Source organism: Coffea arabica, chromosome 7c (assembly GCF_036785885.1).
Source record: "Coffea arabica cultivar ET-39 chromosome 7c, Coffea Arabica ET-39 HiFi, whole genome shotgun sequence".
Lineage (NCBI taxonomy): Eukaryota > Viridiplantae > Streptophyta > Magnoliopsida > Gentianales > Rubiaceae > Coffea > Coffea arabica.
The window spans coordinates 6,733,052-6,785,263 of NC_092322.1; the positions used below are offsets into that span (position 1 = coordinate 6,733,052).

The 52,212-nt window shown below is 37.9% G+C and overlaps 10 protein-coding genes across 23 annotated transcripts in view; 7 read left to right on the top strand and 3 right to left on the bottom strand.

Annotated features, from left to right (window-relative positions):
- Nucleotides 1–5,855, top strand: part of LOC140003905 (U-box domain-containing protein 5-like) — a 6,140-nt gene extending 285 nt beyond the window's left edge. The window contains exons 1-7 of one of the 3 annotated variants that reach the window (XM_072057421.1): nt 1–357; nt 1,474–1,550; nt 1,878–2,063; nt 2,852–2,959; nt 3,314–4,431; nt 4,816–5,497; nt 5,577–5,855. The exon at nt 1–357 is cut by the window's left edge and continues 132 nt beyond it. In XM_072057421.1, coding sequence (XP_071913522.1) covers nt 1,494–1,550; nt 1,878–2,063; nt 2,852–2,959; nt 3,314–4,431; nt 4,816–5,497; nt 5,577–5,615 — 2,190 coding nt within the window. In that variant the 5' untranslated portion in view covers nt 1–357; nt 1,474–1,493 and the 3' untranslated portion in view covers nt 5,616–5,855. Of the gene's footprint in view, nt 358–1,473; nt 1,551–1,877; nt 2,064–2,851; nt 2,960–3,313; nt 4,432–4,815 lie in introns of all 3 variants that reach the window. The other 2 variants (XM_072057419.1, XM_072057420.1) reach the window with 2 other exon arrangements.
- Nucleotides 5,856–11,133: 5,278 nt separating this feature from the next.
- LOC140010766 (uncharacterized) lies at nt 11,134–13,847 on the top strand. 3 transcript variants are annotated; one of them, XM_072058181.1, is made up of 7 exons: nt 11,135–12,026; nt 12,133–12,348; nt 12,462–12,596; nt 12,683–12,754; nt 12,856–13,065; nt 13,145–13,245; nt 13,471–13,847. In XM_072058181.1, the coding sequence occupies exons 1-6, from the start codon at nt 11,661–11,663 to the stop codon at nt 13,205–13,207; spliced, it is 1,062 nt and encodes a 353-aa protein (XP_071914282.1). In that variant the 5' UTR covers nt 11,135–11,660; the 3' UTR covers nt 13,208–13,245; nt 13,471–13,847. The 3 variants fall into 3 exon arrangements, with proteins under 3 accessions (XP_071914283.1, XP_071914282.1, XP_071914284.1); XM_072058183.1 differs by having other exon boundaries at nt 11,140–12,026; nt 13,148–13,245; XM_072058182.1 differs by having other exon boundaries at nt 11,134–12,026; nt 13,145–13,847.
- A 3,558-nt stretch (nt 13,848–17,405) lies between these two features.
- On the top strand, nt 17,406–19,620 carry LOC113697923 (anaphase-promoting complex subunit 10). Of its 4 annotated transcripts, none has more exons than XM_027217540.2 (7): nt 17,419–17,702; nt 17,852–18,090; nt 18,229–18,289; nt 18,384–18,476; nt 18,635–18,705; nt 19,066–19,170; nt 19,270–19,620. In XM_027217540.2, the coding sequence occupies exons 2-7, from the start codon at nt 17,915–17,917 to the stop codon at nt 19,337–19,339; spliced, it is 576 nt and encodes a 191-aa protein (XP_027073341.1). In that variant the 5' UTR covers nt 17,419–17,702; nt 17,852–17,914; the 3' UTR covers nt 19,340–19,620. The 4 variants fall into 4 exon arrangements, with proteins under 4 accessions (XP_027073347.1, XP_027073344.1, XP_027073341.1 ...); XM_027217542.2 differs by having other exon boundaries at nt 17,419–17,623; XM_027217543.2 differs by having other exon boundaries at nt 17,417–18,090; nt 18,229–18,277.
- A 469-nt stretch (nt 19,621–20,089) lies between these two features.
- On the bottom strand, nt 20,090–24,384 carry LOC113697922 (tubby-like F-box protein 5). 2 transcript variants are annotated; one of them, XM_027217539.2, is made up of 6 exons: nt 24,262–24,384; nt 23,569–23,918; nt 22,682–23,053; nt 22,502–22,589; nt 21,194–21,323; nt 20,090–21,103 (listed from the first exon to the last, which is right to left on the bottom strand). In XM_027217539.2, the coding sequence occupies exons 3-6, from the start codon at nt 23,027–23,029 to the stop codon at nt 20,431–20,433; spliced, it is 1,239 nt and encodes a 412-aa protein (XP_027073340.1). In that variant the 5' UTR covers nt 23,030–23,053; nt 23,569–23,918; nt 24,262–24,384; the 3' UTR covers nt 20,090–20,430. The 2 variants fall into 2 exon arrangements, with proteins under 2 accessions (XP_027073340.1, XP_071913523.1); XM_072057422.1 differs by lacking the exon at nt 24,262–24,384 and having other exon boundaries at nt 22,682–23,093; nt 23,569–24,036.
- Nucleotides 24,385–28,120: 3,736 nt separating this feature from the next.
- Nucleotides 28,121–29,852, top strand: LOC113698363 (laccase-11). Its single transcript, XM_027218153.2, has 3 exons — nt 28,121–28,308; nt 28,465–29,388; nt 29,482–29,852. Exons 1-3 carry the CDS (start codon nt 28,155–28,157, stop codon nt 29,610–29,612), a joined length of 1,209 nt encoding a protein of 402 aa, XP_027073954.1. The 5' UTR covers nt 28,121–28,154; the 3' UTR covers nt 29,613–29,852.
- Nucleotides 29,853–30,278: 426 nt separating this feature from the next.
- Nucleotides 30,279–34,713, top strand: LOC113698742 (putative glucose-6-phosphate 1-epimerase). 2 transcript variants are annotated; one of them, XM_027218668.2, is made up of 11 exons: nt 30,279–30,447; nt 30,531–30,622; nt 30,731–30,847; nt 31,986–32,096; nt 32,406–32,457; nt 32,685–32,822; nt 32,982–33,080; nt 33,529–33,626; nt 33,827–33,934; nt 34,070–34,151; nt 34,388–34,713. In XM_027218668.2, the coding sequence occupies exons 2-11, from the start codon at nt 30,537–30,539 to the stop codon at nt 34,451–34,453; spliced, it is 957 nt and encodes a 318-aa protein (XP_027074469.1). In that variant the 5' UTR covers nt 30,279–30,447; nt 30,531–30,536; the 3' UTR covers nt 34,454–34,713. The 2 variants fall into 2 exon arrangements, with proteins under 2 accessions (XP_027074469.1, XP_071913526.1); XM_072057425.1 differs by lacking the exons at nt 33,827–33,934; nt 34,070–34,151; nt 34,388–34,713 and having other exon boundaries at nt 30,291–30,447; nt 33,188–33,625.
- A 188-nt stretch (nt 34,714–34,901) lies between these two features.
- Nucleotides 34,902–40,013, bottom strand: LOC140010302 (syntaxin-112-like). Its single transcript, XM_072056863.1, has 7 exons — nt 39,472–40,013; nt 39,225–39,296; nt 38,984–39,043; nt 38,592–38,686; nt 37,908–37,977; nt 37,721–37,817; nt 34,902–36,178 (listed from the first exon to the last, which is right to left on the bottom strand). Exons 1-7 carry the CDS (start codon nt 39,589–39,591, stop codon nt 35,238–35,240), a joined length of 1,455 nt encoding a protein of 484 aa, XP_071912964.1. The 5' UTR covers nt 39,592–40,013; the 3' UTR covers nt 34,902–35,237.
- Nucleotides 40,014–40,621: 608 nt separating this feature from the next.
- LOC113698739 (uncharacterized) lies at nt 40,622–43,874 on the bottom strand. 4 transcript variants are annotated; one of them, XR_003450288.2, is made up of 5 exons: nt 43,046–43,874; nt 42,815–42,917; nt 41,663–41,871; nt 41,059–41,426; nt 40,622–40,880 (listed from the first exon to the last, which is right to left on the bottom strand). XR_003450288.2 is itself a non-coding variant. In XM_072057424.1 (4 exons), exons 1-4 carry the CDS (start codon nt 43,717–43,719, stop codon nt 41,162–41,164), a joined length of 1,041 nt encoding a protein of 346 aa, XP_071913525.1. In that variant the 5' UTR covers nt 43,720–43,874; the 3' UTR covers nt 40,622–41,161. The 4 variants fall into 4 exon arrangements, 2 of the variants coding, with proteins under 2 accessions (XP_071913525.1, XP_027074465.1); XR_003450287.2 differs by having other exon boundaries at nt 40,622–40,897; XM_072057424.1 differs by having other exon boundaries at nt 40,622–41,426; nt 43,256–43,874.
- A 602-nt stretch (nt 43,875–44,476) lies between these two features.
- Nucleotides 44,477–48,484, top strand: LOC113698740 (uncharacterized). Of its 2 annotated transcripts, XM_027218665.2 has the most exons (7): nt 44,477–44,755; nt 44,863–44,964; nt 45,255–45,393; nt 45,933–46,103; nt 46,693–46,933; nt 47,469–47,560; nt 48,050–48,484. In XM_027218665.2, the coding sequence occupies exons 1-7, from the start codon at nt 44,638–44,640 to the stop codon at nt 48,318–48,320; spliced, it is 1,134 nt and encodes a 377-aa protein (XP_027074466.2). In that variant the 5' UTR covers nt 44,477–44,637; the 3' UTR covers nt 48,321–48,484. The 2 variants fall into 2 exon arrangements, with proteins under 2 accessions (XP_027074466.2, XP_027074467.2); XM_027218666.2 differs by lacking the exon at nt 45,933–46,103 and having other exon boundaries at nt 44,478–44,755.
- Nucleotides 48,485–49,538: 1,054 nt separating this feature from the next.
- LOC113698741 (phenylcoumaran benzylic ether reductase Pyrc5) lies at nt 49,539–51,398 on the top strand. Its single transcript, XM_027218667.2, has 5 exons — nt 49,539–49,955; nt 50,036–50,170; nt 50,343–50,580; nt 50,685–50,888; nt 51,021–51,398. Exons 1-5 carry the CDS (start codon nt 49,677–49,679, stop codon nt 51,185–51,187), a joined length of 1,023 nt encoding a protein of 340 aa, XP_027074468.1. The 5' UTR covers nt 49,539–49,676; the 3' UTR covers nt 51,188–51,398.
- The last annotated feature ends 814 nt before the right edge of the window (nt 51,399–52,212 follow it).

Here is a 52,212-nt window from a genome sequence, read left to right on the forward strand (position 1 = left end):
CTGTTCTTTTGCTCTAATGGGTGAACCAGATACTTCTTTGTCCTTTCTTTTGCTCTCTCAATTTCTCTTCATTTGCTCAAGAGAAAGGGGGTAGGAGCGTAGAAAGAGGAGAGAAGAGGACAGGACAGGAGACCTACATCTTTATGATCGTCACCATCCTTTTTCTCCCATGACCCATGAATTCTGGACTATTGTAGTCTTCTTGAAGCATAAAAATAATATCTCGTCACCTTTTTTTTATCTTCCCATGTGGGATGGTGAGACTTGGCTCTTACTAGTCTTTTGGAGTTGGGAGTTATCATTTATCTTCATTGGTTTTTAATCTTAGCGGCTTCTGCAAAAGGGGGAAGCTAAAAGGTGAGTTTGGTTAGGCCTCTGCTTTTTTTGTTAGGTATTTTGGTTTGTGGGGATTCGTTCTACGCTTGTGTCAGAAGGAAGAGGGATTTCTTCCGGTGTATGTTGTCATAGAAAAGATTGTCCTTCAGAGAAATCAGAATTATGAACTGAGACTTTGTTCTAGTGAAGGAAGGAAGGAAGCAATTTGCTAAATCTCAGTGGGAAGTACCAAGAAGTTTTTCCTTAAAGCTTAAGTCTTTGTCTGAGCGTGGGGGTTTGATAGTAATTTTGAGGTTTCGGTGAAGTGGGTCGCGCTTGGTTTGCACAATTAGTCTCTGGTGGTGTCGAATGTCCGTGTATTGGATCATTCTGTTGGACAAAGCCAGTTTCCTTCTTGTGTTGAACTTGCTGTTCCTGTTAACCAACAACCAGAGGATAGAAACTTTTCTTGTTCAGCCATTTTCCTTGGCATGTGTTTTCTTTGCTTCCTTCAGACCCCTATTTTTAAAATGATTCCCCTGTCTGTACCCTTCCTTCCTAAAACAACAGATAATCCACTTGTTCTGATGTTTACATTTTTACTGCCTGTATTGATGTCTTATCATTTGTTAATTCGCTAAGACGCTTTTTGTTCTTAATTGTGGGAGTTTATAATTAACGATAACAAATTTGTTGGGAAAAATTATGTTACTTAGAAGGGGAAATTGAATACTTACTTTCACATATTGCTTCAGTATGGATTTCTTATGTCAGTTAATCCGCCTGCCACTACTCAGCAGAATTTGTAAAAATCACTTTGTATCTATTTGCTGCAAAGCAAATGAATTTGAAAGCCTTTATGTGTAATATAGATCTTATAGCTTGTTAGTTCTGTTACTAGGCATAAGATCAAAAACATCTCTCTTGTTTGATTGTATGGTTAAGTGATAAACTCTTGTTGGTCTGAGGTATGAAACTCCCATCCGAAATGGATGTGCCTATTTTTGTCATCTGATCTTTGTAAATATGATGTTTTAAACTGCTTTTCTCAATAAATCCAGTTTCTCCATTGTTTGCCATCTTTGCTGCATCTGAGTGCAATTGTCAGCAATTCCTCACATATTGATGTTCACATGCTTGGCAATTTACTACTTGCAGGTTTGAGTTTCTGTTGACTTATGGGGAGTGATGTTTTCGAAGTTACAGAAGCTCTGCCATCTCTGAATGACATAAAGGTATGGATGCATGTTTGATATGTAGCATGTACCTAAAATATCATACTGTTCTGATAGGTTTCAAGGGCAATGATGCTAATACACTAGCAGATGAAAGCTAACACTTAACATGGATATCTTTTCCTTTTGGAAAGGATGCAGTGGATTTATTCTGCAACTTGATTGGTATTATTATGCTGCATTTCTTCTTTTTTCTGGTCATGAGGGACATCAATTGATTCTCCAAGCGTAATTATTGCTAGAGTTGCCAGTTCTCGATTTCCTTTCCATTCCTTCTACCTAATCTACTCTCAGTTGGAGTTAATATTTTATTGTCCTACTATCCAGGTGCATCGTCTCATGTGCGCAGAGTTAATAAAATTGATAAATAGCGTTTCGAAAATACTTCCAGAAACAGAAGAAGCCCGGCCTGGGTGCTCAACAGGAATAGGGGCACTTTGCTCATTGAACAAAGCAATTGGTAAAGCCAAGTTGTTGCTTCAGCATTGCAGTGAGTCCAGCAAGCTCTACCTGGTAAGTGACTTATAATTACTTCATGGTGGGAATCTTAATTTATCAGATTTGTTTCAACATATTGCAGCTGAATGAGATTTGCTCAATTTCTTGAAATAAAAGAAAATAAAACTGCATCAGTGCTTTGAGTACTTTTGTGAAGTTCACATGGTCAAGTTAAGATTCTTGCTGTAGATGAAGAATGTTAGGAAAAAGCTAATGGACAATGTGATTCAATTTCCTTATAACACATTGTAGCTTAACCAAGTTCTGTGATATTAGTTCCTGAGTTGCTTTAGCATACCATTTTCTTTCTTCTCATTCAATCGTCCACTTGTAGCTTGTCAAATTTTCGTTCTCTAGCCACTTCTCCTCAATTCTTTTGTCTCTTATATTGTACTTATACCTCTAAAAAACTTCACTTTGTTTGGAAAGACCTGGCCTAATGCAGTTAAATGATCCCAATAAACGACTTCTTCCATGTGCATATTCTTCAGCGGTTTTGATATCTGTATCATTAGATTGTTCTTGATACTTAATAAAGAATGCAGGCAACATAAAGACAGAAAATGAACATTGAAGAACAAATGAAATGAAAAACTTGGTGTCTATAGCAGCAAACTCTTATGACTACAGGGTCAAAAACACTTTATGTCTCTCAGTGTAATTAGTTATGTTTTTTGGATACTTTTGTTGCCTTTAGTACTTGGTTTTAGGAAACGCATATGTACATGGATACAGCTCAAACAGACAAGTCTGAGAAATGGTAAGGAATTTACTTTACATTTTCATTTCAATACTGATTTCAGGCACTAACAGGAGATACTATATTGACAAGATGCCAAAAGTCAACGAATCTGCTTGAGCAAAGTTTAAGCCAGTTGCAAAATATGGTCCCTGTAATGCTTGCTGCAGAGGTTAGACAAGAACACTTTATAGTTTAAGATATTTCATGTCTAGGTTTTCAATTGCATGGTAGCCTCTTGAATAATTACCATTTTGATTGATGAAGGATGGCTTTTTCTGGAAAAGCATGTTGATTAGTATGGACTCTGTGAGCTGTTTGATTGGTTTATGCCTACTAAAGTATACAGCTTTCTTTTCTTTTGTTGAGGGCTAAGCCTGCATTTTTTTCGTACTGACTGTAAAATCACTTTGATTGAATCTTCTGGTCTCTCAATCTTGTCACTCTTTCTGTTTTCTTTTCTCACTTTGGTCCTTAACTAGGTAAAACTGGGATTTTTGACATTCATGGGAATTGTTATCTGCAGATTTCAAAAATAATTTCTGATCTAAGAGTTGTGGCATTTAGCTTAGACCCTTCAGAGGAGGAGGCAGGAAAGGTTTTGTGGGAGTTGCTTCATCAGTATAGATCTCCAACAGATTCAACAGAAGAAACTGCATTTAAGGCTATCCAAGGTGCTACAGTGAGGCTTCATATCAATTCCCAGAAAGACCTTTTGATAGAGACAAGATCCATCAGGAAGTTGCTTGACAAAATTGGGCAAAATGAGCTGCCAAAAAGGAAAATCTTATTATTCTTGCAACATCTTCTGAAAAAGTATGGGAAGTTGATTGTGAAAGAGCAAAAGGAAACAAAATTGATGCAGCATGAAGAATCCATTCCATTGTCAAGCTCTTCTGGTCAGTCTGTTGAAGTTGAATCTCGGCTGCTAGATAGACCTGATGAGGCTCAAAGTAACACGCGGAGTACTCCTGGAATTCCAGAAGAATTCAAATGTCCTTTGTCGTTGAGATTAATGTATGACCCCGTTGTTATTGCTTCAGGGCTAACATTTGAAAGGATGTGGATTCAGAGGTGGTTTGATGAAGGTCATGATGTATGTCCAAAGACTCCAAAAAAGTTAAGCCAGTTGTCATTGACTTCAAATACTGTCAGGAAGGATCTAATTTCAAAGTGGTGCGCAAAAGCTGGAGTAACTATACCTGATCCCAGCATGCCTGCAGTGTATCAACCACTGGAAACTTCATCAACGTCCATTGCCAGCTTGAGCAGTTCTGTGAATGATCTAGCTCTTCCTATAGATTTCAGCAACTCATCTATTCGAGCTACATATGCTGGACAGGGTTCTGTTACTTCTCATGCTCGGATTGCGAATGGTGTGAGATTTCAGTGTATTGGAAGTGCACATGAAATCGATCTGGAGATTCTGTATGAAATGGATTCACTTCCTTGGGAATACAGGTGCAAAGTGGTCAAAGATATTCAGAGCTTTTGGAAACATGAAGATCGATCTTGTAGCTCAATATCATGTGAGAATTTGATTCCACCACTTCTAAAATTTCTGAAGGATGCCGATGACGCTCACGATGTGGAAGCTCTGAGATCTGGATGTCTTTTGCTGTCAGCTTTTGTTAAGAAATGCAGGTAATCAATCTGCTAATCCTTGAGAACAATGCTGTGCTAGCTGCTTTTGGTAGAATCAGTTTTGTACTTATTTGAACAACATTAAATTCAAAATAAAATTTTCTTGCATTAAATTGCATGATTCTGACATGTTAGCTGCTTGTTGCTTTTCATGCTTGAGGGTTATATGTAACTTTCATAGGAAGACTTCTATTTGTGCAATGTGATGCCGATTGTTGCGTAGTATTAGTAATTGATATATGCACATACAACAGGTGTACATCTAGTCACAAATTACATAAAAAAAAAAAATACATGATTGGAATTTGCCTCAACCATGATGATGAATGTGGTTTTAGATTTTCCTTTTCCCTCATGTTAAGTCCTTTTGAGCGCTTGTTTCAGAAGCAGTACTATACCATGCTTGGAAGAAGACACATATGCACTGTTGGCCTCCTTTCTAGACACTGAAGTTGCTGAAGAAACTATTGGTGTACTGGAGGTTTTATCTTGCCACCAACCCTGTGATTATGAAATTGCGGCATCTGGTGCACTTCATCATATACTAAGAATACTTGACAAACAGATATCAGGACTACAGGAGCCAGCCCTCAAAATATTGTGCAATTTGTCAGCAAAGAGTAGAATTAGGTCCTTTATTGTTCCTGCTGACTTCATCCCCAAGTTGGTTCCATATTTCGATGATAGTGCTCTGGCAGGGTACAGTGTGGCTATTCTGAAGAACTTGTGTGACAGTGAAGATGCCAGAGCTTTTCTAGCTGAGACTGATGGCTGCATTGCCTCCCTTACTAAACTACTTGAGAGTGACAGTCAGGAAGACCAGGAATATACAGTAGGTGTTCTTCTTTCTTTGTGCTCCCAACGAATTCAATATTGCGATCTGGTCATGGAGGAGGGTGTAATTCCTGGTCTTGTTGCTATATCCGTCAATGGGAATAACAAAGGGAAGGCAATGTCAGTGGAACTACTACGACTCTTACATGATGGAGTAAGTGAAAGTGAAGATTGCCATGACGTTATTAGAGACACTAGCCCTCATTCCAAAGAAAGGAAATCTTCAAGTAAGGTACAAGAATTTTTTGGGAAAATGTCGAAGTTCTCAAAACATGGAAAGAAAAAGTAATATGCAGGTCCTTTTTCCTCAGGCAATCAAGACTCAACTTTTAACAGATTCTTGGATATAACCAGGTAAGATGTTTCTTGCTTTAGGCTAGTTAGTTGGTAGGAGTGGTTGAGAACATTCATATATTAGAGAATGGATATAGTTGATTCCCAGTGGTTGTGTAAGATTTTTTACCAATACTGGTTTGCTATCCTATTGTAGCTAAGGTCTACTGTTTGTAACATAGCTGCAGGGCTTTTGGTATATGTTGTGTATAAATGTACAGATCTATGAGATGGATGTAGACTTCTACTTTTGTCGATTTCTTGTAATGCTGATGTCATGGTAATCATCTCTAATTACCTGTTTGTAAAGTTCCTTTCACATGCGTATTTGTGCAAAAGCATGGCATATGCGATTCATTTGTCATTTGTCAAATTGAGCATCCTTTTTCAAAAGAATAAAGCATTTGTCATATTGGTAATGGCATTATTTAGACTTAGAAAGACTATATTAGTAGGATGTCCAATTGAAGTGATTGTCCTTTTTGATTCATCAAACTAAGAAGTCAAGCAGCAGCAGAAGTTTAGAAGAATATTGGTGGAGTATGGACCTTAAGGATATGTCCCCATTTATTGATGCGTTGCAGCATGTAATCCTTTTAGCATGACTGGCTCCTGTGTGTTTCTAACTTTGGTTGATGACCTCAAGTACGTGCACAAAACTGCCCCGAAAAATTTCTTAGCTGTAAGGGTTAATCACTTTCTTTGTGCCCGGCAAAGCAAGAAATCTTTCAGGGACAACTTTCGAAGTTTTTCAAACCATTTAGACTAATAATAATGGGGGAAGAATTATCTGAACCAATACAATGAACTCCGAAGTTTCAAGTGAACACCAAATTCAGACCAGCGGACCATTTTTGTTTTTTTCCACTTTTCCTCTTCAGTTTCTTCATACCAATCTCTTTTCCTATTTTTGCATGCTGTGCATGGTGAAAAGCTAAATTCTTATAAATCAAAACATTGATTTTTTGTTTCTTCTGTGAGAGGTGTAATAGAGTAAGTGCTGTTGGAGAAGAACTTTGGACAGTTAGCAGATGCCTCGACAGTAGAATCGCACCGGTTCAAGCGAAGTTACACATCAAGCAATCAACTATAATAATCCAATGTTATCAGTGGGATTGCGTCTGATTCATTTTTCAGGCATCAATTACTTAATTAACTCGGGATACAATCATAAAAGAACATACAAACTTATAAATAAACCAGGTAAATATGTCAACGTGGCAATTGGCACAGAAAAGAAAGCAAGGCTAATCAATAAAAATCTTTCAGAGTACCGCAAAAAAGCTACTAAAACATATTATTGCTCAAGCAATCTGGCCTTCGACTAATAGTATAACTTGATGGCGCTCCTGTTGAAGGTCAATGATCTTGGCCTACAAAACCCTGCATATTGCTCAAATAGCTCTTCTAGGGGGCCTAAACCCCCTGCATGTAGGACCAACTTGCTATATTCATTCCCCCTGGCCCTGGTATATGGTTTTGATCAAATGGCTGGAGCATTGATTCATTTAACTGGTATATTGTCAGTTGACTGCAATGTCTGGTGCCAATACTATTATAATGCTTTCAGGTGGCTTCTTTTCCCCTGAACTTTAGTTTGCGTCCGCTCAGGGCTGTCAAAATTAACCGAGCAAATTTTTAATGCTTTTAGAGGGCCTTTGTCCTTGTTCCCATGCTTAAGATCATGGGACCGTAATTCCCTATCCATGTCTTTTGCTTGCTTCCTTCTCGACCCCAATATCATCGTCTCGTTGGAAGCACATTGATTACAGATCTTCCATGTCTAACAGACTACTACTTCTCATAACCCTTGATTTGCGATATCTTTGAAGAGAAAGTGATAGAATCATGTAGACCAGTTGACAACTAACTTCTGAAGAGGTTGGCAGGTTTTCCGCCTGAACTAGAAAAACAGTGTCTGACGCTTGAAAATTATTTCATGAACTGATACCAGGTTGCCACGGAAAGATTATACTTACTAATCAAACTATCCAGTTGTAAGCACCATCTAGCTCAGGTGGAGTTATGATTAATTTGAAGAAATCCTTAATGCAAATTGCACCACTTACAGAGTCATTCTGTTTTGGAGTTTAATTAACTAGTTTATCCCTGAGGAGGGGGACGGGGAAGTTATTTTTCTTAGTTTATCTTAACCCATTATTGAAAGAGAACTGAACGATCAAATCATCATTACTTTTAACCCAAATGTTTATGTGAACATTTCCGGAATCATGGGATTAAGTTCTAGGTCATACACCTTCCTATGATGAAGATTCTTGAACTCATTATGGATATTCCCTTCACACCCAATGCCTAGGTCCAGGCTAAACTTGGAAAAGCCAGACTAGATTGAAATATGTCAAATGTTTGTTGGCTGGGAAGACAAATGCATGGTGGGGTGGGAAATGGGAATCATTGCCTTGTGGGGTTTGAGTGGGCTGGATTGCAGAATGGTAGCCTATTAGTAAGTTATGATATGAGCGTTAGGTATGTGGAAGAATTGGGAGATGAAGCAATCAGAAGAACACATCCATCTCAAGACTGAAGTTGATGAGATCCTCCCAACACAGCCCATTGCTTATCCTCAAAAAAAAAAGAAAAAGAAAAAAATCATTCCTCAATTTATTAATTCAGAGTTCTAGTCAAAACTAACTGTTGCTGGGGCCCCTAAATCTACTTGCAGTATCAATCTTTTAGCAAATTAATGTGATCTTGTCCCTCCCCTCCTCCTGGATGTTCTTTTCATAATCCTGTTATCTTTGATTTTTCTTTACTCTTTTCATCTTTTTACTAGTAACTTGCATTGTTTCATGCTGTCGATTTTTGATTAGTTTTTGTCTCTTGCTGCCTCTTATTTGGCATATTCTTGTTTCTTTTACTGCTTCTCAGGAGTTAAACAAACAGTAGAATGGGGCTACTGACCAACCAAGGCAGCAACATCCACTAGTATAGTAATGTAGTAGTGTTATTTATCCATGCATGCATCCAAGAAAAGCCATCGAGAATATAGGACTTCTTTCTCCTTATCCATAACGCTGCGGTTCTGGATAAAAATGTTTCCATCTACGGATAGTTTTTCTCTTTCTTTTTCTTTTTCTTTTTTGGAAAGACACAGATAGATAAATTTTATCTATGCGATTTTAGCTGCAGAGATCAGACACAGAAAGAATTGTTTATGCAAACAATACTAGTTGTCTCTTGATGTCCCCACAAACACTTCCCTTGCATCTTTCTTCTCCACAATTAAACACAACATAGCATGTGAAGTATATGGAAAGAAGGATGGTGCATATCCTGATGATGTTGACAGATACCCTGTTCCACAAGCGCTTGCAAGCTAGCTTCAATCTCCCCACCCCCCCCCCCTCTCCCCTCTCCTCTTTCGTCTGCTTCTCCTTCCTTTACCATTTTCTGACGGAGGGCAATAAGGAGAACCTTGTTCTGCATCCTGATGCTGATAGATGCACGTATGTATATTGTATTGTATAGCAGTGCTTTCTCTTCAAAACAGAGTGCGTAAAGGGACCAAGAATTTTGTTTAGGAATTGCATGTGCTCCTTTTCTTCTTATGCTGCTTTTGACGTTTAAACCGATTCAAAAGAGAAGAAACAAATCAAACAATCATTCATGAATTCATACTTGTTCACATCTACGATACAGGATACAGAAAATTTTCAAAGAGAAGTTATTAAGCAGCAGTTTGGTTGCTTTGTATATCGAAATTTCTTTAATTTTGTTCGCGGACAATAGCATGAAGACTTAAAAATCCGTCTTTTATTTATACTAGCAATGGATCACGTGCCTTGCACGTGAACGTAGTGCTTTTAGATTTTTCTTTTCCCTTAAAATTTTTAGAATATCAACTGTTTTGAAGGAATAAATGTAATTGAGACAAAAAAGATGTGATATTTAATATTTATATTATGTTTGGATTGTCAATTATTCCACTTTATTTACACGCACTGATTTGCTTGCATCATCAACACATTTTCCAATCACCTTTTTATCTCACATACATCATATCAAAAAAGGTCTACAGCACTTTTTTACAAAATTTTCGCAAATAATTTACAATACAAACACGTTCAGCTGCAAGGTCCCGCAATCATCCAATAAAAAGTGGGCTCTTTTACATCTCCATTTGGTGTTAAGGTTTTCCTTCAATTCCTCAGCCCCTCTCCTTTTTCTTGATTTTTTTTTTTTTGGGTTTATTGTCCCACTAATTAAACCTGTTGATTCCCATCGTTCTTAAGAAATTTGGCTCTACGGAATTGAGAGCGAGATAGTAACAAACATAAATTATTATTGTCATAAAATTAGGAGGAGTCCAAAAGGGCAGAAGGCTTTTCCTCACTAATTGGTTTTTAACAAAGCCGAAGGGTGTTCAAAAAATTCATCAAACAAATTGTGGATTCAAGGTGGCATATACAAAATTGGAAACCGCGGGTTCTTTCTGGTGAGTCCACTTTCCCAATATGGACTGTGGGTCCTTAGCCAATCTAGGCAACAAACCTAATGGGGCTCCACTTAGCGTAATGAAGGTGTTAACAATTAAACATAAAATTGTGGATGATCCTGTTCCCCGAGCGATTGATCACCATCGATCATTTTTTTAAATAATTTTTTCTTGACGAGAAAGAGAAGTTTATCATACAAAGAAGGAGAAGCATATCAGAGCAAAGTTCATTATGCAAACAATAAGGAGAAGTATTAAAATATAAGAGACTAAACTAATTGTGTCAAACAAATCTAAAATGGCGATTGCCCAAAAAAAAAAAAAGTTTAAAACTGTGCCTCCGTTTCGATTAGTTATTTTTAGTGATGCTTTTGAAATATTTTACTGTAATAGTATATATCAAAAACTTTTATTGTATATTTATTTTTTGTAATATTTTTGGAGGGATTTTAAGAATATATTTTGGTGTATCTTTTAAAAAAAAAATATTTTTAGAGTATTTTTTAAAAATTAATACTACCACCCCAGCCCCTCACTCCTTTCGCCTCCCCTCCTTCTTCCCCTTTTCCTCCCTCTTCCCCTTTCTTCTTCGCTTTCCCCTCCCACCCTTCTCAATCTGGTCGTGGCCAAATCACGACCAAAAAGTTGTGACCTTTTGGTCACGATCTGCCCTTCGTGACCAGATCGTAGTCGAGGCCTTGTTTGGTCGCAGCTAGATCTAAAGGGAAGGGAGGGAACGAGGGGAAGAGAAGGAGAGGAAAGAGGAAGAGAGAGGAGGGGGATGAAGAGGGAGGAGGTGGTGGGTGATGGTGATAAGTGAAAAATATTGCAAAAGTTTTATATATATATATATTTTTTAATTTTTTTTAAAAATTTAAAAATTATTTTTTAAATTAAAGGGGTTGAATGAAATTTTTTTAAATTATTTTTATTTATGTATTATTATAACAATATATTTAAAAAGCTAGTTTTTGAAAAATAGGTAATCCAAACGATCTTGGACTGCAATTATGTTATTAACCAGTAACTATTAGTTGGTTTACTTTTCTTGGATCTATTCAAAGTTTAAACAAGCTTAGCTCGGTTCAACCCCTTCCTCGAGCGTTGGTGGCCTAGCGTTGGCGTTCTTTGGTCACTCTTTATGGCCTATCCTTCCGCCGTGGCTGGAAACTAGTGTTCGAGCACTGGCGTTCTTCAGTCTTTCTGGCCCTTCCTCAGCCCTGGCTGGAAACTGCCGTGAGCTTTGGAAGGTGCAGAACGCCGTCGATACCAGTCCGTTTACCGTTAGCAGCCACCGGACATTCTCACATGGTAGTTGCACCTCAGAACCACTGGCCATCGGTCCCACCCCTCGCAATCCTAAACCCCACCATTTTGTCCAAACCATCCAAATATATATTCCTTAATATCAACCCCTCCGTCCCCACCTCCCATCTCACCCCTTATCTTCTCCTTTATAAATCACTCCTCCCGCAATTCATTTTTTTTAACGCCGTCTAACAAATTCCTCCCCCCGGCCACATTCACCATTTCATCTCTGGCGCTCATCAATTATTTCCCACCTTTCCAGCTTTCCTCACTAACTTGCGCGCCACCTTGAATTATTATGTTACACTGCATGCAGACGCCGTCACCGGAGAACTTCACCGCTGCCGGCATGATCGCCGATATGAGCGTACTGGAAAGGCAGAGAGCAGTGTTGCAACGCCTTTACCAGCAGCAGCAGCATCAACAGGACATGCATTCTTCGCAACCCACAACATCATCAATGCCTCTGTTTCAGTACCAGAATTTAGTGAATCCCTTGAAAGTTCATCAAGAAAATTCCCCCAATTTCGGGTTCACCTGTTCCGAAATCACGACTACTAATACTAATTTGGAAATGGATCACCATCAACTATCCTGCTCTAACGTTACTGCTGCTTCATCTAAAACTCATCATGTTGCTCCCAGCAAGAAAAGGAAAGCAGAGGTTGGTAAATTAAATACTCTACAAACCTTGCAAAATTCGGATATTCCAATGCTATTGGAGTAATTTTTAGTGCGCTTGATTGATTGATTTATTTATTTTTCGGCAGTTTGATGTAGAAGAGGAGTGCAAGGACAAAAGGGTCGAAGGAGAAGCAGGGGAAGTACAGTCAGGGATTACCGTAAAAAGTGAAAAGGAAAATTCAGGGAGAAATTCCAGGGAAAATTCCAGTTCCAAGGCTTCAGAGGTGGTTCAGAAGACTGATTACATTCATGTCAGAGCGCGTCGTGGTCAGGCCACTGATAGCCACAGCTTAGCTGAAAGAGTGAGTCGCTCAGTGTTCTACCAGTTTGCCAGAGACTTCAATGTTCTGGGAATTACCATATATTCAGGCTAAAATACTTTGCTAAATTCGTTTAAACAAAATGTCTATTTCAGGCTAGGAGGGAGAAAATTAGTAAGAAGATGAAATGTCTACAAGATTTAGTCCCTGGCTGTAACAAAGTTACTGGGAAGGCTGGCATGCTGGATGAAATTATTAATTACGTTCAATCTCTTCAGAAACAAGTTGAGGTAAAATCTGGAATTCGACTTTGGAGATTCTTGATTTTGTTAATCGGCCAGACGTGTTCATGACTTCAGTTGATTGTACCTTGCAGTTCCTTTCAATGAAATTGGCTACTCTGAATCCGCGGCTAGACTTTAACGTTGACAACATCTTTGCAAAAGAGGTTAATATCAGCGTAATCTTTCCACTTTTTGAGTATTATACTTCTTCGGTGTAAAGAGAATTTTAACATGTAAAACTGACATTTATTTATTGGGATTGTAGTTTCCAGCTTACATCGCCAGTTTTCCGACCGCGGCTACACCGATAGAAGTGGTTCATTCAGCCTTACTACAGTTCAATCAAGGGCAACAAGAACCCACAAGTTCAGGGCCTGATATGGCAATCAATCCTGCTCAGATGGTGCCACAGAGAACCGGAACATCCTCGTTAACATTTCCGGAAGCATATTTTGATTCAATTTCTAGTCTGTCCGTGAGTAACTTTATTCAAATCTTGCTGCTTAATTTGTCCAAGAACTTACTCTGATGACTACTTCACTGTTAAATTGCAGCAGACGCCAACTTGGGACAGCGATTGGCAAAGCTTTTACAACAATGTCGTCAGCTATCATTAAGAGTAAACAGTCAATTTCGGTCTCACTTTACGTATAGGGTGAGTATTTAGTTAGGTTTTGTGAAATTGTCAGATTTGTTGGATACGGCAATTGGCAAGTCGCTTTATGCAATCAATTACTAATATTCATTTATAATCACGAGGAGCTGCGTAAATTTGTAAAGTCGTAAATACGATTGCTGTGCAAGTTATAGACATCGCTGTCATTGATCAATCCTCTTCCTCAGAGGTTTACTAAAATTATATGTTATGATATACCTGCAGCCTAGATAGCAATTACTAGTTTACTACTACAATGGAGCAGGCAGGGTACCTTACCTTCTTCGCCAGTGCTTCTTATCGTACATTTCAGCGAAGCAGATATCAGCAACATGGCTTAAAGCCTCAAGATTTCAAGTTCTGTGATTTTAAGATGGAGTGCCAAAAAAATTTTTTTTTTTTTGGACATCAGATTAACTAGAATGTTGGAGAAAAAAAAAAATTTTTTTTTTTTGCTTCTAATTTAGCTATATAAATTGGTCCCCTCATTCAATGCGATTTTGCTTGCAGAGGAGATTATTTGCTTGTATAGTAAATCTTGGTACCACTGGTGAGATTTGATTTATATAATTGTAATAATAGTTCTGATTCTTGATCGTGTTCCACTGGATGACAAGTATACATACATGTTTCTATCACGCATATCTTTATACTACTGTAAGATACGATGGAGAGACCAAATTGCAATTTCACCACCGCTTGGCCCTCCGCCAGAGTCCCCCCGGAGAAGAAATTCATAGAAAAGAAAGAGAGAATAATGCTGGACGGCGAAAGGGGTAAGGTAATTACAGTTGGGAACTTTTAAGCAGAGGGGGGATGGGGGTGGGGATAAGCAAAAGTGGTGGGGGACGAGGTGAATGAAAAGGAAAGATGGTTTAGTGGTCCAATTTGCAGTTGTACTTGAAAGGGTTGCTTGTGAGTGGCTTTCCTTGCTATAGTGACCTCACCACAGAGGAGGAGCCACTGCCACTTGAGAGGGCCAACATTTCGGACAAGGTGTTCCTTCCTTCTCCATTGCGAAACAGGTTTTTAGAATGGCATCATCATTGCACTCGCACATGATGAAAATTGACAAAATTTATTGAGGCCACTTTCCTCCTACTACTGGCGTTGTTGCCTGTATAACACCAAGATACCAACTTTTACATGGGTGGGGTGGGGTGGGGTGGGGTGGGGTTGGGAGACTGGAGACGTATCTATTAATGTACTAGTAATTCATTAAAGACTCGTACTTACCTGTTATTATGGAGGAGCTGATGAGCTATGAGATTTTTCATCTCAAGTTCTTGATATAAATAGTAGATAAACTGATGAAACACTACTACATATTATTAGTTACTGAGATAATCTGAAATGCCTTGTTTGGATTGCCATTTTCCACCGAAAAATGGCCTTGTTTTTCGTGAACACATTTCCCTATCACCTTTTTACCTCACATACATCAAATCGCTACAGTAATTTTCCAACGAAAAATTCATGGAAAATGCAATCCAAATGCAACCTAACATTTCTATAACCTAATCTATCCTAATTTGAGGAGAGCGAAAAGTTTTAAAGAAACTAACTGTGTATAAAGGCTAAAAGAGCCAACTTACATTGGTGGGGATGGGGAGAGTGGACACGTACCTATTAATGTATTAATTCATTAAAAACTTGTACTTACCTATTATGGAGGAGCCGATGAGCTCTGAGATTTTCCACCTCAAGTTCTTGTTATGAATAGCAGATAAACTGATGAAGCACTGCGTAAGAACGTCCTATTTTTTTCACCTAATATTACCTAGAGGGAATGAAGCTTAAAGATGCTGTGTATAAGGGACTAGTAGATATAAAAATCTATCAGATTAAAAGGGTGACCTGACACTTCCTCCGGAGCTTGAATTCCTGACTTACCGACTAAAGCTCAGTGGTAAAAATGACTTGTGCTAGTTGCTAACCAAACGAATTTTGGGACATGTTCCTTAACACAGCTTCTACGCGTCATGGCTGCGTTCGCCTTCCTTGTGTCTGCTAACCAACGTACGACGACAAATATGTCAAACAAATGAACAATCCCCTTCCTCGGGCCTATTATAGCTTTGTTCTCGTTTGGTTTAGATTTTGTATAAGCTGATTATAAAAAGGGATTATGGAGAATAATCAGATTCAATAAAAATTACTTTTTGATAAATCGTGAATTTTAACTTTTTTTTAATTGTTAAAAAAAATTTATAATCTAAATACAAAATCAAACAAGAATATCGGGGAAAAAATGATTATTCAAAACCAGAATCGATAATCAATTAAAATAATTAACCAAAACCAAGCCTTCAGTATTAATGGGTGAGAGATTTTATAAACAAATCACTATCAAAATATTGTGCAATAGTTTGTCTTTGTGTTCAAAATATTCAGTGCTAGAGCTCCGTGTTACTAGTAATGAAGATTTGCCATCATAGCAAATGCACAATTCATTTCTTGTGAAATCAACAACAATTGCACTGTTTGGATTCAGCATTTTTGAAAAACAATTTTTTCATCTACAATGCTACAGTAATACACAAATAAAAACATCTTAAAAAACATCATATCCAAACAATATATAAAAAATAATTTCAAATATACAAAAAAATTCGGAATTTTCGATTTCGAATTATGCAAATTTGGTTCGAATTCGGTAATGGAGTTTTTGAAATCGGAAATAGAAATCAGATTTTTCGATTTCAATTTCGTTTTATACTATATATATATATATATTAATATTTTTTATATATATAATATTTTTTTATTTCAATTTTGTTTTATAATATGTATATTAATATATATTAATGTGTATATTTCAATAATGTATATTATATTATATATATAATTATATTAATATTAATATGTATATTATATATATTATATCAATTGAAATAAATATATATATTTATATATAAATATAAATATTTTGTTTAAAATATATTTATATAAATATATAACTATATATATTTCAATTTTGTTTTATAATATGTATATTAATATATAATATATAACATATAATTTATAATTTATAAATATAATATATTAATATACATATTATATTTATATTATATTTATTTATAATTTATAAATATAATATATTAATATACATATTATATTTATATTATATTTATAAATATATATTAATATACATATTATAAAACAAAATTGAAATAAAAAATATTATATATATATAAATGAATAAATATTAACATATAGAAACAGAGCCAGTATATATTTAAAAAATCCAAAAAAATTTATAAATTATAAAAATATTAAAAAATATATTTTAAAAATACCTCTAATAACAATCCCAAAAACATCTACAGTAAAAGTTTTTCATATACACCTCCAAAAACAGCTAGTCCAAATATACTTGTTACGGTTTTTCAGATCTAAAGTTCATCTCTTTTTTATTTTCCAGAATTATTTTCATTTTCTACTAGTTTAAATCAAACATAAAATTGTACCCAAAAAGATGAAACCACACATTAAACAAGAACTTGCTAATTCCCATTATTTCAAAATCATGAATCCTTGAAAATGATGCAGCTGCTAGGAGTTGAACTTTGAAAGAAAATTCTAATGTACAAAAATCATAAATGAGTTACTAAATAATAAATATTGCTGAATAACAAGTGCAAAATATCATGCTTTTGCCAATAGCCATGACTATTCTTTTCTCTAGTGGAGCTACACAGGAATATTAATCCTTTTTTTTCCCCGAAATGATAGACACATAAAAATGGTACTGTACATGTTAGTATTTCGTAATCCTCCATGTTTGGACAGTGTATTATTTGAAATATTATTTGGAATAATTACTGTAGCATTTTTTGTGATGTGATGTATGTGAGATAAAAAAGTGATTGGGAATATAAAAAGGTAGGTTGGGAAATGTGTTTATGATGCAAGCGAAATATTATTTGAGATAATTTGAGTATCCAAACACTTGTGCCTACATGATAAGAACAAGCACAAAAATCCAAAACTCATTTTTTAACAATTTATTTCCCAAGAGACAAAAAAAAAAAATAATTGTAATGGTGTATTTGAATAGGTTCTTATTTACAAAAAATTATTTGATTGTACTATAAACATATTTTTTCAAATCACGTCCGCATTCTTTTTGAAAATAAATTCCTGTGTTTTCAAATGTATAGGGAAATAGAGCAAACGCGCGACTAGCGCCAAGTTGAGGGCAAATGTGCTTTTGCAACTAGTTTTCAAAAATTTGACAAAAAAAAAAAAAAAAAACTAGTTTTCAAAAAAATAGAGGTGGCCCGTGGCCCAGTATCGGATACAAATGCCAGTCATGGTGGAATAATCTATCCATAGCTTTCTGCCTTCATTCAACCTTGCCCAGTTGCCCTCATTGGTATCTATCGTCGCTCTCTATACACACATCCTTTGTGACACAACTAGCACAGGGAGCTGACTGAAAAGCTATTACCTTTGTAATCTTCCAACCGTGATACCTGTTTGACAAAATGCCCAAACGAAATCCTGATCGAATCTAACATTAACAAATCTTGAAAATAAATTGAAATACTTTCCGTTTCTTTTGGGTTTGTGATGTTTGCAAGTTTTTTTTTTCTTTTTTCAGCTAGCAGATAGATAAGAATAATCTTTGCAAAGGGTTTCGTGAATAACTTGAAAATAAATTGAAATGGCTGAATCATCTGAGGGAGAGGAAGAAGGGAAGCTCGTTGGAGGGAACCAGCAGCTAGTTGTGGATGATGACCTTTGTGAGATGGCTAAGAAGGCTGCTTGGAGTGTCAGCTCTTGCAAGCCCGGCAATGGCGTTCTTTCGCTTCGCGACGACAACCTTGATACCTACTGGCAGTAATTTCTCTTTATTTTACTAATTCACCCTTTAACTTTTTATATTCTTTCCATTTATTTTGCATACAGCTTTCTGCGTGCTCTAAGTATGAGTTTAATTTGTACTTTCTTCGTTTACTTGTGTCGCATTGGAGCAAGATCTGACGGAGCACAGCCACATCTTGTTAATATTCAATTTCAAAAGAAAGTAAAGCTTCAAGTATGCTCTTTTAATTAGTTGGTATTTTTTTTATTGTGCCTCCTGTTTTATGCCATAACTAGGATTCTTATTTGTTTTTTTTATTGTCTCCTAGTTAGTGGTTTTATATGTGGATTTCAAGCTTGATGAGAGTTATACGCCTAGTAAGATCTCGATCCGAGCTGGTGATGGTTTCCACAACTTGAAAGTGAGTCGGGTTTTGATCCTCATGACTTTTGTTCAAATGCGCTCTAACCTATAGAAACTATGAAATATTGCATATCAGAACATCATATAATTGATTGATACTGAATTGTTGATGCATGGAACTATTGAATGTGTTTATGTTCTTTTGATTTTATCTAGGAGATAAAAGCAATCGAGCTTGTCAAGCCAGCAGGTTGGGTGTATATCTCACTGTCTGGGAATGATCCTCGGTGAGCCCTGCAAGCTTTTGTTTGTCTGTTGAGTTAGATATAGAGCCCTAAATAATCAGTTATGCTTCTTTTTCTCATATAATTAGTTCTAATTAAAAAATTTATTTCCATGGGTAGTGCATAGTTTTGGTTCTTTCCTTAGTTCATGTTGACGATTACATTTAATTAGTTCTACTTAAAAAATCTTGATGTCAGTTTGTTAATGTTTTAAATTTTCACGATATCGTCTCTCTTCTATCCTCTGAGTACGCTTTGCACATTTGTTCTTAATTGCTGATTGAGATGACTTGGCTTCAACTAAGTTCCTTTTGGTGTATGTTAATTCAATTCATCAATAACAATTATTCATGAATGTGGTAGGGAAACTTTTGTGAATACTTTCATGTTGCAAATAGCGATCTTGTCAAACCATCTTAACGGGAGGGATACTCATGTCAGGCAGATTAAAGTCTATGGGCCTAGGCCGTGCGTACCTCTTCCTTTCCTTTGCTTCAATTTTTGCCTCACTAGAGCTACTTGTTTTTGGGGAGCTATTCTCTAGTGAAAGATTGTTGTCTGTTACAGGAATCCAATTCCTCATCAAGCCTTTCAGTTCACTTCTAGGGAGTTCATCACATATTCTACTGTGAGATGAAGCTCAGGATCTTGTGCTCTCAAGTTGGACAGCAAACCTGTTCACGGATGTCACGGCCGCAACTTAATGACTATTTTACTGACAATTTAAGTCATTTGAATTGTATCCTGTTAGCCGAGGATGACTATTCTTGGTTCCTTGATGGCTAACTCTCAAGGGTATCCTGTTCCTACAGCTCTTAAAACGTTGATGATGACTTTGGACATAGATTGATAAGCACAATTTGGTTTGAGGTGTTAGCAGCAAAACCTAAATGAAAAGAATATTATCATTTCTAGTTAGCAGTCCCAAGTTAAATGGTTTGATTCTGCCGGGTTCTATCTGATGAAAATCTGAACGCTGAACATGGTTTAAGTTTTGGAGGAGTTCTCAAGCATTTCAGGTAACAGCTACGGAATTAGCACTTTGCCTTGTTGTCAGTTTGATTGATAGCTTTAAAATCGATGAGCCTGGCATCGTTTTATTGACACCCCTTTAAGCCTGCATGTTTTGACCGGAGGCCAGGGCCAATGAAATAGCAAAATTTCACAGTGGAAGAGTTGGTGTCTTGGCGAGACACGATTGGTGAATGCAAATTTTATATTTGAGATTAATTAGTTCTTACCCTGGCCACATAAGAGGTAATCGTTTGATAATCCTCGTTAATCCAAAGATATATAAATTATAAAAGAATTGACCCCGCAAGTCCGAAGATATAAAAGAATGAACATCACCACAGCACATGCACGAGAGAGCGAGAGAGAGAGGGGGTCAGTTAACTGGTATTTTCCACATTGATCTTCCATGGCTGTCGTTTATGACGTGCTACAAGCAGCGGCATTTACCAACAATTTGTGCACCAGTTTTCTCAGCATGAGATCATAGTGTCATTGATATTCATATTGGCTGTGTTATGTTAAAAATATCCTAGTTACCAGAGTCTGATTACCATAAGATGCGAGGAAAACTTGTAACAGATATTAAATACATGGCACTAACAAAAACACTGGTCTGAGGAGCCCGCGGACTTGTAACTTACAGCCATTCAGGAAGACCTCTCATCAGAGCAATTGAATAAGAAATGGTCATCATATCTGCTATAACCACTGAAATCATTCACATGCCGGCTTGGTGTCAAAGCTGCTCAAGCAGATTGCAAAAGCTTGGAAGGCAGAGAGTGGGTAGCGATAATCCATCGTGAAGATGTCCTTTCCAATTTTACCAAACTGCAAAATCACTTTTTCTTGCTCTGCAGCTGGTACATTGTGTGATGGGTCAACAGCTGCCACAAGCTGGAAATTCTTAACAGAGGCTACTGTAACACGACCTTTGAAATTTAGGCACCAACACTGTAACTGCTCATGCCATCGAGGGGCCTTATTTTTAAGCATAAGTGCTTCTCTAGAGTGCTGTGATGCAGCTGGTGAACTTGAAGGACCAGGGGAAGATAAACTTTTGAGTGCCTCCTTTCCTTTAGAGCCCGATGAGGGAAAAGATTTATCATCAAATGACTGAGGAAAAGATTTTGGTGTTGGAGCATTGCCACCCTCCTGCACCGAAGACACTGGAATTGAGTGCATGACACAGTGCATTCGCCTAGGCCCTCTAGTACGAAGGACATTCAGTTCATAGGAAATAGCTGCCACGCCGTAGTTACAAGCAGGTACTCTTGGAGATACTTGTTTTGCATGGAATCTTCTGCTTGAGCGACTGTTTTGGTGAACCGGAGCAACAATTGGAGGTTGGCTATCATAAATGGTAAACTTCGTGCCCAGAAAATTAGACCTGAGTAAATTTTTCATAAAAGTTGAGAACAGAGAAGGGAAGACAAATTCATGCCAAAAACAATTGCTCAATCTATTTGCTGCTACTTACCTCAATTTTCCAACATATGTATTGCTGGCTCGGGAAAAGTCATCTGCAACCAAGGAAATGATGAAGTCTGTACTAGTTGCTCTTCTGATCTTCTTAGCTGCCAGCAATAGTTTATCGTTCTCATCCTCAGCTGTTATGTAGTGAATTTGTTAGTGTCATGACTTTAGGTGTAGTCCATTGTCATCTGATCCAGCATTGCGTTGGGTTATTCAAATAAGCATGTTCTTCAACATTATACTTTAAATGACCATTATAATTCCTCTTATATCACATTTGCAACTTTGTTGGGGAAAAAGGCAAGAACAACTATATAGTTTGTAGCCATAAAGCTTCAATTGATTATCTGCCTTCCAACTGCTATGATTAATAACAGAAGACTCTATTCAACAAGCTATATCAAGAATGCAAAATGGCATAAGCTAGAGAAAGTAAACTGAGGGCTGCATCCCCCCATGATCAAAATGCTTAGATATCGTTTACTGAATAACAAAGTCATGTGTCAAATGACGATGACGAAGCATGATAAGGTAATAAATGATCAGATTAAGCAATCAGTACTGCTCAAAGTACGTAGACCTAGAAAGAGCATTTATTATAAAATTATTGACTCCAGAAACAGCGTGCATCCAGACGAATAGGTTAATCATCCTTGCACTGTGTGAAAAGTTACTACTAAAAAGAAAATCATGTAAATAAGGATTCTTAAATTGGCTGTACTAGGAAATCTTAGATCCAACACAAACTAGTCCTTGTAAGCAGGTATAACCATGTTCTGTGTCACAACGTATCAACCCTATCAAGGCAACAAACTGATAGCAAATATAAGACACACTTCTCCAACAAAGCTACTGCAAAGCACCAACCTAGAAAAATACCCATTAGCTAGTTGGTTCTCTAGCCTGTCTATAAGTTCATATGTGAATGGAACATGTGTCAAGGAAATGCGCATCACCATATTAGTTAAACTAGTTTTTTTAATGGGAATCTTAAAATTGATTTGTAGGCTTCTACCATAAAAGCAGTGCTCACTCTCGTCTTCTTTGATAGAATTAACTTTATACTGAGTACATAACTATTAACAAGAGCAAAATACTTTTTTCTCAAAAAGAGCAAAATACTTGCAGGCATACAACCAAGCAGATTCCTATGTCTGAGTCGCACAATGGAACATACAGCGAAATTGAAATGAACATGTGAAAACGCTGAGAAGCTAGTAGATAGGGAACATAAATAGGAAATCTACTTCGAAATTGAAATGTGACTCCGAAAATATAAATGCGAAGCTTGTAGATAGAGAACATCACTTACATGGGGTGAGACCAAAATGCAACCGATAAACTGATGCTGCTCTATCCCTTTTAATGAAGCACTGAATTGGCGATTCACGAGGCCCCGGCTAGTTGAGAAAAAAGAAGATAATGCAGAACTAAGACCAGATTCTACTCAACGTCAAACCATGCAAGATACAGGATGAACTTAAATGGATACCTGCTTCAATGAAATGGGAAAGGTGAGCCTCCCACATTCCTCTGGAGTTTTGACAATCTCCTTAGTTATATCCCTCCATGACTTGCAGACTGCTGCACAAAAAACAACAACAGCCCTATCAGGCCATGATGTCTCACTCTCTTCAACCCTCCGTATTATGTCCAAAAGAAGCTCTGGGGGCAAGTTTGCCCACTGCCCTTGTTGGATCAGCTCAGACACAACCACATCTGGTGCTATATGAGACCTGGTACGGTGGCGCCAATGCTTCCCTTCCAGTCCTCTCCTAGATATATTCCCAATCCCTTCTTTCATCTCTCTCAGCTCACGCACAATGCTCTTGAATGACATTTCGGAAGATCATACCAAGCGCACCTACAGTTCAATGCCATCCACATAAAGACTCATCAAACCTCTGCTTTCAGAAACCCGAGTTAGTGACCTAAACTTTTAATACTGACTTTCTCCCTACAACCAGATCTATGAGCTAATTCTTGGCTATAGGAGATGCACCCTTTTAGATGGACGAAAACCGAATGAGATCAAACAAGGACCTCCGTTGTCTAAAAAGCGAGAAGATAGCAAAAGGAGGTAAAGTTGAGGTTTTGATTACAAAGAATTGCATGTAAAGGTATACAAAGGAACAATAATTTCAAAATTTCTAAAATGTCATTGCCCAGCTAAAGAAGATTGAACCTGTCCAATATCTATGATCCACATTTTATAATTTTCAGACGAAAAACCTTCCCAAAAAAAAAAAAGTCCCGAACCAAATTAAATGGGAATTATCACAAAATAAGCAAAAAAGGAACGTTGTATGTAAACAAGGACTTAAAAATTGGAACTTTGAGACATGTAAGACAAAATAGAGGAAATTGATGGAAGCCCACCTGAGCAAATTGTGTGATTGAAAAACCAAAAAGTTATAGAGATCGGCGCAAGAAGCAATCAGATCGGAGAATTCCGGCGAATGCAGTCCATCTTCCTTTCCGGGCAGGGTGTAGGAGAAAACCCAGATCAGTTTCGCATTACTCTCCTTCACACAGCGCCGGAAACACCAAGCAACCACCGTCGTCTCCGTCTCCGACGCCGTTCGGAGGGAAACGCGCCACCGGCAACAGGACTCCTCCTCTCTCTTTCCTCCTCTCCTCCCACTAGTACTATGTCTGGAGGCCTTTACCCTTCAGATTGGAGACTCGAGCCAATAGCAAAAAACGCACCAGAAACACGCACGTCCACACTAAAAATAACACACAATTGAGATTCCATGTAGACCACTAGCATTGTATTGTAGACTATATAATAGCAGTGGCAACATTATTAAGGATTTTATTTAGTGTAATGAAAAATGGTAGAGGAATCCTTCCAACAAAAAAAAAAAAAAAAAGGTGGAGGAATTCTAATAGTTGGTAAATGAAGGGCTAAGATTTATTGACAGTGATGAAAAGGGCGAAACTTTTTACACGTGGCAGATGGGGATCCCCAGGAGTCCTTATTAAGTGGGTCCCTACGGAGGAAGGCACGGTCTAATGCAGTCAATTTATCTGATGGAACGTAGATATCAACTTGATAATCACAATTACCTAAATTAATCACCCATCAGCCCATCGCCCGCCTGCGCACACTTTTTTGTAAAGGTGTTTTTGCCGGAACTTCAATTCGTAGATAGATGGAGACTGGAAAGCAAGGAATCCGAGGAGAGGGAAATTGGAGGGAAGACCAGAGCTGAATGGGAATACTGCATGTTTTTCAACCTTTATGGCACTAGGATGGCGGCTTAATTAATTGCCAACTTAGAAATAATTAAGAACCGGATTGCCATAACCTGTTGAAGTCATCAAAATCTAGCGGGTCAAAACTCAAAAGGGGGAATATCTCATATTGGTGCCTACGAACTAATTGACCAGAATTATCTTAGAATGTGTACTGTGCGTATTATCAAAAAAAGAAGGAAAGAATTTAAAGAAAGTGCGTAGTAGAACTGGGCCGTCATACAGCCAAGACATGCACACAGAAATTGACCGAAAATTCCAACAAGTTTTCCAAAATGGAGGAATTATGGGTGATTGTGATTGGTTCAATTTGCCAGACAGAAGTTCAAACAAATCAAAGGTACTACTGCGTAGATGCTGGTGGAGAATCTAAACTAAAGATTAAACGGCCTCCTCCTCTTCTTGTTTTTAGCCAAGTTGCCTTGTTATTGATGTGGACTCCATGTCCTGACCTGCGCAGAAGTTTTCTATTACTAGTACTACTATAATGGGATGGAGTACTCCTTATTAGCTGTAACATTTTTACGAGTAGGCCCTGTTAGTTTTATGCATGTGGTTTATGAAGAATATGTGGGACGGTGGTGACCATAAACATTCATTCATATGGGCATCCTCCCAGATCATCGTACGTGATTGTGTAAAAATTGCTGTCATCCTCGACGGGGGATAAGGTCGGGCAGCCAGCCAGCCAGCCACCCACCCACGATCCCGTAATCCCATTCCCATGTTTCGCCATTGGATGCTTGGGCATGTATATCAGTCTTACTCTTGCCAGCCTAGTTCATTCTTTGTCTTTTTTTTTTTTCTCGTTTGGTATTCATCGTCGTTGAATTCCAATCTTTTTTATGAATCAACAAAGAATCTTTTCGATTTCATTGATTGCTTACAGAAATTCTTGCATATTATCCGCTAATGCAATCTCCGTTTCACTGTCGAAACTTGTATTGAAGAAGTAACCCATGCTCTATATATCAACTGAGTCATTTTCTACCAGAATTTCTTTTGTTTTCTTGCAGCTTCTTCTGCGTATCCAGGGATCTATCTACTTTCATTTGTTTATGGTTCCGTCTTGGTGGGTTCATATCTCACGCGTATCTTGATTGGTAACCAAAAGATAAATACTACCAGATGCCAATCATTCACGGGACAAGGTTGACCAACATAATCCAACTACTTTAGCGTTTTCAGAGTAAAGCTTAGAGATAATTTACGATGGAGGAGAACTTTAGATCCATCCTGCATAATTTATTCGGCATTCATGTCGTTTAATTGATGGTCAAGGTATTATTGTGATTTCGAGAGACTTTATTGAATTCAACATGCAACATTATTCCTATTTCATTTTATTGATGGTAATTAACAATCCAGTTTCATTTTATTCTTTTTGTTAATTTGTATTGTTTTGGACTGTCAAGATATTGCATGCATATTGATAAAGAAGATACAGACTCAACTTAATTACGTTGGCTTTTAAACCACTTTCGGTTGTATAATTTCATAAATTTTCTAAAGAAAGTTATGTTATGCTGCATGGAAAGGAGCCAAATCCTAAGAAAAAGAATAATTGAGGTCATAGAAGGAGATTTTGGAAGAATTTCATGCTTCGACCTTTCTCTTACCTTAAAAGTAACATTAACTTTTGAAAAAGTCTTTCCCAAATGATAAAAAAAATGGTGAAGTCTTCGCTTAGCAAACTTTTCTTTTCCTTTCTCCCGTCAAGTCCTTTCTGAAAAAAGCAATTTTTGGTGGGTACGCAGTGTTAAGCAACCGCAATTAACTATGAAAACATCCCTGTTTGAAGCCTAATCGGCCCTTCTTTTTTTTTTGTTCTTTCTTCTTCTCTTCTTAATCAGCCCTTTTTGGCGTCAAAGTTTCTGAACCATAAACAACCTCACACAGATTCTGTAACTTATAACAGTAAGTATTTTTCTAAAGTAAGAGAAACCCTTATCCCTGGACGCCCTTGTGGATTAATTTGTGAAAGCTGCCCAAGTTATTCTTTAGACGTGCTAGCTTTTGACCTTGAGACGGATGATGAGTAAAAATATCCAGGGGCTTGCAGACAAAGAAAGATATTAGTCCATTCCATCATGGATCCGCAATCTAATGGTTTATCAAGACAGTGTGTGTGTCATTATTTCCTCATACTTCAAAGGTGCAAAGTGGCTTTAGCTCCTATTCTTCATGTCTTTGAAGTTTTCTATCCTACGTACAAATGGGCTAAGTTGAAGTAATATTGATCATCTAATAATAGTTGATGGCAAGGATGGAAAAGCAAATCAATTAGTATATCAAAATGTTAGTAAAAACCCAAATTCCATTGCAAGAAACAGCTCCGAGTAGTTTCCATATTGTAAGTCAACAAAAAAACAGCAATTATTACAGAATCTCAGGTGACTAGTTGAAAGAAACAACTCTAGTGGAAGAATCTACCGCCTGTGATTAATGCTAATGCGACCTTAAATTGGATAATGAAAATAACATCACTTAAAAAAAAAAGCTTGTTCCTTTACCTTAACGGTAAAGCTCAAGGAGCACTTCTACTGGGGGTTCGGTTGGTCTCACGTAACTCTCATCGGGTCCTAATTTGTCAAAAATTTCCTGAGCAAAAATGTTTCTGCAATCTTCTTGGCTTATACTTGGTGGCTTTCTAAGCCTCTACGCCAGCCAATTCCCTCAAAACCCCTGTCAGAATTTGTGTTCACAAGCTTTAGCGTGCAGCATTTTCACATCCCCCTCCACCTAATCGGTTACTATCTGGCCTTCTCCCTTAACGAATTGGAAATGCGTGGCCGTATAAATACGATTATGCCTGCATTGCCTTCTCAATCTCATCTATTCATAGTTGAAGAGAAAAGGCAGTACTTCGTGCTTTTCTCCCTAGCAAAATGCCACGCAGGAATAGCTTATTTTCCGCGTTAAGCATTTTTCTCTTGGGGTTTCTTTGGTTCATTTCTCCGCCTGCTGAGGCTGCACTTAAGACGTACCAGTTTGATGTGAGTTAATTGCACACTTTTCTCATTTTCCTATGCTTGTCGTAATCTCTCTATCAGGTCGTTCCGGCTACGGATCACGGAGCATGATCTTAACCATGTTGCTTTTTCTCCCTTGACCATGTTGCAGATTCAAGTGAAGAATGTGAGTAGGTTATGCCATGCAAAACCTATTGTTACAGTAAATGGGAGGTTTCCGGGGCCTACTGTGTATGTTAGAGAAGGAGACAGAGTTCAAATCAATGTTACCAATCATGCACAATATAACGTGTCTATTCACTGGGTAAAAAGAGAAGAAATTAATCAAGGAAATCAGACAAGAGGAAACAAGGATAATTACTGATTTTGTTGTGGATCTCTACAACTACAAGGCTACAATTGAAGTATAATAGACAATTTTGCTGTTAAATAATTTGGTCATATAATATGCTAGCTAATTTAAACTTTCCCCACGTCAAAGTATACAAGGTACGATCCATGTGATTCTTAAAGGAATGAATTATAAACTCATAACGAAGTAGATGCATAAATTAAGCCACCTTGGGTTGTAGTAGGGTTTAAGGCAAAGTTAGCTAACTTAATGAGACCAAACCTTATACACACGATAGTTTTTGGATTATCTTGCTGGAAAATAAACATGTTCTTTTTTCCTTGAGGTGCAATACAACTGTAAACTTTTCTTTGTATGTCTTTTAATCTTCAAAATAAAGGATGGGACGATTTGTGTTTGGTGCAGGGGAATGGTGGCATGCAGACGTTGAAAAGCTGGTAAACAAAGCAAACCAGTTAGGCTCACCTCCAAACAAGTCAGATGCTCACACAATCAATGGAAAGCCTGGACCACTGTTTCCATGCTCTGAGAAACGTAAGGAATTGACAGATAAGAGGGCTTTTCAGATATATGGATATCACTTTTATCATTGTACAACGTTGTGGGCCTCAGAAAATCCTAAGCAATACATTGGTATCACTATCACCTATGGAAGTTAACTAACACCAGCATTCGATTTACCTCTTTCAGATACTTTTGTCATGGAAGTTGAACAAGGCAAAACGTACCTGTTGAGGATCATCAATTCGGCCTTAAATGATGAGCTTTTCTTTGGTATTGCTGGTCACAGCATGACTGTAGTGGAAGTTGATGCGGTATATACCAAGTCATTTACCACTCAGGCCTTGCTGATCGCCCCAGGCCAGACAACCAATGTTTTGGTCCACGCAAATCAAATTCCAGGAAGATATTTCATGGCTGCCAGACCTTTCATGGATGTTCAACTTCCCGTAGACAACAACACCGCAACAGGCATCCTTGAATACAAAGGCATCCCTAATACAGTTCTTCCAACGCTTCCTCATTTACCCAAGTCTAACGATTCAGCATTTGCCTTCAGATATAACAAGAGGCTCAGAAGCCTGAATTCACCACAATTTCCCACAAATGTTCCTCTACAAGTTGACAGGAACCTGTTTTACACAATTGGTCTAGCAAGGAATTCTTGTCCCGCCTGTTTAAATGGAACCCGATTAATGGCTTCTTTGAACAACATCTCTTTCACTATGCCCGAAACTGCGCTTCTTCAGGCGCATTATTTCAATGTTAAGGGGGTTTTTAAAACTGATTTCCCCGATCAGCCTCCTAAGCCATTTAATTATACCGGTGCACCCCTCACAGCCAATCTTAAGACCACTATAGGCACAAGGCTCAGTAAAATTGCATTTAACTCAACTGTGGAATTGGTATTACAGGATACTAATCTTCTCTCCGTTGAATCACACCCTTTTCACCTTCATGGTTACAATTTCTTTGTTGTTGGAACTGGGATTGGAAATTTTGATCCTGGCAAAGATGCACCAAAATATAACTTGATCGATCCGCCAGAGAGAAACACAGTTGGTGTTCCTACTGGCGGTTGGACTGCCATTCGATTTAGAGCTGATAATCCAGGTGCATTCTTGGGGTAGTAAACAATCTTTAAACGTTAATTTGATGATTTTACGCTCACATATATTGATTTTTTGGTCTAAATTGTACGTATAGGAGTGTGGTTCTTGCACTGTCATTTGGAGATTCATACTGGATGGGGACTGAAAACAGCATTTGTTGTGGAAGATGGTCCAGGGGCAGATCAGGGTATTCTACCTCCACCGAAGGATCTCCCAAAATGCTAGTTGCTGGATTATTTGATTCAGCCAATCTCAGTGTTTGTACAGGAAAACATTTCTTGTGAAATTGCAATTAATTTGTTTATGCCTCTCAAAAAAAAAAAGATAAGATGGTCGGAGGCTATTTGAGTGTCATACTTCAGACGCAATCCTAAAGGTGCCAACAAAGTGTAAAAAGTCAGAATTTTCCTTGGGATATTTGTTGGAACTGCAAAGTGTAATAAAGTCCAGATGCATTAATGTCAATGGACTTCCATTTTTTATTTTTTTTTTAGTTTTTTCATGGCTGGGTATGCTTCCAAGATTTATCAGCTAAAGGAGTTGGCTGATCATGTGCTAATACTACTACTACTAGATGATTATTGAAGGGACAAAAGGGTGGTCTTACATCATCATTATGAAATAATTGAAATTCTCTTACAATTTAAAAAAAAGAAAAGAAAAGAAAAGAAAAGAAGATATATTGATAAATCAGAAAGAAACATTAGAGTGGGTGGGAAACCACCAATCAATGACGATAATCCTGAAGGACATGAATTATAATAATGGACCCAAAGAACAAACTCGAGGCCCTGAAGATTGGTTTTTTCGACTGTTAAGGGGTAAAGCCCAAAGACTTTCTGAGCCCAAACCAGAAACAGTCCTTCTAACTAAGTCATAAATTAGACATCCGAAAAGGATTAAACTCCGAAAAGGAAAAAAGAAAAGAAGAGCAAAGTCAGAAGAATTTCGATGAATATACATATAAAAAAAAATACTATACTACACAATGCAGGGAATATCCGAATTTCGCACGGGGAGCATTTTTTAACGTTCACCAGCCATCTTTGATCATTCCTCTGTAAGTAACGCACGCAGATATACGTCCTTAAAAGAAGCTGATTAAAGTATACGACTTAGTATATAAAGTAAAATATTTTCCAGAAAAAGATGGTGACTGCATCGTCCCTGCTGAACACGTGGTCGGTCGTCAATCCATCCTTAACTTCTCCAAACAAACCTCGGCGAGTCAAAAGGTGATTAGTGTTGGTTTTATTAGCTTTCTGGGCTCTGATTTTTTTTTTTTTTTTTTTTTAAATTAGCAGTGTTTGACATTGTTTGAGCTTCCTAATCTGTTACACCAGACGCGCAGGGATGGCATTTGCAAGCGTTGGTAGCTCAGAAAATCCTTGTTTGGGTATCAAAGTTACACATGGCCAAGGAAATCTGCCCAAGGTCATTTTGACTTCTTCCCATGGCAGGTACTTCACTAAATCTTGTTCAGTTCTTACTAATTAGCCCATAGATGTTGATTCTTGCTATTATATTATGTCATTGGAGCATATCCCTTGTTCGTTTCAGTCTATCGGGGTTATGTGTGATTTGAGTTTTATGGTTAAATTGCTGGAAAACTCGTATCTAGATCGTTTTCTCGTGCTTCAAGGTTGTGGATTGGGATTTATGAACAATTCATGGATTTAGAAAAGGAAAAAATAATTCTCCCTAACAGTTTCTGATGTGTTTTGCTAGGTATACTCTTCTGATGTTAAATCAAGTTTTACTTGATTAATGTACAGTAGCTAAAGCTAGCTTTGACAGACTCGTTAACTTCATTGCAAAATCATGTAAAAAAAAAATAAATTTATGCACTTTCTTTCCAATACACTGGCTTTGAGGATGCACAATACTAGCTTTTCTGTGTCTATCATAGGATGCTGTGAGAGCTGCTTTGAAGCATGACATCAGTTCACATGATAGATTTGATAAGTATGTGAGTTAACTTTGAACCAGAGTTTCTGAGTTGGCATAGCCAAAGGAGCAGCATCCATAAGTCGTATACACTTGCAAGAACTTGGCCAATACTCCTTTGTGAAGAATGTTTTGATTAAGGGGAAATGTGAATCTTGCTATTACTTTTCTGTTATTAAATCTGAGGTGTTGATAAAGTAGACTGAGAACCAGGCTGCTAAGGAGCTAGGTGCTGATAGAGTAGGCTCACAGCCAGGCTTCAACGAAGTTATATCTGTGATCCCCTCATGCCAGTAGTTAGTGGGATGTCAAAAATTCTGTAGTTTCCATTGGGTACTTTTTGATCTTTGATACAACATTCCTTATGTCAAGCATGAAATATTACTTGAACCTAATCGCACCACCATCTTTTTGCTGAAGCTTAAATGCTAGGACACCTTTTTGGCTGCCATTTAGTGGATGATCTAACTTCACTGGTCCTGAAAGACTCTACCAATGACTGTACTTTGGCAAAAAAGTCTCATATCAGTAACTAAATGCTGTTAATATTATGATTTGGAACTGGCTCATACAATTGTGCATTGGTGCATATTCGTATTATTCTCCGCTTGAGAATGCATAAGTGGTAATTAACTCATACTGTTTTTGCAGCGAGGCAGAGTTATACTTATTTGGAGGTTGTGTCACTTCTTGGAAAGTAGCCAATAAAGATTTCCTTTTTGTTCGGCCAGATGCTGTGTTCAATGGACAGAAGCCAATCAGGTTACTCTTTAACATTACATTGCTGTATTGTTATCCAGTTCATGAGATAGTTTCACCTTCATCTCCTCAAATAGTAATAGGCTTTTCTGTAGCTACCCCTCCTTTCTTCAGACCTGTAGCTATCCTTAGTAGTTTAATTATGTGTTCAGAGATATAGGTTATTTGGTGGCTATCAGAGACAAGAATGTCTGATCTAATACTACCAATATGAATCAGGAATTCATATATTCTTTATGAGCAGCAAAACTTTAAGATGCCATTCTTGAAAGAAAATTCTGCCATTAACTGACTCTTATGCCTTGGGCACAGCGGAGGAATTCCTCATTGTTTTCCACAGTTTGGACCCGGCCCAATGCAGCAGGTACATGTTGTTTACTCTTTGAATATGGTTCACCGGCTAAATCCCGATTAACTGAACTTATGTTGGACTTATCAAATTCTTAAAGCTGAGATGCTGGTTAATCATAGTTCTTAATAACCACTCTATTTGATAACTGTGAGCTCCAATAGTTGCTTAATAAGTTTAGTATTGGTTTTCCAGTTGTTAATCTAATTTTCTTACCTTAAGGATCCTTATACTCTTCACAGCATGGATTCGCAAGGAATATGAACTGGTCTATTGTTAATTCCGAAAATGTGGAAGGAAATCCTATTATCACTTTGGAGCTCAAGGATGGTCCATATAGTCGTTCTATGTGGGACCATACTTTCCAAGTTCTGTACAAGGTTGGTTGTTTAGCCATCTTACATTCTACTAAACACCCAACAAGGAAATTTTAACTTGAGAAAACAGTAGAGGACAGAATGTGTCAAATTCAGAGCTACTTGTGGCTTGTTGCGATCTTTGCGTAATATCTTTATTCAAGCTTTCTCATTTATCTTCAGGTGACTCTGGATAAAAGGACCCTGTCGACAGAATTAAAAGTTACAAATACTGACCAGAAGCCATTTTCATTTACAACTGCCCTGCATACATATTTCAGTGTAAGTCTTGCCTTACATTTTTCACAAAACATTGATCACAAAGTTTGCTTTGCTTTTGGCTTGGATTCAAACTTTTGAGCTTACTGGAGATGTCAAACTTAAATCAGATATTTGTGCTTGAGAAATTGCAGATGAGCAATCAGTCAAGAGGTACTGTTGAATTCCCTCTTCTCAGAGAGCATGTGGTTAACCATGTTTGCTTTAAAAAAAAAACTGACGGTCAATGGGTGTGGAAGGTTCTAGGGGATAATTTTTGTTCAGGAGATACTAATGCATATTTGAACCCAGTGTGTATTACTGGCAAGTGGGTGTTCATTATTTCTGACATCATTTGTCACAGTGCGTTACTTGCATTACTTAAAATAACACATTTTTCTGCTTCCATCCAGGGTGACATTCTTTTGTATATCCTGAAAATGATCTGGTAATATGAGTTTGTATTCTGTAGGCTTCTGTAACTGGAGCATCAGTTAGAGGTTTAAAAGGTTGTAAAACACATAACAAAGATCCTGATCCGAAGAACCCAATTGAGGGTCAGGAGGAAAGGTGGCTATATCTCATACCTTAACTTTAAAAGCTTTATCAGTTATTTTCTGAAATGTGTTCTTCAAAATAATTTCAGTCTTAGATAAGCCATATGCAGTTAGACTATTCAGCCTTTAGTTCTTGTTACTTGGGATAACTTTGTACGTGAATTTGACTATCCAAATATACCAATTCCAGTAATCTTTGTTTCCTTTACTCAGGGATTTAGTCACATTTCCTGGATTTGTAGATTGCATATATCTTAATGCTCCTAGTAAATTGCACCTGGATAATGGCCTTGGTGATACAATACTCATCGAGAATACTAAGTGAGTGATGAAATCTCTCTGTGATGCTACATCTTGGTCTGTGCTCAAATTACACCCTACCTCACCCAATTTTTCCTTTTTCCACGAATAATGTTGTGCTACACTTACTTTTGCTGTAATTCCTTCTGTATGCAGTTGGTCAGACACTGTACTATGGAATCCACATCTGACAATGGAAGCATCTTACAAAGACTTTGTTTGTGTTGAAAATGCCAAGGTATTAAAATGGGTTACTGCTTTGTTTTTAACCTTTAGAGGCTGATGGGTAATTTTTCCATCACCAATCAATATCCAATCAGTTCATCTCACTGCATGATAATGGTACAGTGTCCTGCTTCATTCCTTATAACCAATTTCTCATATCTGTGACAGTTCGAAATGGCTGCTGGGAAAGTCTTTCGATGTTACCTTGCTGATTTCTATTTTATGTTGTCATTTTTGCTGTTTCCTCAGATTGGACAAGTTCAGCTAGAGCCTGAACAATCTTGGACTGCAATACAACTTCTCAGTGTTGCTTGAAGTCAGAAAGGAGTATCCCTTGTGGGGTTTGTCCCGTCATCTGATACTGTTTTGACTGAGGTAACATGCCAGCTGGTATCACACATTCTTCGTGGAGCTACTTATAATGTGATGCGAGAATTTGGACGACATGCTTGTCCTTCTAAATAATCTTGACATCAGAAACGATATTATGCTATTGTTGGATAAGAAATTGTCGGAATATTTAAATATGTGAATTTGCACAAGTAAATCAAGTTCCTTCTTACTTCCCATTCTAATCATCTGTAAAGGTTTAGAACTCAAATTGCCTTGGCATCCTATTATTATTATTTCCTTCACTTTTTCAGGATGAGCCTGTAAGTCATGGCCTGAAAGGAACTTGAATCCCTTCCCCTTCTTTAATAGAAACTTTCAAACGAAAATTTCTGTACCTAAATACCAGTCTTGTGATTAAAACATGCTCAGGTTGAATAATTACAGCACAGATAAAACATTCCTACCACAATACTTACATAATAAAAGCAGGATGTTTGCCAGAGTAAGCTTCAGCATTAAACATTTAAATGTGTAAGTATCCTCGTATGCCTCAACCGGAGAAGTTATGATGAACTTTTGCAGATACTACATAAGAAAAAGCAAATAAGGGACACATTTCATGTGCATTTCTAATCCACTAAGCAACTGTAGGTAAAAGAATATCAGAAGGTAATCAAAAGCCCCTGAAACAGCCAAAGAAGCAGGATGTACGTGCTCCTCTAACCATTCTTTCCTTAGCTGGCAACATGCTTCTTCAGACAACAACTCAGGAAGTCAATAGGGCAATTAAGCACACGAGCAAGATGATCAGTCCCACAGCCAGCACCCATAAAACCCACTTGTTACCCTTTTTCTTCATCTGCTTAGCATAAAAGAGACTATTGGTTCCACCACTGACAAAGCTTCCAGCAACGGCAACATTGTGCTCAATATCATCAACCTGCTCACCTTGAGCCTCAACCAGAACAGCCATATCAAGAAACACTTGATGAAGCTTATTCAAACTTCTTTGAATATCCATCACAGCTTCATGCCTCTCTTTGTTCTCCAGATTTAATTCCGTCTTTCCTTCAAAAATTTCAATTTTCCCATTTCCAGATACCATCTTTTCAATCACTTCTTCACTTGGTACCTCACCAGTAGCATTATAGTACCTTCTCCTAAGACTATCTTTGTAATCTGAGAGAATGGTATCCCTCAAATCTTGAAACTCACACATAATGTCCCTAAGCTTGACCCTTAATCCATTAGTAGTTGCCATTCTGATTCGATCGACAGCAGTGCCTTCGGCATACTCTACTGCAATCTTCCGGTTGGCCTTATTTGATTTGTCCAGTGCTTCAAGTCTTGCCTTGACAATCTTGGCTTTACGAAGAACAGCAACCATGTCAGAATCCATCCGATCTCGAAGCCCTCTAAGAATTTTGGCACTGTGGGTGATCTTTGACTCTTCATTCAAACCTTGAAGATCAATTAAGAGATTAGTGATCTCTTCCATATCACCCTTAATTACTTGGACTTCTTGAAAGAACTGAGAAAGATTAGAATTATCTGCGTCAATCCGGCAAACTTGGCCATTTTCTATGTCAAAATCATTCTCGGCTTCAATATCCATCTGGGCTTGTTTCTTCAATTCAACATAACTTAGAAACGACTTCGTCATTAGATCATTCATCTTGATCACATCAATCTCTCCCAAGACCGAACCTGAAAAGTAGTTCTTGAAATTAAATAACATAATTCACTTGTGTAATGTGTGAGAAACAGAGACAATAATGTTAGTTGTCTAAACCGTAAATCATACTCGTATCCTTCGGAAGTATGTGAAATTGAAGATCAATTTCTTGAAATTCTGGCGTTAACTAATAGTCACTTGCCACAACTCACAACCCTGTAAATAACAGAGAGAACACAACATTTGCAGTAAAGTTCTTCATTTCTTCAAAGAGATTAACCATAAAACTGAAAATATTGTAAATAAATTCAAGAAACTTGTTACTAAAACTTGATAAAACCGCGACTGACAAGAGGGTTGATTGACGCTGGAGAGCAAAAGGGTTGATATCTCTTTTGATAGAAGTCGGCCTCTGTTTTTTCTGATTCCACGGGGATTTATGAGGGCACAGCACAACTGAGAATTGAGAACAGCGCACACTAAAATTTTAAAAGGCAGATAGAGGAAGGCTGTGATCAATCGGTTTTGCATTTGAAATTTTTGTTGCTAGGATAGCCGTTGTATTCCGGGTACCGCTCAAAGTCGGTTAGTTAGTTTCTTTAATCCTGAAAAAAAAAAAAAAGGCCATAACCGTTCAGAATCTGCAGATGCGCTTATATACGACGTTGGGCGGGTCATTATCTTCATTTATTGTTTTCTCATTTTGTGCTTTCTTGTCTTGTTTTTTTTTTTTTTTTTTTTTTGGTGACATTTACCAGTGAACCCAGATTAATGAAAAACTATTTTTCGAGAAAATGAAATGTTGACTGGCCAATTCTGAACGAAGAAAACGTGCGATTTTCAGAATTGCTGCATGACGTCGTTACGTTTTACACAAGGGAAGGGTGTTTATAAAAAAAGGTAGAAGATTAAAAAGAAGAAATAAAGACACTTTTCTTCAGATTACACCAGGACCTGGTTCCATTGTTCCTCCCAGAAAATAAATGAAGTTCTTTTATTCTGTAAGAAAGTTTCTCGCGTCTTGTGCAGAAGTAATGCGTACTAGGATGTCTGGTTCGAGAATACATCGTACCAAAGTCCCCAAAAATAAACGAACAGAAGAATAATAGGAAAAGGAAAAGAAAGAAAAAAAAAAAAAAGATGTAAATGTACTGCCGACCTGTTTTTAGATGCCACCAGCAATAGCTCCAAACAGTTATGAGTTTTTACAGAATTTTCCTGTTCGAAATCACTTGAGAACAGCTAAGATCGTCTAACAGCTCCAGGGAAAAGTGCAAAATTTTTGGTGTTCTTTCCCCAAAATAAATGACCCATTTATACAGAATGCAACTAAAGTGAACCAAATTACAGAAAGTTGCTATGAAACCAGACGAGTTATTGTCCAACACTGTCGGATGTTTTAACCACGTAAAACTCTAAGCCGTATGGTGATGATTCTTGAAGAACTCCACATCATTTGCGTGACGTAAAAAGCCATCTCTACTCTGTTACAGCTGATAAGAGAAGAAAACAAACGCGAAACCCTTAGATTCAGTATGGACTCCGATGAAAACTCATTCCTGACCTTCAAACTTAGATTTTCTTGATCTTATCAGCCTCAAGCTTCCTCAACGCCGTGGAGCTCAGCTTGTCTCCACTAGATTCTTCGGAGACCAGATCAACAACTTCAATCTGCTTAAAACTATCAAGTGAATCTTTAATAGTATTGCGACTACCCTAACGCCAATAACACAATTTCGAGTGGTACGTTGAATATCAAACCTTTAGTTGCGAAAGGCCTCTTTCAGCTCTCTTCCTGTTAACTGAAAGTCCACCAGGTATTGTCTCCTTGCTGTCAGAATAACAACTCAAAGTCAGTTTTTACTTCAATGTACAAAAATTCTAGGAAACAAAAATGTATACTTGTAAAGCTCTCCAATCAAAATCTTTCAAAATACATGAATTATGATACGAGAACCCAATGCTTAGATCCTCACACCACAGTTACGACAAGATAAGTATCATCGACATGAAATGATTTCCCATTCTCAGTTTTGGAGTCAGATAAGAAACAAAAAAGTCTATGCTCGTGGTAATCATGCGAGAACATGTATAAGATTTGCAGGAAGCAATATTGTATTTGTACTTTGAAGGGGGAAAAAAAAAAGGAGAGGAGGAGTGGGGGAAGTGGGAACCAATTGTCCTGTCAGCACACAGCATTTTCCAACAATTCTACATCAGCTACATGAACTTTGTTGCCCCTATTCATCGAATTCATGTATAATCAATTCTAAAATGAAAAAAAAAAATTCTCTGACATAGAAGTTCAGACCAGAAACCCCAGAAAAGAGAATTTTTCTCTTGAATGGATATCAAAGCCATAAAGGAACTGAAGTTAAATCTCCTAAATCTTAAAAGGAAATAGAATAAGAAAAAAAGCCCAAAAAACTTGATGATGGTACAGACCTGACAACAATGGCCTCCAAATTCTCATCAACTATTGAAGGGCCATAAGGATCCACTATAGGTTCCGCTTGCACCACCAGCTCTGGTTTTACAGACTAGAAGTGTCGCAGGAAAGTATACAAGTTATCAATGATGCAACGCAGTAAGTTACAATTCTTCTGCTTTTCACTACAATTCTGAAGGCAAAACACGAGGCAGCAGGTTTGATAATACATGGCCTGCTGCATTGCATATAAAGAGCTGCAATTTTATACTATAATGCATTCGCTTAACAGCCCATTCAGGCATGAAAAAGCTGCAATTTCATTACAACGAGATAGCTCAAATGACTCCTAAAAATGAGAAAGAAAATTAGACATGGTAGTATTATGGACGCAAGTAGAAATAAATACCTTAATGTAATCTTCAACGTTCTTCATTCTTTGTTCAATAGGCTCTATCAAGTCAGCATACTGCCAAAAAAGTTAAAGCAAGAATGAGTATCAAACAAAAGCATCAAGACGAGTAAACAAACAACTTCACTAAATTGGTTGACGAATAGCAGAGAGGGAAAATTTGTGCAATGCAGTTAGGATCCATACGATCGATCAGAGATAGTCACAGGATGAATGGTTCAATCACATTGTTGAATACCTGCTTTTTAATCAACATGGGGCCGTCACAAACGCCAATGACAATCCGATTCCGGGCCAACTCCGCAGCTGCCTATAAAATTGAACACCCCTTAATCAATCAATCAATCAATCAATCAATCGCATCGCCATTGGACACTCATCTACAACTAAGATGAGATAACACGGCCATCAGCAGTTTATAATTCAAATATGGCCTCACAAAAAAAATTCTTTAAAAGGGCAGGCAGAAATGAACTATAAAACACCTTAAGGAACTGGCGATGACCGTCGTGTAAGCGATCAAAGGTGCCCCCAAGAACCACGGCACCGTGAGAATTAGGGGCAGATATGCCTGAATTGGAGATGGGTTCATTCAAGATTGCCATCTGATCTCGAATATCTCGAAGGAAAGTGAGTGCCGTTTAAGGGGTCTCGAGTACAGAGGCTTTTGCGCCCCCGGAGGCAAATATTTCAGTTGAGTTTGAGTAGCAAGTTAGCCAAAGGAAGGCTGAGAGTTTGAGTAGTAGTTCCGAGTTAGGTGAAGCAGAAGGCGAATTGTGGTTCTTGACGGCTAAATAACAATGAATTGAATATGCCAACCACCTAAAAAGTAGGAGACTTTGACATGGGATATTATTATTGTTAACTTTGAAAAGAAGAAGCGCAAGAAGGAGAGGCAGACGAGAGAGAAATATGTTGTGAGGATTGGGTCTGAGCTCAAAGGGGCAGTTATGATTACCGATATTGTTGTTGACAACAACTGCTCTGCAAGAAATTGCCCTGCTCTTGACAAGTCAAAACGACATCGTGGCTTATCGGCAAAGATGGGAAATGCATCTTTTTAAAAGAGGGCTGTCAGCAATTGAATTTTTTTTTTTTAAAAAAAAAATTTTTTTTTGTTGCCTCCCCGGACACAGCAACTCAAGATAAATTATATAATTGTCAAAAGTACATTGAACCTGGACGTTTTTTTGTTATTGTATCAACTAATGCTATTTTTTTTCCCTCCCCCATGTTGGTGAAGATTAGATTGTCAAATACATTGAACCTGGACGTTTTTCTTTCGTATCGACTGGGAGTAATATATTTTTCCTCCCCCAAAAATGTATCTTCCGGTTGCCACTTTACTCTTCCAGCCCAGTCTTTCGGGACAAAAAACTGCTTTCGCCATCAGATAGTTCAAACTTCACCTGGATGGATGCCAGCATGAGCATCATCCATAAAATAACACCTCAACCCCCTTTTAACTGAATTGTCGTCGCAGCGGAATTTCTTATCAAGAATTCACCGAAAACTCATATGACCAAAGATGATACAGTGACATCCTAGATACGAGGTTAAAGGGGCACTTGCATTACAGCGTACAGAGGTGACTAGTAAAACGCACAAAACTTAAAACTAATCTGCAAATTCAAGTACCAGAATGAAGAAATTTTTGTTTACGTCAAACGTCATTTATTTAAGAAGTTAAATATACTGGCAAAGGAGTGCTTTTAAACTGTAGGTGGAAAAAAATTATTCAAGATTTCGGATTCAATCGGGATAAGGAACTCCAAGCATTCTTGCCTTTCGCCAACTTCTTGCAAAAACGAAACCTGAATGTCTCTTCAAGAACCAGGTAGGCAAGAAACCTAGAGATGCTCATCGCCTGATCACTCTAGATTTAGTTACTTAACTGCAACAAAAGAAAACCTGTTGGAGAAAGACGACAAGTGGATATTCATTCTGCTAGCAAAATTACGGAACCAAGAGTACCAACAGCTACCATTGGACAAAACTGGAATACCATACCTCAATGGGAATAATCAGAAACAAGAGTTTGCAGTTTTCGAGTAACATTAGGCCAAAATTACCTCTTGTTAGGAATCTCCACTGCTTGAAGCTGAATTCAGCTGCACAGGGCAAACAATAACTCGTGCAGCATTTCAACCTAAATCATCTACAATTGCAAAACTTTTAGAACTTCGTCACTGTGACCAGACACTCGTTCAAAAACCTCTCAAGCTCTGATGTATATACACTGGGAAAAGTCCGATAATGGTCAACATGAGGTGATGCACCAAAGTTGAATGCCCACACATTTTTCCCACTTCTCTTCTGTTCATCAACAAATGTCTCAACTGATGTGAATGGAATGACCTTATCAGCTGTACTATACAGATAAAGCTGTGGGCAAGAAGGCTGGTTTTTTGAAAGGACTGAGATTATATCTGTCAACCGCCTGTTCAAAGATAGAGAACAAACAAACATGTAAATCTTGACTTGTTCTCTCCTTCTTATGGTCTAAATGCAAAAGTGAAACCCAGGATTAGTCATATCTATTGAATTTTATGTGTTCATCTCATAGTTTTTGAGATAAAAGAAGATATTCAGCATATATCAGGAGTTTCTTAAATACTTACTGTTTGAGATAAAAGAAGATATTCAGCATATATCAGGAGTTTCTTAAATACTTACTGTTTGACATCGTTCAAGTTTAGGAGATAAGAGAAGAGCTTCTCAAATGCTGACAAAAGTAAGGTTTCAACGAACAGGGGCTCCTTTTCTCGCAACTTTGAGGTATCAACTCCACTTTCCAATTGATTTCTTCCTACACCTTCAACTGATGGATAAGATGATGAACTGTATTTCTTTAGCAGGGCTGCAGTAAATCCAGCAGCCCAGACCTACACAGGATAAAGCTGAATCTGTTACTGAGCACTATTCTTCAGAATAATTTTGTTAAACCAAATTATCAAAGATTTTGGGACTGAAACAAATTTTGTAACAAATGCCTGAGTTCCACAAAATTCCGGTTTTTCTTTCAGTTGTTTTGTATCAGAAAAAGTTGCAGAGTAGGATACCGAAGTGGTTAACAATCAGGAAACTCCTGTATTTCCACGTTTCGAAGATCCAAATGCAATCAAGAGGAGATATCAATTTGTGAAAATCAAGGCCAGCATCAGCAATTTCAAACACGATCACCAATCACAAAGGATTGAGTAGAAATGGAATTCTCTTCAAGCATCATATAATCAGCAGAAAACAACCACAAGCTTGCAAATACTTTTTTTTCAAGTATTTTTTAAAGTAGCTTGCAAATACTTTATTGTTGTAGTAGATCAATGTCTCCAATAACTAAATTAATCTATATACACGATCGCAGGAAATAATCTCATGAAGTCTAGTCTTTTCAAATATATTTGGCTGTAAAACAAGACAAAAATCTGCTCAATTTACCATGTACATAAGATATGGACTAGTTTATCTCACAGTTTCCTTCCATAAGGAGTCAAAATTTGTTTCATTAGTAGAGAATGGGGCTACGAATAGTTATGTTGTCTGGCATTAAGTTCATCAAAAGCTGAATGTGAATGTCGCTTTTGATGTGAATGTCCTTATAAATGTGATATAGCATCCAACTAAATGCAATGCACTGAAGCGAAAGGTGCTTCAACTTCATATCTATGCACTTATCAATGTATTTATGTCTATCAATTAGTTCAGAAAACTGGTGAAGCCGAGCCCCAATCCTGAATTTATGAGCTGAAATTCATCATGGATAACGAACTATGTGCAGAAATTGGATAATAAGCCTGTTTCAAGGTCCAAAATAGTGTATGCACAAACCTTGGGATCTATATTAGCGTCAGCTCCTGAATCAACAATAATTCCCTTGATTTTCTCCATTAAATCTGGCCTACTTTGCAAATTGTCAAGAATGGCACCATACCTGCTCTCAAAATTCCCAGCCAAAGAAATGTAATCAAAATGCCAAGCATAATGGTACAACCAAAAAATGTAAAGCTGCCTCAATAAGATAACAGTATAGTACAACCAAAAAAGAAAGACTCAACCTACGCAAGCCAACCAGTGTTGCTGAAGGTATGAAAAATCAAGAATCTTTCACGACCATCTTTTTCTGATTGAGCCAGCCAAGAAGCCAGCTCAACTGCCAACCCAGAAATCCGTTCTTCTAAATTCTTCCCCAAATCAAACGAAAGCACATCTTTGACAGAAGCAACAAAGGTAACAGCATGAATACCCCTCGAATTATACAACTCCACGTACCTCCTCAGATGCTTCGGCTTCGACCCAAGCCATCCCAACAACACTGCAGCAAAGATTGGCCCTTTATCCCCCACGACCCCATTTTCTCTTGGGTGGATTCCATCAGGAGCGTAATTCCAGTGGAAAGAGTTAGCTTTTTGGTCAGAGAAAATGCGGAAGAAGGCTGAGGTGGAGAAGAATGAGTTGAGGAGAAACTGTGGAGAATTGAGGGTAAGGGAATAGCCAAATGGGGTCGTTGAGGGGTGGTGGGGAATGTGGGCGTTTGAGAAAATAATGGAGTGGTGATTTTCGGGGTTAATAAATGAAACTGCAGGAGTTGGAATTGGGCGATGACGATAGTAAGGAGGAGGAGAAGGAAACAGCGTGGAAAAGGGCTTTAGAGGGAGCGGCTTTTGGAGATGGAAAAGGGAGTTGGGAAGATGGCGAGCGGAGGAATTGAATAGTATCCGGACTGAGGCTTCCATTGTTGCTTTGGGGGTGAGGATAGGGAATGCTAAACAGGTCGCCGGCTGGAATTCTTGGTTTACAATTTCATTCGTTACCCAGATTTGGTTTAGACTCCAAATTTGGCTTTTGGTTGTATTCCAAGATACTGCACAATTTTTTTTTTTTGATGCCCAGATACTGCGTTAGGAATATCAATTTTTTTTTGAGAGAGTTTTTTTTTTAAATATATATATATATATATATATATATATTATTAGAGAGGTTGAACTCACAATAACATAATACTACTAAATTGTTACAAGAAAGTTGGACATAGAAAATGATAGACCAACGTCAAAATTCATTCATTCAAGAAAGTTGGTTTTTCCCTTGGTGATTAATGTACTGACTTGGCAGTTGTGAGTTAACATTGTGGTTGGATAGCGGACCTTAATGGCCCATCGTAGCGGCTCCATGAGTTGATTAATTTAGGCCCAAGAACATTCGCTTTGCGTACTGTACCTGCACTTAGTGTCACCACGGATGATCATTAGGCCTGCACTTAATTCTCATCATCTTTAATCTCTCCACCCACATGAGGCCTATGAGTTGTTAATCTGGACGCCAAGCACAATTAATTAACGAACTTATTTCTCTCAGTGATGAATAGATTGGTAGAAGAAAATACATCATGAAGAGTTTCTGCTGCATGCCTATAAGTCTCATCATAAAAATTGTTGCTTGTTGGCTTGTAATCCGCCACAACTTAAGACAGCACTCCCACCACAGAAATACAGACGAAAAAACCCCCAGTTTAAAAAAAAAATCCTTTGACAAATGCTCCTCCAGAAAAATCTTCGTCTTCCTTCACCAGTTCACCAACTTGTAATTCTTGAATTGTGATCAGAACTCACTTTTTGTAACTTCTTAGTTGCAGCAAGCCGTTGTGAGCTGAGATGAAATCCATGTCAACTTCATGTGCTACTCTGCCACATTATCTGAGGACCAAATTCTTGGACCCCAATAGCAGCTACAATTCCATTGCCCCAGTTCAACTCGGACTTCACCATTATAGTGAGTATTCAGATTCTTCGTTAGCATTGATGCTTATACTCGCTGTTAACAACGCCCCCCCCCCCCCTCCTCCTCCTCCTCCTCCTCCTCCTTCGTCTTTTTCTCAGAGAGCAAATGCGAATTAAACAGGAGGGGTTTTACATTCAAGGGAATTGTTGCTGCCGGAGCTTCAGCTGTTGCACCTTCTCTGGTCACTGAATCTTCACAAGGTCAGTTATGTTTCCATTTATGAGAATTGAAATTGCACTACTCTTTTGGGCTTGAGGGGTTAGTCGTATTAGATGTCTGTGTTGTTCTCTCCGTCTGTCCTGTGCTTTTTTTTTTTTTTTTTTGTGTGTTTTTGGGATGAAGGGAAGTGAGAGTGAAGGGTGGATGGGGTGGCTTTCGAGTTTATGTATAGCTTCATGATAGCTGTTGGCACTTTAATTAGTTGGTGATGGTACACTTTTTTTAATTGGATCCTAGTTTCTAAATTTGTCATAACTGCTAAGATATGTAGGTTTGGAAAGACTAATGTATAAGCCAGATGGCTACAATTACTGGACATGGCGAGGCAGGAAAATTCATTATGTTGTAGAAGGAGAAGGGTTGCCAGTTGTTCTAATTCATGGATTTGGTGCTTCTGCTTTTCATTGGAGGTACTTTTTACTATGATTGTTGTTATTAATTCTAGATATAATCTTGTACTTAAAAAAAAAAAAAAAAGGATCTTGCTTTGAATTTACATGTCAGACTGAAGATTCATGGCAATTTGTTTGAATATTTTTGTAACAACAAATGGATCTTCAGCAACTTGAGCTTCTGTTATGGTGCTAGTGGCTTAGGCTCTGTCTAGCTAAGCATAAAACCTGCTAATGAAGTTTGGGCTTGGATACTTCAGAGAACGAAGGTCAAACATATTTTTACTGTGGTTTCAGAATTTTCTTCCAATCAAGTTTTACAGTAAACGATCCTTCCATTTACCTACATAGTGATGCCAATTTGAGATTTTGGGAAGTTTAAATTGGATGTAAACTTAAAGATGAGTAGCTGCGTATTAATGTGCTGAAGGAATGATCACTTTGGCATTGGGTAATGAGGTTCGTAATTGTGCCAGTCATCATATATTTAGGCATGCAGAGTTATGGTGCATTTTATGGCCTAAAGAGTTTTTTATCCTCTCTGATTTTCTCTTCAGGTATAATATTCCAGAATTAGCTAAAAAGTACAAAGTTTATGCACTTGACTTGCTAGGCTTTGGTTGGAGCGAGAAGGCACTAATTGAGTATGATGCTTTGGTTTGGAGAGATCAGGTTGTTGATTTTTTGAAAGAGGTAGTCAAAGAACCAGCAGTTTTAGTTGGCAACAGGTGAGCAAGGGCAATTGGTTTCACACTAACTTAATTCATGCGACTTGCGCGCTCCATATTTTCTCTTTTCTTTTTTTAAACTGAAAATTTATAACAATTCCTGTTGAATAGATAGTAAAATTTTAGGACCACTGCCAGGAAAGAGAATACAAGAGGAACGTAACATAAGCCTAAAAACTAATGTCATTAAGCACTGCAATATAGAATTTGCCTCATGTATTATCATCAATCAAGCACAGAGGGGTCAAAATTGAAACTTTTCTAATGACTAAGATCTTTTTCCAGAGAAATCCAAAGTCTAGCTATTAGTTCTCCACAAATTTTGTATCCAACGGTCCTACTTTGCCTCTGGGAGTAGCAGCTAAGATCTCTTTCAAGGGACTTCTCTTTAGCGGGATTCAGGTCTCTCTCTCTCTCTCACATGCGTGCGCGCACAAAATCTGAGATGGAGGAGCGCGTGCACACACATACGTGTTGCGTTGAGCTATGTGGCTCTGAAATTTCTAATTCTTTAACTTCATCTCACACTTTTATTGCTAGTGCTGAATGGATAAATTTCTTTTTTGACATAACTATGTTGATCTTTCAGTCTTGGAGGATTTACTGCACTGGTTGCTGCAGCAGCACTGCCACAGCAAGTCAAAGGAGTCTCATTACTGAACTCAGCAGGACAGTTTGGGGATTCACTTACTGTAAAAAGTGAATCTGAAGAAACACCGATACAAACATATATTCTCAAGCCCTTAAAAGAAGCTTTCCAGCGTATTGTTCTCGGATTTCTATTCTGGCAAGCCAAGCAACCTTCACGAATAAAATCTGTCTTGAGCAGTGTACGCTGAATTCTTACACCTAGTAATGAGTTTCTAAAGAGTCCATTGCCACGTATCCGTTTGTCCAAGAAATGGCAAGTTACCATGTTCTGCCAGTGTTGAACAAAATACTCACCAAATACATAGCACTGACTCAACTAATAAACCTCTATAGCAGCCAAGGTTAGCTGGGTCCACAGTTAGATGAACCTTGACAGGCCCTATACCGGAGGTCATTTGACCCTCTTTTAATGGGAAAAGAGTATATTTTCATTCTGATGCATTTGAAGATGGTAAAAGAAGTTACACTAAGTTCAGCATTTCTCCTGCACAGAAATTGTACACCAGACATGGTAGACATGTTGAAATTTTTATCTGCATAGCTGTGGCACGTCACTCAAAAAGCAGATGACTGCTTTCTGGTCTAGCTGGTTGCATTTCTAACTAGTTTAGCTAATCTTCTCAATGAAGAAGCTTTGCCTTTTAAACAACCATGGATCGCGCATTTACTAGATGGTGAACTTACTTGCACTTTGTTCTCATTTTCTAACTTCAGGTATATATAAATGCTTCAAATGTGGATGACTATCTCATTGATTCAATTACAAGGCCAGCAGCAGACCCAAATGCAGGGGAAGTGTACTACAGGTAGGAGTCTGAAACAGCTATATTCCTACGTTTGCTTCTAGAGGTATAAGGAAAAGTTAAGGACTTCTGTTCGCTAATAACTGTTTCTCTTGGGTGCATTATGCAAGCAAAAATGCTTACTCATCCCTGTTTACAAGTTGATATTTCTGTGATCAAAGTCCACGTTTTATGCAGCAAACTGTTCTAAAAACATGGAAAATTGCAAAATTAGCTGTTAAAGTACTGTGAATCATGGATTGGAATGGACCTGTTTAGGAAGCTTATTCAGTCTTCTATATATGTTGGTGGAAGACATGCAAATTTGTAATTGAACAGCAACATGATTGCTGAGGAAATTTTTCAATGATGGTTCCAAAATTTTTCACCTTACCTGCTAAACTTAGTAGTTAAAGGCGTTTCCGCAGCTTTCAGAGATCAGCTTATTTAGTCACTTTTTCCAGTTGACTCGCCATTGCCAATGTTAACATGCATAATAATGCATTTCTGCAGACTAATGACTAGATTCATGTCAAGCCAGAGGAAGTACACACTTGATAATGTGTTAAGCGAACTCTCTTGCCCGCTGCTACTGCTCTGGGGTGACTTAGATCCATGGGTTGGTCCTGCCAAGGCCCTTCGCATCAAGGAATTCTATCCAAATACATCCCTTGTCAACTTACAAGCAGGACATTGTCCCCATGATGAAGTTCCTGACCTCGTGAATAAGGCTCTAACGGATTGGCTGTCAACTTTGACATCTGCACCTCCTGAAACAGCATGACTTAATCCGGAACTTACACTTTCATACGGCCTTCATATTTAATTATATTTTACATCAATTAAACACAGGAATTGTTTTGCTGATGTAATTTGACAACATGTAAGATGAATTATATGGACTGCAATTCCAAATTCTGAGATCATTGGCGGATGAAATTTCCTAAACATGAGCGGTAATTTTTTGTTGTTTTAACCAATAATTTTTACTCTAGTTTGAAAAGGACAAAGTTTTATCCTCTATCTAACGTTTTACTAGAATTTAGGGTGGTAAACTGCTGCTTCGAAACGAGCAGGGTTGTCAATGTGATTGGTTTATTCTGCAACTTTGGCAATTGTCAAAGGATCTGATGCGGGGGGTTTGGGGGGTTAAGTTCCCACATCGCTTGGGGGGGTTTGGGGGGTTTAGTAGTTAAGTGCTGCGGAGCACTTCAAAAGTTGTCGGCTTTTGAAGTGTCTTCGCAGAGTCCATTTATCGAAACACTCATACAAAAAACTGTGAGTTATGAAAGGGAAAAACCTGTCTCGGGGAGTCTGGGGGGTCTTTATCTCTTAGCAGCGGGGCACCCTGTGGGGTTAAGTTCCCACATCGCTTGGGGGGGTTTGGGGGGTTTAGTAGTTAAGTGCTGCGGAGCACTTCAAAAGTTGCCGGCTTTTGAAGTGTCTTCGCAGAGTCCATTTATCGAAACACTCATACAAAAAACTGTGAGTTATGAAAGGGTCAAAGGATCTGATGCAGTGATGATGTAAACAATAAAACAGCTGGCTTTTGGTGACAAGATGGATTACATCGATCGTCCTCATCATATTCTTTTTTTTTTTTTTTTCTTTTGAGGGCAGGAAAACTGAAAAATTATATCTGTAAAGGGGGAGATTGCTTGAAACTAGTTTTTCAAATTAAAAGTTGCACTTTGTGGTACTTGAACTCCAGTGGCAAAAGTTAAATGAGATGGGAAGCGGAGGCAGGGGACGGTTGATCTAAAAAAAACTAGTAAGCTTCTTAAAAACAGTCCCTGAACTGTGTAATATTTTTTTGAACGTTTTATAATTTTATATAAATTTTTTATACATTTTTTAAACAGAGATACGATATTTTTGTTACTATTTACATGAATTATTTTATATATAAAAATTTTATAAATAATTCATGTAGAGTTACATTTTACTTTTTAAAAGAAACGGTTGTCAGTGGTTGTTACTAACGACCGTTGGTCTTATCGAAGGAGAAAGAGTTCTGCCGGCCACATGTAAAGAACGACGACGCATTTGAGACCTAATGGCACTGGGTTTCTGCAGTCTACCAGTCCATTCATCAATAGATATGATGCAGCTTTACTCTTTTCATTACTAAAGCCAATGAATGATAGACTCTCTTCTTAAACTATTCTTAATCTGTTTAGTCCGCTTTCTACTATTGCGTGATCGGTTTATAGTTGCAATCCGTGATCTGTTGAAAATGGCTGAGAAAAGCAAGATTTTGATAATTGGGAGCACTGGAAACATTGGGAAATACATAGTGGAAGCGAGTGCAAAAGCTGGGCACCCAACATTTGCCTTGGTTAGAGAAAGCACAGTTTCAGATCCTAAAAAGGCAGCAATCTTAGAAAGCTTCAAGAATCTAGGAGTTACATTTCTATATGTGGGTTTTTTTTTTTTCATTTTCATTTGCTTTTCTTGAAATTTTAGAAACTGACTCGTTGTGAAATGACTGATGAACAGGGAGATTTATACAATCACCAGCTGTTAGTTGATGCAATCAAACAAGTGGACGTAGTAATTTCCACAGTTGCAGGAAAATTAGTGGGTGATCAAGTTAAGATCATTGCAGCGATAAAAGCAGCCGGTAACATCAAAGTAAGCCGATAAAACTTGGTTCTTTTCTTATTCTCTGCATCTTGAGGACGAAGTATATTAAGATGCTGCTTTACAATAAGAATCCAGCCATAACCATGTTCCTTGGAAAAGAATTTTTTATCTCGGAAAACTCTGTCAAACGGGTTATACCTGTCCTATAAATTGATTGCAGAGATTCCTACCTTCTGAATTTGGGTCGGACGTGGATCGCGCGCACGCCGTTGAGCCGGCTGCAAGCCATCTCCGGACCAAGGCAGGGATTCGCAGAGCTATTGAGGCTGAAGGCATACCTTATGCTTTCATAGTATCCCATGGTTTTGCTAGTTATTTCCTCAATAACTTGGGAGACTCCAGCAGCACAACTCCTCCGCGAGTGAAAATTGCCATTCCTGGCGATGGAAATCCAAAAGGTACCCACCAGAATCGCGCTAGCTCAAATTTCCTGCTTTGTTCAGTAGCATGAATTTTGAGCCATCATCGTTCTCTGATCTCAAGAGTTTTTCATTTCTTGCAGCTATTTTTGTAAAAGAAGAAGACATAGCTGCATACACAATCAAGGCAGCTGACGATCCAAGGACTCTGAACAAGATTGTTTATCTTAGGCCCCCAGCCAACACTCTGTCCTACAATGAGATGGTGTCTTTGTGGGAGAAGAAAATTGGGAAGACCCTCGAAAAGATCTACACTCCAGAGGCGCAACTTCTCAAGAACATTCAAGGTCAGGCAAGGAAAATTGCACAAAAATCCATCTTTCTTGAAAATGGCAAAAAAAAAAAAACAAATTGAATATACTCATATGATATACTTAAATGTTTTGTGTTTAGCATGTTCTCATTCATTAACTTTGCAGAGGCTCCAATGCCATTGAACCTGTACATGTCTTTGGCGCACTCTACATTCGTGAAGGGAAGTCATACAAACTTTGAGATTGAGGCTTCTTTTGGGGTGGAGGCGACGGAGCTTTATCCAGACGTGAAATACACCACAACCGATGAATACCTCGATCAGTTTGTGTGAGATGAATTGAGTTGAGAGAAGTTCAAGATTTAGCTGACCTCTACCAGTTTGAGACAACAGAGTCTGTGTCTCAATAATAGTAATGTGTTGCGAAGAAATCAACTGTTTGTGCTATGTCCTCCAATGTTGTTCGGTACACGTTAATTTGCTACTGCTTTCTGAATTTGTGTTTGCTGAATTTTGTAATGTGAAAGTATTTTCGGTGGTAAAATGAGATGATACTGATAAACTCGAATTTAGAAACTGAAAAATGTCGGAAAGTCAACTGGATTTTGTATGTACATCCTAGGAATTAGCAGAGTTCTACCATCTTTACTTGTGTCCTTTGGATGAACATCAAGGGTTGGTTGGAAGGCGCGGCTTGATCCAAAGTGCACGCGAGTCAGCTCAAAACAGATACCACCTGCCCCCAACAAAAATTATTGAGAAAGAAATTTAAAAATTAAAAGGCCCTTAAAAAATGTGAGATTTATGGTCCCGTCCATAGATTGTGACAAAAATTTATAAATCTGTTGATTGGCTCCATTTCTTGACTTTCATTTTTTGTTTGCTTCAACACTTGGTTCGTCAGGGCTTAGCGCAGGTTTGGTCAGGCATCAAGGGCGAAATGCTACCGCTGATTGATTGACAAGACATTCATTTGATTTTTTACTTTTATTTTTATTTTTTTTTACTTTAGCCTCTCTTTAGCAATTGCCAAGCCACTATTCATTGCAGTAATGCACCGAGGTAATCTTTTTTTTTTTTTATCAAAACGGCAACATTTCATTTATAGACTATCTCAACTTACAATTTTTGGGGCAACTGTCCCTACAATCTGCTTGCACCAACTCAAGCAACCAAACTGGGAAGTCAGACTTCCATTCAGCAGTTTCTTTCAAATTTGTAACAAATTTAGCTACTTGATGACTAACAGAGTTGCTTCTCCTTCTAGTGAAGGAAAAACAACATTCATAAAAACTGAGCTTCAGCTTTTCTATATCTGAGAGCACAGTTGCAATTTCAACATCATTTTCACCACTATT

Bases quoted from the DNA above. Each gene is read 5' to 3' on its own strand.
- LOC113698740 (XM_027218665.2), top strand. From the start codon at position 44,638: ATGAAATCCATGTCAACTTCATGTGCTACTCTGCCACATTATCTGAGG. The intron at 44,756-44,862 runs GTGAGTATTCAG...TCTTTTTCTCAG, and splicing joins ACTCGGACTTCACCATTATA to AGAGCAAATGCGAATTAAAC. The intron at 46,934-47,468 runs GTACGCTGAATT...TTCTAACTTCAG, and splicing joins TAAAATCTGTCTTGAGCAGT to GTATATATAAATGCTTCAAA.
- LOC113697923 (XM_027217540.2), top strand. From the start codon at position 17,915: ATGGCTGAATCATCTGAGGGAGAGGAAGAAGGGAAGCTCGTTGGAGGG. The intron at 18,091-18,228 runs GTAATTTCTCTT...CATTGGAGCAAG, and splicing joins AACCTTGATACCTACTGGCA to ATCTGACGGAGCACAGCCAC. The intron at 18,477-18,634 runs GTGAGTCGGGTT...GATTTTATCTAG, and splicing joins ATGGTTTCCACAACTTGAAA to GAGATAAAAGCAATCGAGCT.
- LOC140010766 (XM_072058182.1), top strand. From the start codon at position 11,661: ATGTTACACTGCATGCAGACGCCGTCACCGGAGAACTTCACCGCTGCC. The intron at 12,755-12,855 runs GTTAATATCAGC...TTGGGATTGTAG, and splicing joins ACAACATCTTTGCAAAAGAG to TTTCCAGCTTACATCGCCAG. The intron at 13,066-13,144 runs GTGAGTAACTTT...GTTAAATTGCAG, and splicing joins ATTCAATTTCTAGTCTGTCC to CAGACGCCAACTTGGGACAG.
- LOC113698363 (XM_027218153.2), top strand. From the start codon at position 28,155: ATGGGACGATTTGTGTTTGGTGCAGGGGAATGGTGGCATGCAGACGTT. The intron at 28,309-28,464 runs GTAAGGAATTGA...TACCTCTTTCAG, and splicing joins GTTTCCATGCTCTGAGAAAC to ATACTTTTGTCATGGAAGTT. The intron at 29,389-29,481 runs GTGCATTCTTGG...TTGTACGTATAG, and splicing joins ATTTAGAGCTGATAATCCAG to GAGTGTGGTTCTTGCACTGT.
- LOC113697922 (XM_027217539.2), bottom strand. From the start codon at position 23,029: ATGTCATTCAAGAGCATTGTGCGTGAGCTGAGAGAGATGAAAGAAGGG. The intron at 22,590-22,681 runs GTATCCATTTAA...TTTCTCAACTAG, and splicing joins TTCCCATTTCATTGAAGCAG to CCGGGGCCTCGTGAATCGCC. The intron at 21,324-22,501 runs GTAAGTGATGTT...ACTACATAACAG, and splicing joins GCATTTTGGTCTCACCCCAT to CTGAGGATGAGAACGATAAA.
- LOC113698742 (XM_027218668.2), top strand. From the start codon at position 30,537: ATGGTGACTGCATCGTCCCTGCTGAACACGTGGTCGGTCGTCAATCCA. The intron at 32,458-32,684 runs GTACATGTTGTT...TACTCTTCACAG, and splicing joins GACCCGGCCCAATGCAGCAG to CATGGATTCGCAAGGAATAT. The intron at 34,152-34,387 runs GTATTAAAATGG...CTGTTTCCTCAG, and splicing joins TTTGTGTTGAAAATGCCAAG to ATTGGACAAGTTCAGCTAGA.
- LOC140010302 (XM_072056863.1), bottom strand. From the start codon at position 39,591: ATGGCAATCTTGAATGAACCCATCTCCAATTCAGGCATATCTGCCCCT. The intron at 39,044-39,224 runs GTATTCAACAAT...CTTTTTTGGCAG, and splicing joins CCATGTTGATTAAAAAGCAG to TATGCTGACTTGATAGAGCC. The intron at 38,687-38,983 runs GTATTTATTTCT...CGACACTTCTAG, and splicing joins ACGTTGAAGATTACATTAAG to TCTGTAAAACCAGAGCTGGT.
- LOC113698741 (XM_027218667.2), top strand. From the start codon at position 49,677: ATGATAGACTCTCTTCTTAAACTATTCTTAATCTGTTTAGTCCGCTTT. The intron at 49,956-50,035 runs GTGGGTTTTTTT...ACTGATGAACAG, and splicing joins TAGGAGTTACATTTCTATAT to GGAGATTTATACAATCACCA. The intron at 50,581-50,684 runs GTACCCACCAGA...CATTTCTTGCAG, and splicing joins TGGCGATGGAAATCCAAAAG to CTATTTTTGTAAAAGAAGAA.
- LOC113698739 (XM_027218664.2), bottom strand. From the start codon at position 43,719: ATGGAAGCCTCAGTCCGGATACTATTCAATTCCTCCGCTCGCCATCTT. The intron at 42,918-43,045 runs GTAGGTTGAGTC...TTTTGAGAGCAG, and splicing joins AGCAACACTGGTTGGCTTGC to GTATGGTGCCATTCTTGACA. The intron at 41,872-42,814 runs GTTTGTGCATAC...TATCCTGTGTAG, and splicing joins ACGCTAATATAGATCCCAAG to GTCTGGGCTGCTGGATTTAC.